The following is a 72,089-nucleotide window of genomic DNA, read 5'->3' on the forward strand; positions in this document are numbered from 1 at the left end:
AAAGGTCATTTGAATAATTTAACAGAGCTGTATAGGGCCTTTATTCTTTGCTTAATGTAAGGCCTACTCAACTTTGTCATAGTATCTTTTTTGCAGTAGTCCTTTATGGTTAGATGAGTATGTTCTATTGCAGTGGCCCTGTATGGTTCTCTATGATGTAGTTCCAGTACTTACACCAGCCCTTGTATGGTAATGCAGGTATGAGTCTATTTGCTCCGAGGCAGTAGGCCCTGTATGGTAAGGTGAGATTTTCCCGCTGGATTGTTTGTGGTCTCTGCAGTATCTGTTTAGTACTAGGTGATAGTTCAGTGGAAAATTTGAAATGTACAGTATGTTCAGGATGCAGCAGTCTCATGCATAGAGGGTGGGGGGGGGGGACTGTAAGTAAGACAACACACACAGCCTGTCCTCTTGTGGTGCCTGCAGTGCAGACACTGACTTTAGGATTATTTCCATATAGACCTAATGTCGCATGGGGAAAAAAGTGAAAGATCCTCATCTGTCTATTCCTTTATATAAAAGTTATGTAAAGAAATAGACAAGAAGTAATAGTTTTTTTTCTCTCAAATGTAGTGGACATAATTATTGAAATCCCTTTTTTTCAATACTTCACCTTGCGAGGATAATGACACTGAGCCTTTTCCTAAAACATTTTATGAGATTGGAGAATACACTGGGAGAGATATTAGACCTGTCGTTGGACTTGAACCCCATTGCAAACCTGTGGTTTGAATTGAAGAGGGCATTCCACAAGCACAGACGAAGGATAAAGGATCTGGAAAGATTCTGTATAGAGGAATGGTCTAAGATCTATCCCAATGTGTTCTCCAATCTCAAACGTTTCAGAAAAAGGCACAGTGCTGTTATACTTGCAAGGTGAGGTATTGAAAGCAGGTGTCAATTCTGACCCAACTTTTTTGAAAAAAATATTACTTGTTAAAGGTCCAATGCAGCGGTTTTTAACTCAATATCAAATAATTTATGGGTAACAATGAAGTACCTTACTGTGATTGTTTTCAATGAAATGGTCAAAAGGAAACAAATAGCTTCTTAGCTAAGAGCAATTTCTCAAGCAAGAATTTTGCAAGTGAATCAGATGTGGCAGTAACTCTCTTGCGTTGTGTATTTATAGGACTGGCCAGCCAGCGATCCCAGTTGGTGTTTATTCTGACTATAAGACACGTAGAAGCACATTAGATATGCAGAACAACAGTATGTTGATGGCAGTATATTTGTGACTCGTCGCTTGCATGTCAATATCAGACTGGGTATTTTGTAATTAAACAATGACAAAAATAGTACAAAATACAATAAATGTAAGTGTCTGACGATAGACAAAAGGAAGCACATTAGATGTGCAGGACAACAGTATATATTATATATATTATATTTATATTATATATATTATATTTATATATATATTTATATTATATTTTAGTCATTTAGCAGACGCTCTTATCCAGAGCGACTTACAGTAGTGAATGCATACATTTCATATTCATTTTTTTTTTTCCGTACTGGTCCCCCGTGGGAAATTATATTATATATATATATATAGTATGTTGATGGTTGTAGATTTGTAATTAATTTGTTAGCATGGAAATAACTGTCAATTAGCAGGGAGCTAATGTGACCATTAGAATTAAAACAGGCTAGCTAACTCGCTCTTTTTGCAATTACATACAAAAGCACATGCCAGAATGCCCCCAATATCTAACAGGTACCGTACACATATACACCGAGTATACAAAATATTAGGAATACCTGCTCTTTCCATGACAGACTGACCAGGTGAATCCAGGTGAAAGCTATAATCCCTTATTGATGTCACTTGTTAAATCCACTTCGATCAGTGGAGATGAAGGGGAGGAGACAGGTTAAACAAGGATTTTTAAGCCTTGAGACAATTGAGATATGCATTGTGTGTATGTGCCATTCAGAGGGTGATTGGGCAAGACACAAGATTTGTATCTTTGTGAACAGGTTATGGTAGTAGGTGCCAGGTGCACCGGTTTGAATGTGTCAAGAACTGCAACGCTGCAGGGTTTTTCACACAACAGTTTCCCATGTGTATCAAGGATGGCCTACCACCAAAAAGACGTCCAGCCAACTTGACACAACTGTGAGAAGCATTGGAGTCAACATGGGCCAGCATCCCTGTAGAACGCTTCCGACGAATTTAGGCTGTTTTGAGGGAAAGGGGATGCAACTCAATAGGAAGGTGTTCCTAATGTTTGGTATACTCAGTGTATATACATCAGGACATGTACACATTGTAAATATGAAAATAGAATGCACTATTTCAGAACGTGAGCTCCCGCTTGCATGTTAATATCAGACTGGGAAGAATTGATATTCATGATCTATCTCCCCCTATCTGCAAGCGTTACCAATGGCATAACACTTTATTGATATGTAAATTCAACCAACCAATAAGAATACATAAACATCGAAAACATAGTTCTGCAGTGGCATGTGGAAACATAACCAACACTGTTATACTAGGACTGTCTGGGAGTGGTCTGAGCTGGGAGGGGAAAACTGAAAGCTAGCTGTTATAGGCAGAGAGGTTTGGAACTCTCTTTCTTATTGGTCTACAAACGAATTTACCACCTGGGGTTGTCACCAGGCAGTGCAAAACTCCATCCCACCAAAATAGGCTGAAAGTTCAGGCGGTCTTTTCAAACCACTCTTAGACTAAAAGCGCATTATCACCATTTCCACAGTTTTACAGTATTTTTCCAACCTCAATGTGGAAATATATATATAAAAAAAAAACGTAGGAAAAATCAGTTTTGACTGCACAGGGCCTTTAAACAAAATCTCTTTCTTTGAGCAATTGTATTAGTATAAAATAATTAAAAACAAATATGTTGCATACAATACAGCTCAGTATTTGAATTATTTCTTTTATACAGTCATTTTTGCTGATCTTTATCCAGGGTGTCAATAATTGTGATCCCCACTGTAGCAACAATGACCAAACTATACACGTCACATCTTCATTTATTTGATTTTCCCCAAAAAATTGTAAGTAAAACCTTCGCATATATATATTTTTTTAATTCAATTCGAACTGCAGAGCAACTGTTGACACTAATTTGACAACAGTTTGACTGAGGAAAGGTTCATTTCTACTGTATAATCAATGCAATCATTGTTATCGTTAGCAATCATGAAAAACTAACAGAAACAAGAAACTGAACATGTATTTCATATCACGAAATCCACACAATGCAATAACAGAGACCAAAGCAGTCCATCCATGGTCACGACTGTAGTGAAGTTTCTAACACTGGCTATCTGGACACAAGTTTTATTATCGAAGTATATGTACGACACTGTCAGAGGAGTGGGTTTGTGTGATGTGTTGCTGTGTCGTCATTTTGTACTTCTGTATGAGAACAATGAGCATCCCAATTCCTCAGCCTTTGTAACAATTCAAAACAATGGCACAAGGGGGTTGGTTGGAACTGAACTGAAGGAACACTGGGGGAAACACACCCATGCTCACAGTCACACTGATTGAAAGGTCATGGAGGCCTATCAGGATCACGCACATGACAATGAGGGAGGGGATTAGAGGTTACAAGATAATGAAATACAGCAATAAAATGCAAACAATAATATCAAAGAAACAAAACTGGAAAACCCGACAGTCAAATATTATAAAAATAGATAGGATACATAGAGAAGATATTGTTTACAGATATTAAAGGACACAATTCTCCTCTGCAAGCTGAACTGACTTCTCAGATTCCTTGAATTAGAAAGTTATTTTGTAACATTAAAGCCACTTCCATCACACTAACAGCTTCGTGCTAGTTGGACAGGTCATTGGAAAACACAAAACAAACTATAAAAATCTGTGAATTTCCAAATGTCCACACCTCTGGCTTCACCCCACAAACTCATATGGAGAAAATTGCAAACATAAAAAAAATTAACAGAGTTGTGATGGTGATGCCTGTTATCTTTGAAGTTGCCAATAAGGTTCTTCCAGAGCTATATCCAGTAATTGTTTTAGAGTATAATCTCTACAATGGTATGATTCACTGATACTGACTAGCCATACTGGATATGCTGACAAACACCATCTTATTTGTGCAGTTACTGCTAGACTTATGCTCTGCTCTGAGCATGTGCAACTGTTTCAGAAGTGCTTCAGATCTTAAACTTAAAAAACAAAGGGCTCTATTCAGTCTGTATTGCTGAAGTGTTACAGATTGCGCGATAGAAATGTAAAGGTCATTTCCGATTGAGCTGACATATGCAGTGTTTACTGTGAATGCAGTCTCCGCTAACATTGCCTTTACATTTCAATCACACCGTAACGCTGAACATTTGCTATATGGATTGAATCGAGCTCAAAATACAGTTCAAATAAGGCCTTTTAGGACATTGTGTCCTAGAGGGCACTCTGACTCTGGGGGTGTGGCCCTTCATCAATACTTTAAGTGGTTTCTAATGCTCAGTCATGGAGGGATTTTCTGTTCCAATTGGAGTGAAACATTTGTAACAGAAAATCCAGTTTACAGTACATAGTCTTAATAACAAATGGCAGTAGGGCAAGATGAGACGGTCTCCAAGTGGAATACATATCATTACAAAAGAGTAATACCATTCGTTCATCCTTTTTCATTTCCCTAACACATACTTTGTTTTAGTTTAGGATACATCTAACCAACAGACCAACCCCAATGCTCTATAACAGCACATTCACACACATAGGGCAACAAGCAGCCAATCCAATGAAATAAGGTGACCTAGGACTGAGAATCTCATATTTGGAAACTATGACATCGTAGTAAAAGTTCAAAACAAGAGAGCAGCTAAGTGCTTCAGGTCAATTGAGTTAGGGCTCTATTCAATCTGTATTGCTGAAGTGTTACAGATTGCGCGATAGAAATGTAAAGGTCATTTCCGATTGAGCTGACATATGCAGTGTTTACTGTGAATGCAGTCTCCGCTAACATTGCCTTTACATTTCAATCACGCCGTAACGCTGAACTTCTGCGACGCGGATTGAATAGAGCCATTAATAATGCTTCATGTCTCTAGATATGGCCACCGGGGAAACATCTTTTCAAAGTGCAAATCTTTTTTTCTCTTTTATAAATTCCTACCAGGGGTACCGTGGGTGAATAGGTAGGTAGGTACCTCTGGGAACATGGTAGGACATCTGACTTCAGTAAACTATAACAGGAAACGAAAGCACCAAAGCACCACTGGTCAAAGGACTGCTCAGACAAGTCTTTAAGTTCTCTTCATATCCTCAGGTCAAGTGGTGTATTTACATGACCATACTCTCTTGGTTTAACCTTGGGCTCTGATGTGAAAGGTGAAAGTCATTAGGCAACTTATGTCTGGAAAAATGACTGGGGGACTGTTAGTTTGAAAACCGACAAAGTTCTTCATTGGTATTTTCTTGTTTAGTTGAGGGGATCTTTATAGTCACTCTGGTAAGGTAACACATAGGTTTAGTTGAGGGGATCTTTATAGTCACTCTGGTAAGGTAAGGTAGACTTCAGTGAAATGTTCTTGTTTTGCTTTTCTTTCTCATGTAAATCGTTCAAAATGTTAAACATGATCAAAGTTTGTTATATGTCCTTCAGTTTGACTTCTTCATTTTTAGATGAAACAGGCAGGATTCATAGGTACAAAGTGGTCAATGTCATTCAGTTTGCCAGGACCCTTCTCTCGCTCTCTTCTTCCCTCTCTCCTCTCCCTCCCTCTCTTTCTTTTCACTGTGGAGGGGGAACTGGGGCTGAGGAGTGGTGTGTATCCTCAGGTAGAGGGGCACTAGGCTCTGGGTTCAAGAAAAGAGAATAAGATGTGTAAAACACACACACACACACACACACACACACACACACACACACACACACACACACACACACACACACACACACACACACACACCAACAAAAAAAAGTCACAGTAAAGTTCAAGTTGATTCCAGTGGCTCACATGATTATTATTTATTTTTAACCCCTTTTTCTCCCCAACTTTGTGGTGTCCAAATTGGTAGTTACAGTCTTGTCTCATCGCTGCAACTCCCATACAGACTCAGGAAAGGCGAAGGTCGAGAGCCGTGCGTTCTCCGAAACATGACCCCGCCAAGCCGCACTGCTTCTTGACACAATGTCCGCCTAACACGGAAGCCAGCCACACCAATGTGTCGGAGGAAACACTGTACACCTGGCGACCGTGTCAGCGCGCATTGCACCCGGCCCGCCACAGGAGTTGCTAGAGCGTGATGGGACAAGGACAACCCGGCCGGCCAAACCCTCCCCTAACCCGGACGACGCTGGGCCAATCGCCGCTTGACGGGTCTCCCGGTTGAGGCCGGCTGCAAAACAGCCTGGGATCGAAACAGGATCTGTAGTGACGCAGCTAGCACTGCGATGCAGTGCCTTAGACCGCTGCGCTACTCAGTAGGCCCACGTTATTACTTTTGTACAGTATGAGTTAAATACTGAATTTGCAGTTCGATAACACAAAGTGTGACTCACCGTGGAGTGTTGGGGTGGTGCTGGAGTGGGCCGTGGGGGGCTGGCCTGGCGGGCGGGGAGGTGAGGTGTGAGGACCACTGGGGGGCGGCTGGGGCTCCGCGGGCTGGACAGAGGAAGGGATGGAGCTGGTAGGGGGTGCTGGGCTGGGAGCTGGCTGTGGTGCAGGGGTACTGAGGGTTGGCTGGGACTGGGTGGCTGAGGGGCCCTGGGGTGGAGGGCCAGTGGGGGCCGGGGCGGAGTGTGGGCCTCCAGTCTGGCTGTGCTGCTGGATCTGTTGGAAGTGCTGCTGACGCGCCCTCATCTCTGCATACTTCAGCTGCTCCATGTGGAACGACTGACGGTCTGCCAGCAGCTGCTGCCTCTGGTACTCCAACTACACACACACACACACACATGTATATGCGCACTCCAACCAACAAGTCTACTTAAACTACATCCCCCATAACCCTTCACTTCTCCCTGACTCACCGCCTCCCTCTCTCGGTCCATGATGGTCTCCAGCTCTTCAAAGTGTCTAAGTTTGATCTCCAGCTTCTTCATCTGAGTCTCCACCAGCAGAGCCACCAGAGACTTGATCTTCCTCTCCTCCACCGCAGCCAGGTGCTATGGAGAGAGACAGACAGATAGAGAAGGATGGAGGGGGAGACAGAAATGGAGACGGAGGGGGAGAGAAGATGTATAGGGGAGATCAAGAAAGAGAGAGAAGTATGGATGCGAGTCATCTTTTCATGTGAAATGGCACAGACATATTGAACAATCCCTGGTTGATAATCAGTATGAGAAACAGATAGGGTCAGATATGATTTAACCCCTGGCGGTTGGCTAGGAGAGCTGATCTAGGATCAGGTGCATCCTAATGTAATCTGGAACAAATTGCAAAAATCGCTGAAGCTGGAGACTTATATTTCCCTCACTAACTTTAAACATCAGCTATCCGAGCAGCTAACCAATCACTGCAGCTATACATAGTCCATCTGTAAATAGACCATCCAATCTACCTACCTCATCCCCATATTGTTTTTATTTACTTTTCTGCTCTTTTGCACACCAGTACTTCTACTTGCACATCATCATCTGCTCATTTATCACTCCAGTGTTAATCTTCTAAATTGTAATTACTTGCTACTATGGCCTATTTATTGCCTTACCTCCTCACACCAGTTGCACACACTGTATATAGACTTTCTTTTTTCTATTGTGTTATTGACTGTACGCTTGTTTATTCCATGTGTAACTAACTCTATGTTGTTGTTTGTGTCGCACTGCTTTGCTTTATCTTGGCCATGTTGCAGTTGTAAATGAGAACTTGTTCTCAACTGGCCTACCTGGTTAAATAAAGGTGAAATAAAATAAAAAAATAACATCTTATTCATTATGATCCCAAAGGGAAAACTGACCCTACAGATGTAAGATCTTAATTTCAGCCAGTTTGCTACAGCAGGAAATGGATCCTGCAGCAACAAGAACTGTGATTATAATTAATGGACCTTTTTTGTAGGGGTTGATGCATTTTTCATTAGGGCAAATCAAGTCTGACATTTTTAAGTGGAAATTACAAACTTTAGAAGCCTTTTCAAAACCTCAAGCACGCTGCTGTGCAAGAAAATCCTCAGCAACAAAATAGTGATCGAATTAAGATCCTACACCTGTAGATCAGCACTCCTGCTCTGAGAAGTTTGATACATACAGCCCCTCATCCTAGATCTGTGGTTAGGGGCATCATGCTAAACACGGGTCAGAGGTCAGACCTTGGCTTTGACGGCAGCAGCAGCCAGGGCGGAGGCAGCAGCGGTAGCCAGGTTCCCCTCTCCCACATCCCGCTCCACCTTCGCCTTCCTCTCTCCCTCACTCTCTCCTTCTCTCTGGCCCTCCTCAGAGCCCTCCTTCCCTTCCTTCTCCTTCTCTCCATCACCTAATGCAGAGAGGGAAACATAGAAGTCACACATAATTAAGTGTCTGTAAAAAACAAGAGACAAACTTGACTATTTTACAAAGTTTATAAAGATACATTCAAAATCAGTCACAGACATAAACATTACCCATCTCCGAGTCTGTCTTCTCAGTCTCTCCCTCTCCTTCTCCCTCTCTCCCTCTCTCCTCCTCCTTCTTCCCGTTTTCTCCTTGCTTCTCCCCCTCTTCCATGGCTCCCTCTTTGTTCTCCTGTTATCACCATGGGGACGGGGACAAGGACAATGGTCAACACTTGAGTATAAATCATCACAACCTAGACAATTCAGACCCAGAGCGTAGCTGGTTTCAGAAGACTCGACCACACAAACACAAGTAAAGTAGAAGTCCTAAAGGCACCATACCTTGGTCTCCCTCTTCTCCTCACTGGATTGGCTGTCACTTTTACTCTCCTCACTGCTCTCTTCTGGAGGAAGAGAAAAGACATGAGTTGTCAACAAGCCTAGTGTCCTATGTGCACCCCACCGGAAACTCATTTCCCCTTCATTGACATACATGGAAATATGACCAAAGACAACTATAGTTTTAGATAATAGTAGATGGAATCTGTACCAGGTTTTTCTCCCTCCTCCAGGCTGGTGCCTGCGATGCCGCTGCCTTCCAGGCCGTAGAGGGGGTCCTGTCTGCCACTGGTCCGCGCTGCCTCCTCCACCCTCCTCACATGGGCCTCCACCAGTGCTGCTGGGACCTCCTCCTTCATACGGGAAAACTCCTCTGAGAGAGAGAGAGCGAGAGGGGGGAAGGAAAAGAGAGAGAATGAACAGTGGTGAAAGAAGCAGGGAGTTGGTTCTGAAGGCTACAGCAAATACACATGCCACCTCTAAAAAGTATCTCTGGAGAAAAAAAAAAAGATCCAAAACTTCCAAGACACTTCCTGGTAAATAAAGGTTAACTAAACAGCTCTGACACAAATCAGGCCAGCCTGTACTCTGTGTGATCCGACGGTTATTTAGTGAGTTGACCTCTCACCCAGGGCAGACTTGGCGGCTGCGGAGGCCACGCGGGGGTCCACCACGGACGCCAGGAAGGCCACGGTGCTCATGACGGGGTTGCCTGCCTGGCTGAAGGGGACGGGCTGGTAGGCCAGGGGGCCCAGGGACGAGGACGTGTCCTCCAGGTATGGGTCCTCGATGGGCAGACGCAGGAAGTGCAGGATACACTCGTCCTGGGTGCGTGAGCCCACATGCTCCGACACCTTGTTCCAGTCATCCTTGTACATCTCTAGACCCTGGGGGGAGAGGAGGGGGGGGAGAGAGGAGAGGAGGGGATGATATGATTGATATTAATAAGGATGTCATATTAAGCCCTAGGTTACATTTTCAGATAAGTTCTTTGTGTGTTTTTGTTGTCGATCCTCTCAACACCGTTTCAAGTTTATTTGGCTGTAAAGGGCATTCTATTGAATGGTAATAAAGGGGATGAGACAGAGCTGTGCTGTTAGTTACCTCTAGCAGCAGTAGTGTCTCCTGTTCGGTCCAGTCTCGCATGGCGCTGGCAGCAGTCTTACTCTGCAGACAGGAAGAAGTAGCATCCCCGTAACACACCTCACTACTCTTTATAGATAGCTACACAGTGCACTATGATCCTCATCAGTCCTGCAGTGTTCAGAGCCATACCTTAGGAGGCCCAGTCTTCTTGCTGTACATGTCTGTCCTCAGGCCAAAGTTCTGCAGGTCGGCTGGCTGCTTCTCCTTCACCTTGTCTGGGAAGGACAGAATCTGCTGGGCTGCCGGAGTCTGGAGGGGACAGAGAGAAGTGGAGTGAAGCTACAGTCAAATAGAGAGGCATCTAGAACCAAAATATAGAAACAACCTGTCTGTGTACCTGGGAGGCCTTGGGCTGCAGGGGCACCAGGCTGGAAGGGGTGTCAGCCAGGACGTGGAAGTGGGAGGTGGGCGGGGGGCCCATGGGGGTGGGCCGGCTCTCGGAGTCCACCTGGTAGTTGATCAGACCCCACTGCTCCAGGAACGCATGCACCCTGAGGAAGAGGAGAGAGGAAGACGAAGAGGAGAGAGGGATAAATGGAATAGGTAAATATTACTGCATGCCATAGATGAAAAGACAATGCGACTGTGGTAAATGTCCTGTGTGCACTGAGTCCTCCCGACCTCATGATGGCGCACACGTCTCCGGCCAGGTTCCTACGACAGGCGGTAGAGGTGAGGTACTCCTGCGGGTTCAGCCTGTAAGTGTCAATCATGAAGTTCCTATAGGCCAGGTAACTGTGAAGAGAAAGAGAGACTCTTGTCATTGGTTATGCAGCTAAGTTACTCCAAATTCCAAAGCTGTTGGTCTCTGTATAACACAGAGGAGTGTACATGTGTATTAAGCTAGGTATGTGTAATAATAATAATAACATTATGTTAGCATGTGTTTACTCACATCTCAGGGGTTTTGGATTTGTTCTTGCCGTTGAAAAACTCTGGGAGGGCTCTACGCTCGATAGCATGGACACTGGAAAACACAGAAAGAGGTCAAACAGACATCATTGATGGTCGGGAAAGACGCGTAGATGTGTAGCCTACCTGTTGTAGTCGAACCAGGCAGCATAGCTGGGGATAATGATGTGTAGCCTACCTGTTGTAGTCGAACCAGGCAGCATAGCTGGGGATAATGATGTGAAGCCTACCTGTTGTAGTCGAACCAGGCAGCATAGCTGGGGATAATGATGTGTAGCCTACCTGTTGTAGTCGAACCAGGCAGCATAGCTGGGGATAATGATGTGTAGCCTACCTGTTGTAGTCGAACCAGGCAGCATAGCTGGGGATAATGATGTGTAGCCTACCTGTTGTAGTCGAACCAGGCAGCATAGCTGGGGATAATGATGTGTAGCCTACCTGTTGTAGTCGAACCAGGCAGCATAGCTGGGGATAATGATGTGTAGCCTACCTGTTGTAGTCGAACCAGGCAGCATAGCTGGGGATAATGATGTGTAGCCTACCTGTTGTGAGTCGAACCAGGCAGCATAGCTGGGGATAATGATGTGTAGCCTACCTGTTGTAGTCGAACCAGGCAGCATAGCTGGGGATAATGATGTGTAGCCTACCTGTTGTAGTCGAACCAGGCAGCATAGCTGGGGATAATGATGTGTAGCCTACCTGTTGTAGTCGAACCAGGCAGCATAGCTGGGGATAATGATGTGTAGCCTACCTGTTGTAGTCGAACCAGGCAGCATAGCTGGGGATAATGATGTGTAGCCTACCTGTTGTAGTCGAACCAGGCAGCATAGCTGGGGATAATGATGTGTAGCCTACCTGTTGTAGTCGAACCAGGCAGCATAGCTGGGGATAATGATGTGTAGCCTACCTGTTGTAGTCGAACCAGGCAGCATAGCTGGGGATAATGATGTGTAGCCTACCTGTTGTAGTCGAACCAGGCAGCATAGCTGGGGATAATGATGTGTAGCCTACCTGTTGTAGTCGAACCAGGCAGCATAGCTGGGGATAATGATGTGTAGCCTACCTGTTGTAGTCGAACCAGGCAGCATAGCTGGGGATAATGATGTGTAGCCTACCTGTTGTAGTCGAACCAGGCAGCATAGCTGGGGATAATGATGTGTAGCCTACCTGTTGTAGTCGAACCAGGCAGCATAGCTGGGGATAATGATGTGTAGCCTACCTGTTGTAGTCGAACCAGGCAGCATAGCTGGGGATAATGATGTGTAGCCTACCTGTTGTAGTCGAACCAGGCAGCATAGCTGGGGATAATGATGTGTAGCCTACCTGTTGTAGTCGAACCAGGCAGCATAGCTGGGGATAATGATGTGTAGCCTACCTGTTGTAGTCGAACCAGGCAGCATAGCTGGGGATAATGATGTGTAGCCTACCTGTTGTAGTCGAACCAGGCAGCATAGCTGGGGATAATGATGTGTAGCCTACCTGTTGTAGTCGAACCAGGCAGCATAGCTGGGGATAATGATGTGTAGCCTACCTGTTGTAGTCGAACCAGGCAGCATAGCTGGGGATAATGATGTGTAGCCTACCTGTTGTAGTCGAACCAGGCAGCATAGCTGGGGATAATGATGTGTAGCCTACCTGTTGTAGTCGAACCAGGCAGCATAGCTGGGGATAATGATGTGTAGCCTACCTGTTGTAGTCGAACCAGGCAGCATAGCTGGGGATAATGATGTGTAGCCTACCTGTTGTAGTCGAACCAGGCAGCATAGCTGGGGATAATGATGTGTAGCCTACCTGTTGTAGTCGAACCAGGCAGCATAGCTGGGGATAATGATGTGTAGCCTACCTGTTGTAGTCGAACCAGGCAGCATAGCTGGGGATAATGATGTGTAGCCTACCTGTTGTAGTCGAACCAGGCAGCATAGCTGGGGATAATGATGTGTAGCCTACCTGTTGTAGTCGAACCAGGCAGCATAGCTGGGGATAATGATGTGTAGCCTACCTGTTGTAGTCGAACCAGGCAGCATAGCTGGGGATAATGATGTGTAGCCTACCTGTTGTAGTCGAACCAGGCAGCATAGCTGGGGATAATGATGTGTAGCCTACCTGTTGTAGTCGAACCAGGCAGCATAGCTGGGGATAATGATGTGTAGCCTACCTGTTGTAGTCGAACCAGGCAGCATAGCTGGGGATAATGATGTGTAGCCTACCTGTTGTAGTCGAACCAGGCAGCATAGCTGGGGATAATGATGTGTAGCCTACCTGTTGTAGTCGAACCAGGCAGCATAGCTGGGGATAATGATGTGTAGCCTACCTGTTGTAGTCGAACCAGGCAGCATAGCTGGGGATAATGATGTGTAGCCTACCTGTTGTAGTCGAACCAGGCAGCATAGCTGGGGATAATGATGTGTAGCCTACCTGTTGTAGTCGAACCAGGCAGCATAGCTGGGGATAATGATGTGTAGCCTACCTGTTGTAGTCGAACCAGGCAGCATAGCTGGGGATAATGATGTGTAGCCTACCTGTTGTAGTCGAACCAGGCAGCATAGCTGGGGATAATGATGTGTAGCCTACCTGTTGTAGTCGAACCAGGCAGCATAGCTGGGGATAATGATGTGTAGCCTACCTGTTGTAGTCGAACCAGGCAGCATAGCTGGGGATAATGATGTGTAGCCTACCTGTTGTAGTCGAACCAGGCAGCATAGCTGGGGATAATGATGTGTAGCCTACCTGTTGTAGTCGAACCAGGCAGCATAGCTGGGGATAATGATGTGTAGCCTACCTGTTGTAGTCGAACCAGGCAGCATAGCTGGGGATAATGATGTGTAGCCTACCTGTTGTAGTCGAACCAGGCAGCATAGCTGGGGATAATGATGTGTAGCCTACCTGTTGTAGTCGAACCAGGCAGCATAGCTGGGGATAATGATGTGTAGCCTACCTGTTGTAGTCGAACCAGGCAGCATAGCTGGGGATAATGATGTGAAGCCTACCTGTTGTAGTCGAACCAGGCAGCATAGCTGGGGATAATGATGTGTAGCCTACCTGTTGTAGTCGAACCAGGCAGCATAGCTGGGGATAATGATGTGAAGCCTAGCTGTTGTAGTCGAACCAGGCAGCATAGCTGGGGATAATGATGTGAAGCCTACCTGTTGTAGTCGAACCAGGCAGCATAGCTGGGGATAATGATGTGAAGCCTACCTGTTGTAGTCGAACCAGGCAGCATAGCTGGGGATAATGATGTGTAGTCTACCTGTTGTAGTCGAACCAGGCAGCATAGCTGGGGATAATGATGTGTAGTCTACCTGTTGTAGTCGAACCAGGCAGCATAGCTGGGGATAATGATGTGTAGCCTACCTGTTGTAGTCGAACCAGGCAGCATAGCTGGGGATAATGATGTGTAGCCTACCTGTTGTAGTCGAACCAGGCAGCATAGCTGGGGATAATGATGTGTAGTTTACCTGTTGTAGTCGAACCAGGCAGCATAGCTGGGGATAATGATGTGTAGCCTACCTGTTGTAGTCGAACCAGGCAGCATAGCTGGGGATAATGATGTGTAGTTTACCTGTTGTAGTCGAACCAGGCAGCATAGCTGGGGATAATGATGTGTAGCCTACCTGTTGTAGTCGAACCAGGCAGCATAGCTGGGGATAATGATGTGTAGCCTACCTGTTGTAGTCGAACCAGGCAGCATAGCTGGGGATAATGATGTGAAGCCTACCTGTTGTAGTCGAACCAGGCAGCATAGCTGGGGATAATGATGTGTAGTCTACCTGTTGTAGTCGAACCAGGCAGCATAGCTGGGGATAATGATGTGTAGCCTACCTGTTGTAGTCGAACCAGGCAGCATAGCTGGGGATAATGATGTGTAGTCTACCTGTTGTAGTCGAACCAGGCAGCATAGCTGGGGATAATGATGTGTAGCCTACCTGTTGTGAGTCGAACCAGGCAGCATAGCTGGGGATAATGATGTGTAGCCTACCTGTTGTAGTCGAACCAGGCAGCATAGCTGGGGATAATGATGTGTAGCCTACCTGTTGTGAGTCGAACCAGGCAGCATAGCTGGGGATAATGATGTGTAGCCTACCTGTTGTAGTCGAACCAGGCAGCATAGCTGGGGATAATGATGTGTAGCCTACCTGTTGTAGTCGAACCAGGCAGCATAGCTGGGGATAATGATGTGTAGCCTACCTGTTGTAGTCGAACCAGGCAGCATAGCTGGGGATAATGATGTGTAGCCTACCTGTTGTAGTCGAACCAGGCAGCATAGCTGGGGATAATGATGTGTAGTCTACCTGTTGTAGTCGAACCAGGCAGCATAGCTGGGGATAATGATGTGTAGCCTACCTGTTGTAGTCGAACCAGGCAGCATAGCTGGGGATAATGATGTGTAGTCTACCTGTTGTAGTCGAACCAGGCAGCATAGCTGGGGATAATGATGTGTAGCCTACCTGTTGTAGTCGAACCAGGCAGCATAGCTGGGGATAATGATGTGGTGCGTCTGCTCGGTCACGTTGTCCTCATGAAGGTCCGACCCTTTCACCGGCTCTCCCTTCACACTCGGAGAGCCCTCCTCCTCCTCCTTTCCTGCAGTTTCCATGGATTCATCCTCTTGCTCATCTGTTCAAGAGATAAAAGAGGAGAGAGTGAAAATACAGATCAGGGGACAGATAAAGGATGGAGTAAGCTAAAATATAGTGAGAAGTGACCTCATCCTGCAGACAGCGTATACACTGAGAACTTATTAAGTTGTTCAGGGAACTCACCCAGGTCTGTCATGGTACCTCCCTTTACTGGTGTTGACTCAGAGTCTTTCTTAGTGTTGGCTACACATGCACACACACACACAGAGAGAGAGAGGGGTATGGGGGAGAGAGAGAGAGAGGGAGAGAGAGGTGTGGGGGGAGAGAGAGAGAGAGAGGGGTGTGGGGGAGAGAGAGAGAAAGAGAGAGGGGTGTGGGGGGGAGCGAGAGAGGAAGAGAGAGAAAGAGAGAGAGGTGTGGGGGGGAGAGAGAAAGAGAGAGAGGGGTGTGGGGGGAGAGAGAGAGAAAGAGAGGGGTGTGGGGGGAGAGAGAGAAAGAGAGAGAGGTGTGGGGGGGGAGAGAGAGAAAGGGGTGTGGGGGGAGAGAGAGAAAGAGAGAGAGGTGTGGGGGGAGAGAAAGAGAAAGGGGTGTGGGGGAGAGAGAGAAAGGGGTGTGGGGGGAGAGAGAGAAAGAGAGAGAGGTGTGGGGGAGAGAGAGAAAGGGGTGTGGGGGAGAGAGAGAAAGGGGTGTGGGGGAGAGAGAGAAAGAGAGAGAGAGGGGTGTGGGGGGAGAGAGAGAAAGAGAGAGAGGTGTGGGGGAGAGAGAGAAAGGGGGTGTGGGGGAGAGAGAGAAAGGGGTGTGGGGGGAGAGAGAGAAAGAGAGAGAGGTGTGGGGGAGAGAGAGAAAGGGGTGTGGGGAGAGAGAGAAAGGGGTGTGGGGGGAGAGAGAGAAAGAGAGAGAGAGGGGTGTGGGGGGAGAGAGAGAAAGGGGTGTGGGGGGAGAGAGAGAAAGAGAGAGAGAGGGGTGTGGGGGGAGAGAGAGAAAGAGAGAGAGAGGGGTGTGGGGGGAGAGAGAGAAAGGGGTGTGGGGGGAGAGAGAGAAAGGGGTGTGGGGGGAGAGAGAGAAAGGGGTGTGGGGGGAGAGAGTTGCATTACCTGTGATACAACACTTCAGTTCAACCCCTCACAATGATGACGAATACTAATGTTTCAACCAATGTAAATATCAGGAGGTCTAAATCTTAGGTAATAAAGTGTATGTGTAAGTGTGTGTGTATATATATATATACACGTGTGTGAGCGTGTGTACCTGTCTTAGGTAGGGTGACCTCCTCCACTGCAGGTACAGGTGATGGTTCATCCAGATCTTTAGTCAGATCCTCCGGCTCCTCCTCTCTCTGGCCTCGCTTAGACTTAGTGTACGGGGTGGTGGGCCTACACACACACACACACACACACACACACACACACACACACACACACACCATTATGTGTATATCATTTTAAGGCTTATATTTCTTAGTCATTGTGTATTTCAGCAATCTACAGGTCTCCCAACACAGTAGTAAACAAAGGGTAACACACCCACACCCTTTCTTGGTGTTCTTCTTCTTGCTCTCCTGGGGTGGTGGGGTGGGCGAGGGGGAGGGCGAGCGCTTCCTCTTCTTGGCACTGCCGGGCTTCTTGTCACGACGCTCGTCCCCTGGGGTGGTGACCTCATCCGTCAGGGTCTTAGCTGAGATCCTCTTCCTCTTGGGCCCCCCCTCCCCCACCTCATAGTCCTCCTCATTCATCCACTCATTAAACTGGTCCAGGTCCAGGATCCACTTGGCATGGACCTGAAGACAGAGTTTATATGGTGTTAATTTAATGTAGCAAAATGTTATATGTTGGCTATAAAAAAAACACAAACAGAAAGAGAGGAGAGGAAGAAAGAGCGAGAGAAAAATAGAGACTTAAAGAGAGGGGAAGAGAGAGAGAGGACGTGTCTGAAACCTGTCTTGCTTAGTACTTACTAAAACAACATTCTGTGTACTCAACGTACTACATACTATTTAGAACGTACTGTTTATTAAAAATGTATGCAGTAAGCAACAAATATCAACAAACAATGTGTCTTCTAATGCACAATTGCGTTGTTTCCCGCCATTTGTTCAGTATGGTACAGCCCCGTCCCCTTATCTATCAGCTCACACAGAAAGTCACAGATAGACACAGAAAGAGAAGAAGGAAGGATGTGTTTGCCGACCTTCCTGGGTTTCTCTGGGCTGGGCGCTTCTTCCACAGCAGCCTCCACCTCACTGGCTGAGATCCAGGTGTCATAGCTGAGCAGCAGGGGACAGAGGTCAGAGGTTAGACTAATGTGTCTAGTGCACCACGTGTCAAAACATGGTGCTATAACACAAGCTGAGAAAACAGTGTGGAACTCAAATGGTAAAGGAGATGTGGGTATTGGACAGAGAAAATGTCAGTGTACTTTCAATGTGTCTGCACCCCAAATGGTGACATTTAAGACACATGGTGCCATGCGGCCAGCAGCACACCACCCTGCATCCCACTGCTGGCTTGCTTCTGAAGCTAAGCAGAGTTGGTCCTGGATGAGAGACCAGATGCTGCTGGAGGCCCAGTAGGGGGCACTCTTCTCTCTATTCTTAAGATCGAATCCCAATGCCCAAGGGCAGTGAAAGGGACACTGCCCTGCGTAGAGTGCTGTCTTTCGGGTCGGATGGGATGTTTAATGGGTGTCCTTACTCTTTCTGGTCATTAAAGGTCCCATTATCGTATGAGTAGGGGTGTTAACCCTGGTGTCCTGGCAGAATTCCCAACCTGGCCCCATTTCCATCATGGCCACTTAATCATCTCCCTCATTCCTAGTTGGCATATATCACTCCTCACCATGCTAGCTGTTGTATGATGAGCGTTCTGGCACCCAATGGTTGCCATGCATCACCCAGGTGGGTGAGGTGTGTTTCCCCCTTACTATGATAAGTGCTTTGAGTACCAATGTAAAAAGGCGCTATATAAATCCAATCCATCATTATTATTATCATCCTGAGTTTCCATGGTGTTAGAGCACCCTGTTCTGCACAAGGCTTTATCCGAAGGTTGTGTTGACGTTGTCAGGCTGAGGCCCCAGTACGGACAGTCCCTACCTGTCAGGATAGTATCCCCAGTGGAGCAGCACCTGCTTGTCTCTCTTCATTACCGGACGCACCCACTCCTCTGAACCAACGGGGGAGGGGAGAGGGAGAGAGAAAAATGTCTCTATGATCAATCCATTAGTCTAGTTAGCTACTAGACCAATTCACTTTCCAGGTATAAAGTCAGGACAAACATTCTGGCCACCAGATAACATTTGATAATGTCTGACTGCCTCACCCTCCTCCAGACTGGCAGGGATGGGAACCACCACATGGGAGCTGGACGTCTTGTCTTCAGTCACTGAGCCCTGCAGGAGACAGCAAACACACTCTGCTTAACTGTGTTGTACTGTATTGTATTATATTGTGCTGTATTGTATTGTTTTGCATGAAGCTGTACTGTATTGTATTGTTCTGCATTGTGCTGTACTGTAATGTGCTGTATTGTATTGTTTTGTATGATGCTGTACTGTAATGTATTGTGCTGTATTGTAATGTATTGTTTTGTATGAAGCTGTACTGTATTGTATTGTGCTGTACTGTATTGTGCTGTACTGTAATGTTTTGTATGAAGCTGTACTGTATTGTATTGTACTGTAATGTGCTGTATTGTATTGTTTTGTATGAAGCTGTACTGTAATGTATTGTGCTTTATTGTAATGTATTGTTTTGTATGAAGTTGTACTGTATTGTACTCTAATGTATTGTGCTGTACTGTAATGTATTGTGCTGTATTATAATGTATTGTATTGTTTTGTATGAAGCTGAACTGTATTGTATTGTGCTGTACTGTATTGTGCTGTATTATAATGTATTGTATTGTTTTGTATTGTTCTGTACTGTATTGTGCTGTATTATAATGTATTGTATTGTTTTGTATGAAGCTGAACTGTATTGTATTGTGCTGTAATGTATTGTGCTGTATTATAATGTATTGTATTGTTTTGTATGAAGCTGAACTGTATTGTATTGTATTGTGCTGTACTGTATTGTGCTGTATTATAATGTATTGTATTGTTTTGTATTGTGCTGTACTGTATTGTGCTGTATTATATTGTTTTGTATTGTGCTGTACTGTAATGTATTGTTTTGTATGAAGCTGTACTGTATTGTGTACTCATACAGTTTGGTCATTAGGTCAGTGAAGAAAAGCCTACCTGGTGCCTCTTGATGATGTCCTTCAGTTTCCCCAGCAGCTTGGCCTCAATGTCAGAGCTCAGGTAGATCACTGGTCGACTCAGACAGTTGTTCTGATGAACAGATGCAGAGAACGAGAGAGTAAATAAAAAAAGAGAGCGACACAGACAAAGAAAATAGTTTTCCAAGGAAGACAAGGGCAGACGGACCTGTACTAGAGATTTCTCGATAGTCATGAACATCTCTACATTGCGGTCCATCCGAGAAGGATTCTGAAAGTCAAACCTGCGCCTGCCATGAAGACAGACAGGAGTCAAAAATCTCACACAACCTCATCAAATATTTCAATAAAAATGCATCATTGTGAAAATGAAAACGTCTCAAGGATCAGTCTATTTGGTTTCATCTTAATCAGAACTTCTGAACCATACAAATTAGTGGGTTAAACTCATTTGAGGGGGGTGTAAGTGTAGTGAGCAAAACAAAATATACAGGCTAGAATGAAACTCTTACCAGCCCTGATCACTCTTGAACTTGTAGGCTGCAGCCAGAATGTGGCAGAGAGCCCCGCCAGACTTAAAGTCCAGGAAACTCTTCATCTGAACAGAAAGACAGAGGGTTAGATACACTATTAGAATAGTGGAATAGGGGAAGCACAATAGTAAATTGTGTGCGTGAGTGTGCCTGAGCACATGTGTGTGCATGCAAGTTCTCTCACCGGCAACCTGGTGAGAGGTGGGTTGCTGACATGTCGTCCGAACACCTCCTCCTGAAACTGCAGCAGCTGGACCACCAGGCTGGACAGAGACTTGTTGGTGGGGGGCTCCGCCTGGATGTACTGAGGGACAAGAGAGAGGATTTACATGGAAATATCAGGATAAATATACATTGTAACACATCATCATTATTCTGGTATTATCCCATATATTCAAGAATGGTGTAAGTGAGTGGATCTTAGATAGATATTTGATAGTTGGAACAGTACAATTAACAAAAACAGAGGTAATTTGATGGTCAAAGAAATTATAGGTTCATCAATGTGAATCTTTGTATTCTTTCTGTCTGGCCCATGTTGAAAATGGTGGGGTTGAGCGCTTGCTCTGAGACAATAGACATGGCTTTTTTGGCAACACTATAATGAGAAAATCCTTCTCACCATCTGGGGGTAAAAGGAGTCGGATCATGAAAACTCATGGCGCATATATTGCCCTAAAAGACCATGGAGTGCAATGGGGTGAAAGAGAAAACCGAAGGCGCCGGTAAAAAAAAAAACAGCTTAACATCTGGATTTGTGCACTTGCGCTGGCAGGAGTAGGCATCTGCAATCCATGAAATTAACGTTAGCTAGCTAGCCAGCTAGCTAGGTTCCCTCCCCTCCCCCGAACAGCAACCCCCAACACAGGCCATTCATTTCCCTCTACTAAATGGGTGTAGAAACATCCACTTAAAACATATCAAATGTCCATCACGCGGCACTTGCCAAGACGTTTCCTCAGCATCCTTTTGTTTCCGTCTCGTGAATGTGTGGATTAAACAACTGGACTATACTGCAACCCATCTCATCACACCCTCACTCGCCTGCCCACTCCTTCTACTGTTAAAATTGCCCTCTTTCATTTATGATCATATGAATGAATGTATTCATTACATTAACAAAAAACAGCAGTACCTTTTTATAATTCTTGCCCAACCAAACGCGAACATTGTCGAACTGCGAGACTGTATCAGACGCTTCGAAATATTTTACGTTCGGGCCGCCGTCTTTCTTCCGCACCGCCATCTTTGTCTGCAGAATGTCGACGTCGACCGCCGCCTCGTGGTGGAAATATGACATTGCAGCCAATGGGTCCATTAATACCGCTGTAGTTGCAGCAAATGTACTGCAAGTGGTGTTGTTGTATAAAGAAAATACAGTTTAAAGGGCTTTCACACAGTCAGCGGAATATCACCTAGTACCCAGCGCCCCCCACCCCCCCCAAAAAAACCAACAACAACAAATATATATATATATATATATATATATATATATATATATATATATATAATATATATATATATATATATATATATATATAGTACCAGTCAAAAGTTTGGACACATCTACTCATTCAAGGGTTTTTCTTTATTTGTACTATTTTCTACATTGTCAAAACACCAAAACAATGAAATAACACATATGGGAAAACGTAATAACCAAAAAAGTGTTAAACAAATTAAAATAGATTTTAGATTTTAGATTTTTCAAAGTAGCCACCCTAAACCTTGATGACAATTTTGCACACTCTCAACCAGCTCGGAATGCTTTTCCAACAATCTTGAAGGATTTCACGGATTTGCTGAGCACTTGTTGGCTGCTTTTCCTTCACTCTGCAGTCCAACTCATCCCAAACCATCTCAATTGGGTTGAGGTCAGGTGATTGTGGAGGCCAGGTCATCAGATGCAGCACTCCATCACTCTCCTTCTTGGTCAAATAGCTCTTACACAGCCTGGAGGTGTGTTAGGTCATTGTCCTGTTGAAAAACAAATGATAGTCCCACTAAGCACAAACCAGATGGGATGGTGCATAGCTGCAGAATGCTGTGTAGCCATGCTGGTTGTGTGCCTTGAATTCTAAATAAATCACTGACAGTGTCACCAGCAAAGCACCCCCAACCATCACACCTCCTCCTCCATGCTTCACATTGGGAACCACAAATGCGGAGGTAATCCGTTCACCTACTCTGCGTCTCAGAAAGACACGGCGGTTGGAACCAAAAATCTCAAATTTGGATTTATCAGACCAAAAGACAGATTTCCACCGGTCTAATATCCTTTGCTTGTGTTTCTTGGACCAAGTCTCTTCTTAGTATTAGTGTCCTTTAGTAGCGGTTTCATTGCAGCAATTCGACCATGAAGGCCTAATTCACACAGTCTCCTCTGAACAGTTGATGTTGAGATGTGTCTGTTACTTGAACTCTGTGAAGCATTTATTTGGGCTGCAATCTGAGGCTGGTGAATCTAATGAACTTATCCTCTGCAGCAGAGGTAACTCGGTCTTCCTTTCCTGTGGCGGTCCTCATTAGAGCCAGTTTCATCATAGTGCTTGATGGTTTTTGCGACTGCACTTGAAGAAACTTTCAAAGTTCTTGACATGTTCCAGACTGACTGATCTTCATGTCTCTCTACGGGATCGGTGTCCCTCCTGCGGGACCGTTGAGCTAATGTAGGCTAATGTGAATAGCATGAGGTTGTAAGTAACCCCAAAAAATCCCAGACATGTCTGATATGGGCAAAAAGCTTAAATTATTGTTCATCTAACTGCACTGTCCAATTTACAGTAGCTATTACAGTGAAAGAATGCCATGCTATGGTTTAAGGAGAGTGCACAATTATGAACTTGAACATTTATTAATAAACCAATTAGGCACATTTGGGCAGTCTTGATAGAACATTTTGAACAGATATGCAATGGTTCATTGGATCAGTCAAAAAATTTGCACATACACTGCTGCCATCTAGTGGCCAAAATGTAAATTGCACCTGGGCTGGAATAATACATTATTGCCATTCTTTTGCATTTCAAAGATGGTAAAAAAATACAAAAATTAACTAACGTTTTGTTCTTTGTATTATATTTTACCAGACAGTTTCTATTGGACAAATTCAGGTATGTTTATCCCCATATAATTCCAGTTGCTTCTCCCTAGAGTCTATTGACGCATGGGTGTGTCAATCTAAGTAACATAATAAAAAAATCCCCATCAAAATCTGCCAGTTTAAGCTACAGATATCCCATGTTTTTTCATAGGCTGCGTCTCAATCTATCGCATCTCAATCTATCGCATCTATGGTGGTTGTCACACCATGAGACATCCTGAAAATCTGTTTTCTCATGAAAACTGCTGTAAGGTTTAGCCTACAAACTAATGTGACCACTCTATGGAAAGATGAGACTCTCATGAACAAGACGGGACCCGTCTAAACTTAACGCATACAAATGAATGGAAGTATGGAGGTAGTTTTGTGCCAACAAAAATAAGAGGTTAAATATGTGTACAAATTTATAGTTTATATTTCCTGAGCTTTCTTATATCTCCTAGATATAGGACAGACACTCAAAAGTATTTTTTACCGTTTATGAATGTGTTATTCAATGGGTTTCTGTGGGATTTGGTAATAAATGCCAAATTCTATATATTATCAAATATTTTTGGTACTTATATTTTATGATAGCTAAAGGGGTCCTAAAATTCAAAATCAAATAGCTAAATTATCTATGGTATGATCGTCTTAAAACAATTCCATGTGCCAGCTTATAACCCAACACCACCCGTCAACGTCTTAGACTCTAGAGAATTAAGAAATGTTTTTCAACAGAATTGAATACACCGCTGATCACATGCAAACACAGTTCACTTTCATAGCAGCCAGATACAAACAGAATGATCACTTTGCTCATTGTATTGTCGTGTTCTCGTGCTAGTTGGAACTAGGCAACTCAAAAATGTCTGACTTGCTAACTGGTTGTAGTTATACACGTGCTGCATTCAACCAGTTAGCAAGTCAGACATTTCAGAGTGTCCTTGAACGCTTGAACGCGGCATACAATTAATTCTCGCATTTACGCTCTCTCCTCTTACCTTTTCCCTTCGCTTGTGGACTTCAGTGCAAAACACATCAGCTGACTGTGACCAGGCGAAAAAACTTTTCCAAAGCCAAACCTTCATATCATAACTGCTAACCGCTACACACAGCCTACATTATTGTCACCATATTAGCTAATAATATAGTCAACATGGCTACTAGAAGTAACGCGTTAGTGAACGCGCTACAATTATGCAGTACAGTTCAGCAAGCAGTTTAGCAGTTACACCGGCTGGCCCCAATGGCAATAAATGAATAAAGCCAAAAACTTACCTTGATTTGGAAGAGTTCCAGTGTTGGATAGCCATAGCCAGTTAGCTAACATAGCATCATTTTCTGTTTGATCCTGGTGTTTGAGTAGGCTAAACTAGCTAGCTCATTCACTAGCTAAGTAAGTGAAAGGGAAAGTGAAAACATTTCAACGAAATACATCTCTCTCTGTCTCTCTCAGTCAGTCAGTTAGTCAGTCAGTCAGTCAGTCAGTCAGTCAGTCAGTCAGTCAGTCAGTCTCTCTCTCTCTCTCTCTCTCTTCCTTCTCCTTCATTTTTGAAGAAATTGATTTGTTCCAAACTGTTCAACTAATGTCTTTCTCTCTCTCTCTTTGAGTGAACTACTCACCACACTTTATGCACTGCAGGGGTAGCTAGCTGTAGCTTATGCTTTCAGTACTAGATGAATTATCTCATCCTTTAATCGGGTGGACAACATGTTAGTTAATGTTGCAATAGCTCTGATATGTTGCAGGAAGTTGTCATAATTGCTACGTAAGTCTATGGAAGTGGTGAGAACCATGAGCCTCCTATGTTTTGTATTGAAGTCAATCTACTCAGAGGAGGACGGAAATTTGCTGTCCCCCGGCTACACCATGGTGCTACCTTACAGTGTGCTGTTGAGGCTACTGTAGGCCTTCATTACAAAACTGTGTGTTTTAATAACTGATTTGGTGACATGAAACTATTTAGTATAGTTTTATCTAAAAAAGTTTCAAAATTTGTAATTTTATAAAATTCATTGAGGAGGATGATCCTCCTCTGAGGAGCCTCCACTGGTGTTGGGTATAAAGATGAGGTAGTCCTTCAAAAATCATTTTAAACACTATTATTGCACACAGAGTGAGTCCATGCATCTTATTATGTGCCTTGTTAAGCAAATATTTACTCCTGAACATATTTAGGCTTGACATAACAAAGGGGTTGAATAATTATTGACTCAAGACATTTCAGCTTTACATTTTTTATTAATTTATAAAAATGTCTAGAAACATTATTCCACTTTGACATTATGGGGTATTGTGTTTACGTCAGTGACACAAAATCGCAATTTAATAAATTCAGGCGGAAACACAACAAAATGTGGAAAAAGTCAAGGGGTGTGAATACTTTCTGTAGGCGCTGTATGTACATATAGTAGGGGTAAAGTGACTAGGCAACAGAATAGATAATAGACAGTAGCAGCAGCATATGTGGTAAATGTGAAAGTGTGTGTGAGAGTGTGTGTGAGAGTGTGTGTGTGTCAGTATGCATGGGTGTGCGTCTTATGTGTGTGTGGTGTTTGTAGTGTGTGTGTGTGAGTGGTTCCAGACTTGGTGCACTGGTACCACTTGCCGTGCGGTAGCAGAGAGAATAGTCTATGTCTAGGGTTGCTGGAGACTTTGAACATTTTTGGGCCTTCTTCTGACACCGCCTGGTATAGAGGTCCAGGGTGGCAGGGAGCTCGGTCCCAGTGATGTACTGGGCCGTGCTCACCACCCCCTGTAGCGCCTTGCGGTCAGGTGCCTTGCAGTTGCCGTACCAAGCGGTGATGCAGCCAGTCAAGATGCTTTTAATGGTGCAGCTGTATGTGAGGATCTGAGGGCCTATGCCACATTTTTTCCACCTCTTTAGGGGGAAGAGGTGCTGTCTTGCCCTCTTCCCAACTGTGTGGATGTGTGTGGACCTTAGTGATGTGGACACCGAGGAACTTGACGCACTCGTTACGCTCCACTATAGCCCTGTCAATGTGGATGAGTGCGTGCTTGCCCCTCCATTTCCTGTAGTCCACCATCAGCTCCTTCGTCTTGCTGACACTGAAATGAGAGGTTGTTGTCCTGGCACCACACTGCCAGGTCTCTGATATCCTCCCTATCAGCTGCCTCATCATCGGTGATCAGTCCTACCACCGTCGTGTCATCAACAAACTTGATGATGTTGGAGTTGTGCATGGCCACGCAGTCGTGGGTGAGCAGGGAGTATAGGAGGTGACTAAGCACACACCCCTGAGAGGCCCCTGTGTTGATGGTCAATATGGCGGATGTGTTGTTAGCGACCCTCACTGCCCTTCAAGAAGTCCAGGATCCAGTTGTAGAAGGAGGTGTTATGTCCCAGGGTCCTGATCTTGGTGATGAGATTGGAGGGGACTATAGTGTTGAATGTTGAGCTGAAGTCAATGAACAGCATTCTTATATAGGCATTCCTTTTGTCCAGGTGGGTGAGGGCAGTGTGGAGTGCAATAGAGGTTGCGTCATCTGTGGATCTGTTGGAGCGAGATGTGAATTGGAGTGGGTCCAGTGTGTCTGGGATGATGGTGTTGATGTGAGCAACGACCAGTCTTTCCAAGCCTTTCATGGCTATGGATGTGAGTGCTATGCGGTGGTAGTCATTTAGGCAGGTTACCATGGCATTCTTGGGCGTTCCGGGATAGGTTGAAGTTGTCAGTGAGACACTTGCCAGCTGGTCAGTGCATGCTCTGAGTACGTGTCCTGATATTCCTTCTGGCCCCGCGGCCTTACGAATGTTAAACCTGTTTAGAGGTCTTAATCACATCGGCTACGACGAGCAAGATCACACAGTCACCCAGAACAGCTGGTCTCTCATGCATGGTTTAATATTTCTTGCCTTGAATCAAGCATAAAATACATTTAGCTCGTCTGATAGGCTCACGTCACTGGCAAGCTCACGGCTGGATTTTCCTTTGTAATCCGTGATAGTATACAAGCCCTGCCACATTCGTTGAGCGTCAGAGCCGGCATAGTAGGATTCTATCTTAATCCTGTATCGATGCTTTGCCTGTTTGATGGCTCGTCGTAGCGGGATTTCTTATAAGCATCTGGATTAGTGTCCCGCTTCTTGAAAGCAGCAGCTCTAGCCTTTAGCTCAGTGTGGATGTTGCCTGTAATCCATGGCTTCTGGTTGGGGTATGTACGGTCACTGTGGGGACAATGTCGTTAATGCACTTATTAATGATGCCGGTGACTGATGTGGTAAACTCCTCAATGTTATTGGATGAATCTTGGAACATATTCCAATCTGTGCTAGCGAAACAGTCCTGTAGCTTAGCATCTGGTACAGTACATCGGACCACCTCAACATTGGTCACGTCACTGGTACTTCCTGTTTGAGTTTAAGGAAGGGCGAGGGAGGGCCTTGTATGTGTTTCTGTGTGTGGAGTAAAGTAATGTAGAGTTTTGTCGCCTCAAGTTGTACAGGTGACATGCTGGTAAAAATGAGGTAAAATGGATTTCAGTTTCCCTCCATTAAAATCACCAGCCACGAGAAAAGATGTCTCTGGATGTGCATTTCTTGTTTGCTTATAGCCCTTTACTTCTCTTTGAGTGTGTTCTAAGTCCCAGCATTGGTTTGTGGTGGTAAATAGACAGCTATGACATTTTTGTGATGAAAACTCTCTTGGTAAATAGTGTGGTCTGCAGCTTATGACGAGGAATTCTAAAACTCAGGCGAGCATAACCTCTTCCTTAACATTAGAGATTGCTCACCAGCTGATGTTAACAAGAGACACACCCATCCTCCATTCGCCTTACCCAAGTCTGCCATCTGGTCTTCATGATACATAGAAAAACCAGCAAGACATATATTATCCATGTCCTCATTCAGCCGCGACTCTGAGAAACATAGAATATTGCAGTTTTTCAGGTCCTGTTGACAGGATGCATAAATGAACAGAAAATATATAAAAGATCAATAAAATATACTAGAAACATCAATTTCACGGTGTGCCAAAGATAGACACACAGCTGTTTGGTGAACCGGGCCTTGCCAAAGACTATCATCTCTCTGACCTTTTTGCTCCTATTCTCCATCTCTGTCAGTCAAAGGCATACCCCTCATTAGCACTGGGATAGGTGTATGAGTGTGTGCGTGCTTGCATGCGTGTTCAGTGTGTGGGTGCTTGTGTGTGTGGGGAATCATTACTGTTGTATGCTTCATACAATATAGTGTTTATATGTGGCAGCGTGAGTAATTGAAAGTTTACATTTCTGTCTGTCTTGAGTGTATAGGTGTGTGCATGTGACCAGACAGAATGTATTTATTTCTGTTTGTGTTGCTGGTTTGTGTGTGGGCCTTCCCTAGACTGTGTGTGTGTGTGTGTGTGTGTGTGTGTGTGTGTGTGTGTGTGTGTGTGTGTGTGTGTGTGTGTGTGTGTGTGTGTGTGTGTGTGTGTGTGTGGTGCTGGAGAAAAGAGAGTGAAGCCTATTGATTATTTTAATCCTCCTATTTGTGAGTCTGTGATCCTCTCGGCTCAAGATTCCACGGGGGGATTGCTAATGGGCCAGAATGCTTCCCTCCTCAGCCCTTTCTCCCTGTCCAATTAACTTTACACTGCAATCTGCCAGGAGAGGAGCGTGAGGAGGAGGGGAGTCTTCCAAGGTACACCCCACCCCTTCTTTTCTACACCCCTATCCATCCCCCCAGTCTCCCATAGCCACCAAATTCAGCTAAAACATTTAAATCCAGAATACTATTACCTCTCACCTATAATTAAAGATCTGTCTGCTTGTTTTCACTCTGACAAGATGAGACCTCCATTCAGACAATACTTCAATACCTCAGACTGGTTCACTGAGGGTGGGAGCAGAACAATGGTCTATTCTGTAATTGTAGAGTTTTGCTTGTGGTTTCAGTGGTTAAGTGACAGGATGCTATCATTTTATATGAGTAAGGAATCACCTAACTGTGGTAATAGTGAGATTAAAAAATAAATAAATAAAGCCAACATTTCGGTTATTAGGTTTTTCCATTCAATTGTTGGGAGCATATATAGTGAGCGACTGTCTTTACTTATTTTTAGACAGTTTACTCTTGGTTAGCCAGCACCTGTTCAAAAAAATGTAGGTGAGCATCAGCTCATGCTATTTTACTAAAATAATAGTGAAATGTGAGATAACAGTAGCTATTTCAGTGGCATCTGAGAGTTTAAGTTGTAGTACACTGAATGCAATGTACATCCATAAATGCAGTATTCGTCCTTAAGTCTGTAACATTCATTGGTTCTCAACTCACCACATAAACAAAGGAAAATAAATTACTGCAGTAACAAATTGACAATGTTTTTGGATTGTAAATAATGACAGCATTAGTGTAAGTCAGCGAGTGACTCAGAGGCATCTTCACATTGGTTTATTGTAGGTCTTAGATATAGTCTTAGGGCTGAGTTTTTAGTATTATACATAAGATATACACACACAGCTCAGCTTGCAAGGTACAGTGACAACAATCAATTCATACTGTTCAAAAACAAAGATCAGGTTTCTTTTTCAACAGTAAGTTACTTAACATTGTTTAGTGCCAGGGAACACAGCAGAATGCAGCATGACACAGAGGAAGGTCATGTACACTCACACACAAACTAATCTGTACATTACGTTGGTGTAAATGAGATGGTAGATGGTTGTTGCAATACTGTCCGTTAAGGTATAATACAGGAATAATGTTTTCATCTGACTGATGCAGTTTGATAATAACCAGTGTTCTGTCTCTAGATCAAGCCCAAAGCTCTGTCCTGTAGTTGGACCTGAGACTCGACACACACACCGGTTTACTGGGTTGTAACATTAATGCACACACATGGTGTAGCAGTATCATCCCTGCTGCAGCAGTGGTTTATTCAGGGGTTTTCCTAATACAACTACTTGTTACAATAGAGCCCTCCTCTGAAGTCCTGTAACATGTACAACTACTTACATTAGGTACATGTATGATGCTCTAACTACAGATGCGTGTCATGAGGATCTGTTTTTCATGGTATTGTCTAGGCAGGGCATTTACATTGATGTAAAGATAGTTAGTTGTATTTTGTTATGGTATGACAAGATAACTATGTCGCCACACTAAAACCGCCATGAAATCCATTCTGATCGATAACACAAGTGAAACATTATAGATTCTCGTTGCCACTGTGTCAAGTGTTTGCATAACATCTTTGACCGACAGCATCAACCTGAACCTGCATATTTGGATTGCATTTACAATTAGTAATGTATGGTACATTCAATAAAACACACAAAGATGCACATTTCCATTGAAGACACTCTACGGTAGCATATATTTGAAAATTTGAAACTAGTTCTGTACAGAGTACAAGATGAATCCTCAATGTCCATATCCACACTGTAAACAAACCGTCTGCTTTACCTTTGAAGAAAAGAAGACTCATCTATATACAAATAACCAGTATGATCTAAAGCTCCATCTCTGTGTATGCCTTTGACACCCATTTTAAATTGCTATGTTATCAATTGAATGTAAAGTGAATATAGGAATAGTAATCCTATAGTAGTCCTGCCAACAGTTGAGGGTTTATACACAGGATCATTAGTGGAACATGATGATGCTCTATCATCCGCCATAAGGTCTGGAAAAATACTGTATCTGTCTGCCATAAGCCTCATCGTTGATATCCTGTGTGTTAGGAACACCCCCATAGCTGTAGCCAGGGGCCATGTGGGTAAAACTAACAACAACATGATACTTATCTTTACACACACACACACCATACTGGATGATGTTCGTGATGTTGCGTGTATTATCAGCTCCGATCAATATATTCATGACTTTTCTCGTTTTGTGTCTTCAGCCGTATTGGAAATCCATCTCGGAGCGAAGAAGGGAGGCGGGAGGCCCCGCAGCCAAGCTCGAAGTGTTCGATTTACAGTCTGCATTCTGAGACGATTTTACTCAATTCCACACTGGTGGTCGAAATGGTCAGCTCCTGTCAATGCAACACTAGATAGGGGAAGTCGATTAATCACTGTGTGTGTGTGTGTGTGCATTTCTGTCTGTGTTTGTGTGCATTTCTGTGTGTGTGTGTGTGTGTGCATTTCTGTGTGTGTGTGCATGAGTAATGTATGCTTCCACATACCTGATCACATACACAGATGTGTGTGCATCAGAAGTGAATATATACACTCCACTCCATACGTATGTATTTGGACAGTGAAGCTGCATTTTTTTATTTGGCTCTATTCTCCAGCATTTTGGATTTGAGAACACATGTTTCATATGAGGCAACAGTACAGAATGTCACCTTTTATTTGAGGGTATTTTCATGCATAGGCTATCTCTTTGTATCTAGTCCCTATTGGGCAATTTGTTTTCTCCAAAACACACACAAAAAAACTCGCAAATGCATACAAGTTTTTAGAATCACAAGCTTGATGTAGTCATTGTGTGCAAGGATTATGGGACCAAATACTTATAGCGTTTGACTACTTTAATACACAATATGTGAATTTGTACAAATACTTATGACTTATTCAAATGGATACATAAAGTGCTTTGATACATAAAGCGCTTTGATTTCTAAAAGGTAAAACGGATATGTATGAAAATAACCCTAAAATAAAAGGTGACATTCTGCACTGTTGCCTTACATGAAACATTCTATCTCAAATCTAAAATGCTGGATTAAAAAAAAAATCCTTCACTGTCCACATACATATGGAGGGGAGTGTATGTAACTTTAAGAATATACACAATATCAAGATTATATCTTTTTTTGTCTTGACATAATTCTTGTTTATCACCACATACTTACATGCTAGTTTAATTTAAATATCTGTGATTCAGGGATATCATGAGAATTACACAACACAGTAATACTAATAAAAAAAAAATGAAATGTAAAATATATACTTTTTTTAGACCTGCAGGCGGACCGGACCCATAGCCGTGGGAAGTGAGGGTGCTGCAGCACGACAAACGAATGGACATGTGGATGTGTATATTAAATTAACATTTCTATATACACACTTGCACATTAGATGCCTTGTAACTGCATTTGGTTTGGAATGTTATGGTTCGGCCACTATCCAAACTTTTAAAGACATAAAAAACACAGAGCAAATATACATTTTCCTTTTCCCACTGCATCTGTTTCTTTAAATAATGTGTGTGTTTTAGCAATAGAGAGAGAGAGAGGTTTAGAGAATCAGGTTGGATGAGAATCCCGAAGAAGGTGCTGTATATGTTTGCCTGGGAGATTGTTTGTGTGGTTGTATGTTTGTGTGTGTGTAACGCATGAATGCCATCAGTCAGGGTAGATGAGGAAGCCAGAGAAGGTGCTGTATTTGTTGGTGTTTCCTCCGTGGACTTTGCCCCCATCGAGCTGCACACACACTTCGTCCCCCACGTCCAGGTGCAGGATGACACTGTTGGAGGCGTAGTCATAGTTCAGATCAGCATCCTGGGCTATGGCACTGGCCCTCACCTGAGAGAGAGAGGGACAAAGAGAGAAAGAGCGAGAGAGAGACGGAGAGACAGAGAGGGACAAAGAGAGAGAAAGAGAAAGAGAAGGGGGGGTGGGTGGGGTGTTAGGTTGGAGAAAGTGACTAAGTAGACAAGTGGATAAATAATACAGACATGGAAAGCACATCATCTAATTGCATGTATTTAATCCAGAGACAAGACCTAATTAATTTGGGTGTGATGTGTTTATACATGTACAGTACTATATAATGTAATATCTCAGCCTATGTCGCCCTTCAGTCCCTAAATGGATTACCCCAGAGAACACTGCTTCTCCAGCTGCTCTCTCCTCAGCTGACTATGTGTTCTCTCATAGTCCTAGAGCATCTGGTCATCGTGGTGTTGGCACAGGGCTACTCATTTTTCCTAAATGGAGATTTTATATTTTCCCCCTCTCCCACCTGTCCATCTCCTCACTTGAATTCCATGCTGTCACTGTCACTTGTCCACTCAAGCTTAACATTGTTGTCATCTATCGCCCACAAGGTGCCCTTGGAGAGTTCTTCAATGAGCTTGACACTTTGATAAGCCAATTTTCCAATGATGGCTCACCACTCATCGTACTGGGCAACTTCAACCTCCCGACGCCTGACTTCATCTAATTTCTTTCCACCTCTTTCTTGCCCCTCCTTGCCTCTTTTGACATCACACTTTCTCAGTCCCCTCCCACTCGCAAGGCAGGCAATACGCTTTATCTCATCTTTAGTAGGGGCTGTTCGCCTATTGATCTCACTGCAACCCCCCCTTCAGATCTCTGATCACTACTTTGTTTCTTTTTCTCTCCTTCTCTCCTCCAACCTTACCCGCTCAGCTCCTACCCAGATGGTCATGTGCCATCACAATATTCTCTCTCTCTCTCCCACTATTCTCTCCTTTTCTATCCTATCATCTCTTCCTGCTAAATCCTTCTCCCTCCTTTCTCCTAACTTTGCCTCGTCGAGCCTACTCTCCCTCCTTTGACTCTAACTGTTCCCTTTTCTGCCGGCCGGCTCGACCCTCCTGTCCTGCTCTGTGGCTGAGTGACTCACTGCATGCCCACAGAACAAGGCTGCGGCTGCTGGACAAAAATGGAGGAAAACTAAACACCGCGGACCTATCATCCTTCCACTTCCTCCTCTCTACCTTCTCTTCTTCTGTATCCACTGCTAAAGCCACTTTCTATCACTCTAAATTTCAAGGCTCTGCTTCCAACCCTGGGAAACTCTTTTCCACCTGCTCCTCCTTCCTTAATCCTCCCCCCCCTCCCCACACCCTCTCTGACATTCGCTCCGACATTCGCTCCTCATCCACTCAGCCTACTGAGTCCACTGGTCCTCCTCATACAGAACTACACTATGCCTTGACCTCTTTCTCCACTCTTTCTCCAGTTGAAATCCTGTGACTATTGATGTCCAGTCACCCAACAACCTGCCCACTCAAACCCATCCTCTCTTCCCTTCTCTAGACTATCTATGGAGACTTTCTATTCCTCACTTCCCTCATCAACTCATCCCTGACCACTGGTTCCGTCCCCTCTGACTTCAAGATGGCCAGAGTCACTCTCCTCCTACAGACCGGTATCCCTTATTTCTTTTTTTCTCCAAACACTTGAGCATGTTGTCTCTGACCAACTCTCTCGTTATCTCTCTCAGAATGATCTTCTTGACCCTAACCAGTCAGGCTTCAAGACGGGTCACTCAACTGAGACTGCTCTCTTCTGTGTCACGAAGGCTCTCCGCTCTGCCAAAGCTGACTCGCTCTCCTCTCTTCTCATCCTCCTATATCTATCCACTGCCTTTGACACTGTGAACAATCAGATCCTCTTCTCCACCCTGTCAGGGCTGGGCGTCTCAGGCTCTCCACACTCCTGGATGGCATCCTACCTGGCAGGATGCTCTGCTGGTGTCCCCCAGGGCTCGGTTCTAGGCCCTTTCTTCTTTTCTCTATGCACCAAGTCACTCAGGTCCGGCATATCCTCTGATGGTCTTTCCTATCATTGCTATGTAGATGACACTCAACTATTTTCTCATTCTCCCTCCTGACACACAGGTGGCGACATGCATCTCTGTGTGTCTGGCAGATATCTTAGCTTGAATGTCAGCCCACCACTCCAAGCTCAACCTCGACAAGACAGAGCTGCTCTTCCTCTCGGGGAAGTCCTGCCCGCTCCAAGACCTCTCCATCACGGTCGACAACTCCACGGTGTCACCCTCCCAGAGTACAAAGAACCTTGGCATGACCGTGGACAACACCATGTCATTCTCTGCAAATTTCAAAGCAGTGACTCACTCCTGCAGGTTTATGCTCTACAATATCCTTTGAGTACATTCCTCACACCTGAAACGGCGCAGGTCCTAATCCAGACATTTGTCATCTCCCGTCTGGACTATTGCAACTCTCTGTTGTCTGGGCTCCCCACTTGTGCCATCAAACCCCTGCAACTTATCCAGAATGTAGCAGCCCGTCTGGTGTTCAACCTTCCCAAGCTCGCAACGACTACCAGACCATGGTGCTTGCCACTTACTGAGCAGCAAGGGGAACTGCCCATCCCCACCTTCAGGCTATGCTTAAACCCTACATCCCAACCCAAGCACCCTGTTGTGCTATTTCTGGTCTCTTGGCTGTCCCATCCCTACAGGAGGTCAGCTCCTGCTCAGTCCAGTCAAAGCTCTTCTCTGTCCTGGCACCCCAATGGTGGAACCATAGAGATCCTATTAAATAACTAGAGGGGCTATGTCATCCCACATGAAAAAATACTATTGTGTATACTATGGTAGGAATACTGTAGTGTTTTTGCATACTTTACTGTAGTATTTACAGTTTACTATATTATAAATACTGTAGTAAAAAAAAGAGTAGTACATACTATAGTAATTACTGTAGTGTTTTTGCAGACAAGTATTTTCTGAAGTGTTTTTGCGGACTGTAGTATGGTATACTGTAGAATTTACGGTCGAGTTTGTGCAAACTGTAGTATACTGTAGTATTTATTGTAGTGTTTTTTTGGGGACACTACTGTAGTATTTACTAAAGTGTTTGCGTATTATTATCTTTGACAATGAAGTGGGGGGCTTTCTCCTTGAGGAAACCTACTGGAGAAATACTAAAATATCACATTTTCCATAACCTGTAGGTAGGTAGGACAGAGAGTTCAGAGCTTCTACTATTTTCTAGAACCTGTAGGGAACAAAATATATTGTCTATACTTGGGTTTAGGTTTCTCACTTACGGGTGGCACAAATTGGGATATGCGGGAGGGAAACGCACAGTGTATATGCAAATTAAATACTATAGTATTTACTATAGTTGAAATGTTTGGGGTTTTTTGTGGACTGTAGTGTTTTTGTGGACATTTCTGTAGTATTTACTACAGTGTTTTTTTGTGTTGCCAATACTGTAGTGTTTCGTATAGTATACTACAAAATTATATACAAAGTACTACACATGATTGAGGTTTACTACAGTGTGTAGTACAGTATTCTACAGTATACTACAGTTTACTACATAATTATATAGTAAGTACTGTAGTATTCTATAGTAAACTCAAATCAAATCAAATCACATTTTATTTGTCACACCGAATACAGCAGATGTAGACCTTACAGTGAAATGCTTACTTACAAGCCCTTAACCAACAATGCAGTTTTAAGAAAATACTAGTGGTGCAACGGATCACAAAACGGTTTTGAGTCACGGATTCGATAATTTTTCGGATCAGCAAAAAAAAAAGAAGGGAGATAAATTAAACTTTGCTTTCCATTTATTGCTTAAAGAACACTTAAAGCAAGGAACTTTTCAATGTTTAAATAAAATATTCAAATAAAATATTCAATACTCAATTGTTAAATTAAAGTGCAATATGAGGCATGATACCTTCTTCCTTTGAACAATAGTGAATGTAAAAATAGCTTGTGTCTTCATCATCAATACAAAGTAAAAAAAGAAAGAAAGCAAAGCAGACCTGAGCTTGTAACTTCACATTCTTTTTCAAAAAGATGATGTCTACATTGTCTGGGGAGAGGGAAGACCTCTTTACAGTCACTATGTCCCCTGCCGTGGAGAACACCCTCCCACTAGGAAGTGAAGTGCCAGGCACAGCCAGGTAGCATCTTGCCATCATGGCAATGTGAGGGTATTTACACTCATTGCTTTTCCACCATGCCAGTGGATCACCATCCACTGGAATGCCGCTTGCTGCCTTGTAGGATGCCACCTCCTCTTTGATGGTGTTGGCAAACGTCTTGCCTGTGTCCTTGCTCGCAAAGGTCTCCCCCGAAAAGCTCCTTCATGGCCAAATTATTTAGTGGAGGAGATGCCTCTGAGTCTGCTCCGGTCGGCTCTGTGGCTTGACCCTGCAGAAAAAATGACTTGATCTATGAAACAAACAAATTATTTATTTTCAAAAATGATGATTATAATAGCAATAGCATTATTTATTTGTTTACCTCTTCAGTGGCCTCAATGTCAGTGGTGAGATCACTGTATGTCCTCCGGTGTAGGGCAGGGTCTAGGTGAGACAGGGACTTGAACAGACAGGGACTTGAACAGACAGGGACTTGAACAGACAGGGACTTGAACAGACAGGGACTTGAACAGACAGGGACTTGAACAGACAGGGACTTGAACAAACAGGGACTTGAACCTTGGATCCAGTGCAGTAGATCTATCAAGGTAGTCCTGTACATTAGGGGGGTATCTGGGGTTCAGGTCCTCTCTAATGGCAGCCTTGACATCTCTAGTGATGGTGCTGTCTTCCTCACTTGGAGCCATGGATTGTAGAATCCTTGTTTTCAGAGGTAGGATCATGGACACAGACGGTGACGTTTCAGTGCTCAATAGGGTTGTAACCATTTTGAGGGGTTTGAGCACCTGGAGGACCTCCTCTGCCACTTTCACGTCATCATCAGACAAGGTGACGATGTCTTTATTTTCTTTCAGGGTCATGTCTGTCAGTGCAGAGTATACAGCTGCCTGCTGCTCAAGATAGCGCTCCAACGTGTCAGAAGTGGAGTTCCATCTTGTTGTGACATGGTGTATGAGCTTGTGGGTCGGTAGCTGTAGCATTTATTGCTTGGTCTTAAGCACATGGGCGGCTGTTGTGCTTCGGTGGAAAACGGAAACCACCTTCCTAATCCTCCCAAGGAGACGGCCCATCTGGTTCACTGAGATTCCCCTTTGGGATGCTAAATTGATCACATGTGCAAAGCAAGCTATCTGTGGCCCCAGTCTAGCTTCTAACACTGCATTTACCTGGCATTATCTGTGGTGATTGGGATATTGCTATTGGGCCTCTCTAGCTTCCACTCTGCTACTGCTCCGAGCAGTACCTGCGCCAGATTTGTGCCTGTGTGACTCTCATAGAGGGGGCATGTCTGTAGCACTGGACTTCACATCTCCCACTCCTCTGTGGTGTAGTGAGCAGTCACAGTCACGTAGCTTTCCGTTACCCTGGAGGTCCACTCCTCTGTGGTGTAGTGAACAGTCACAGTCACGTAGCTTTCCGTTGCCCTGGAGGTCCACTCCTCTGTGGTGTAGTGAGCAGTCACAGTCACGTAGCTTTCCGTTGTCCTGGAGGTCCACTCCTCTGTGGTGTAGTGAACAGTCACAGTCACGTAGCTTTCCGTTGTCCTGGAGGTCCACTCCTCTGTGGTGTAGTGAGCAGTCACAGTCACGTAGCTTTCCGTTGTTCTGGAGGTCCACTCCTCTGTGGTGTAGTGAGCAGTCACAGTCACGTAGCTTTCTGTTACCCTGGAGGTCCACTCCTCTGTGGTGTAGTGAGCAGTCACAGTCACGTAGCTTTCCGTTGTCCTGGAGGTCCACTCCTCTGTGGTGTAGTGAGCAGTCACAGTCACGTAGCTTTCCGTTGTCCTGGAGGTCCACTCCTCTGTGGTGTAGTGAGCAGTCACAGTCACGTAGGTTTCCGTTGCCCTGGAGGTCCACCCATATGTGGTGAGGGAAACAGAGGATGCCTTGGATAATTCGGCGACAATTTTGATATTTTCCTGTTCATAAAGATCTGGCATGATCTTCATACTGACGTGGGTGCGCGAGGGGATTTCGTAGAGTGGCTCAAGTACTTTCACCATATTTTTAAACCCTTTGTTTTCCACAACAGAGTATGACCTCATGTCTGCAGTGATAAACATCCCAATAGATTTGGTGATGGCTTCAGTCCGGTCTGATTCTGCAGCAAAGGGCTTAAATGTCACGGTGAGAAGTTGTTGTCTCTTGGCTGAGTTTGCTCCTGTCACTCACCAGGGTGATGACGCTATGAATATGTGGCTATGCTCCATGTATTTCCATGATCATACGGCTTTCTTGTGGCACAATGCCTACACACCGTAATGGTGTTGTCCACCACCGTTCTTCCATCATCATATTTGACAGGGAAGCCAACATGCTCCCATACATGAGACTTAAATGAAGCGGGAGGCTTTTCCAGTCCTTCAGCTCCTACGCTAGCCATGGCTGTCACTGCTCTTTTTTCTTCTTTGCTTTTTGCAACGCGAGCATCCGCGACTGATTCGTTGGGATTCAACATGCCCCGTTCACGTGAACAGTACACACAACTGCTTTAAAAAAATAATCAAATCAACCTTCAGGCTTCAGAGTAAAACACAGCACGCATCTGTCTTGTCTTTATCTTTTCACTGCAACTCTGCATCGATATTTAGGGAATTATTACTTTAAAAAGTAACAGTGACAGTAAAACTGTATTTCACACTATGATGGTTAAACTTTGCAAATGATCTACGGTTCACATGCGTGCCGAACAATGGGGGGTGATCCTCACGGATCAACTAAGGTCCGTTACACCACTAGAAAATAGCAACAAAAAGTAAGAAATAAAAGTAAGAAATAGTGAAAGAGCAGCAGTAAAATAACAATAGCGAGGCTATATACAGGGGGTACCGGTACAGAGTCAGTGTGCAGAGGTACTGTGGTATTTGTTATGTGGGATGGACCTTCAATGTTCCAGAATGGGGCATTTTACTTATGCAATAAAATAAAAGTAAGGCACGCGATATATCAGAGATTGTGTAATAGAATTATTGTCAACTTAAAATATTGTCACATAATTATAAATACAGTTTATATTGGTTTCATACCAAGTTTCTGTGTAAATAGCCTCTAAAATATATATAAACAGAATGTATAAATTGTTGTTCTTGGAAAATGTTCTTGGAAAACTTGTTGCATTTCCAACTTGTCTAAGTCCTATCATCAACTGAATTCAGTCAGTGTCTGGCTGTGGATTCACTGCATTGTTTAATTGGAATGCTGGCATATTGGCGGTTCATTTGAAATATCCTCTTAAACTGTCTGGCTAGTTAGCTAACAAATACACAGTGCAGATAAAAAACTTCAAATTCATTATTACAGTACTGGCAAACCATGTTTGACCAACTCACCTATCAAAATGGCTGACCTTTATCCCATTATAAGAAGGTTCATGTCCATTCTCGTATTCTAATTCCTTATTCTATGGGTGGAACCAGCTTCCCTGTGATGCTAGGACAGCTGAGTACCTGCCCCTCTTCCAAAACCACCTGAAACCCTATATCTTCAAAGAGTATCTTAAATAAGACATCTCAGTCTTATCCCATCCCACACCCATTTCCTTGCACTTATCTTCACCTACTATCACTGACTTTGCTGATAATTTCCTTATTGAGGAAAAATGTACTTACTACGACTGTGATATGTGGTTGTCTCACCTAGCGCGATGAATGCGCTAACTGTAATTCACTCTGGATAAGAGTGTCTGCTAAATGACTAAAATGTAAACATGTAGACTCTTGCACTCCCACGCCCCCTTGTAACCCTTCCTGCTGTCCCTGCTTCCTCATACACCACCCCACCACAGACAACCTTGCCCACTGGCCCGGACCCATCTCTTCCACTGAGCAGCCACTCTAACTCTCCTCTCTGTGGTACATTAGCCTCATGTCTGTAATATAATCATGGCCTGAGGTTGAGCCTTGGTTATCATGGTCATCTAAATGTTCATTACTGGGATGAGAAGGACACGGGGGAATATGGGCCGATTATGGCTCATCCCTATGTGTTCATTTACAACTATCCCTCCAAGACAATCTCCCCAACACACATAGTGTAAATCATTAATATTCACTACTAATGGCCCAAAAGAAGGAATACGGGTATTTTCCCACTGTCTCTATTTCTTATTTTTACCTCTCTCTTTTTCTCAGCTTCCCTCCTCCAATCTTCCCTCTATCCATCTTTTATCTCTCCATCCCTCTCTCTCTCCTCCCGTTTCCCCATCTCATTCTCTTTTCTCTCTCTGAGCCGTGTAATATTATTTCCTCCTTCACTCTGGGGTCTTTGTATAATGTCATCGGTACAGAGGCCTTCCTGTCCAATGTATTGCTCTAAATAGAAGAGCTGTGTATTGACCTTTAACCCAGAGCCTTCATTGAGAACACAACCTCACACTATCGATTTATCGGGGTGTCCAGCACCTGTTGCAGTGGAAGAATGATAGAGATCGCCTCCTAGATGGTTTAGTTGGGGTCCGGGAAGACATGCTTCAACAGAGCATCAATCTCAATGTTCCTCATAGTCATAATATAGAAATCAGCTTAACGTGTTTAGAACATGGTTTTAACTGATCTTTGCTTTCCTATTTAGTAACCAAGTATTTTACAAACTCTCACCAGTCACACATTTATATGTATGCCTCAAACAATTATAAAAGTATATTCCATTTATATTCATTATACATGGTAAAACATAGGAAAAGACAGTGCTCATGGTATACACATTTTGTGTACACCAATGGCCTATAATGAGTTGCACTACATCTTAAGTTGTGCCATTTATTCATTGTCTGTTTGTAGCCCTAATTACTAAAGCTGCTTATAATGAAAAGTAACATCACCAGATAAATAGCCAACTGCTCAAGCATGGGATCCATTTAATCGCGGGAAAATTTAATACACTAGCGCATCTATATTAATTAATGCAAATCTGATACCCTCACTCCATCCTTGTCTCTCTCCCAGGGCCTAGGCATGGCTGAGGATATGTTCCATCATCTTAACCTGTCACCAAGTCCCTGTCCCCTATGATCGGTTAGACATATCAAATGAAACTAACCATTTCTCCACAACCTGGTTGGCAATAACGATTTTTTTGCACATATCATCAATTTAACTGATTAGGTTACTCACTATAGTTTCCCATATTCTTATAGGCCAGAATATCTCTTTCCATTTACAGCTTGTTGCATGGGCCTTTTTTTCTTCTTCCCTTTGTTGTTTTTAATCCAACTCACATCCCTCCATCATCCTCCCTCCTTCCGCACCCCCTCACTATCTCTTCATTCTGGACCCATCTATCCATCTTTTTTTGTCCTTTCCCCAGAATGAGATGCAGGTCACGCTTGCGGTTTCTTCCCCTGCCATGGCAGTGTTGGCGGGAGCGGCGGCTAAGCGTGTCCCTGTCCGGTCTAAATTGGATTGATTAACGGCGCGCTGCTGTGCCAGGTCTCCCGGGACCCCCTCCAACACCCCCCCCTTGGTAATTGGTAGTCGAACAGCCATGGCAGCTCCCTCCTTAATGGCTCCCACTCCTCAATAACTCCATACAATCACAATAAATGGGGCCACAGAATAGGCTACTGCGGTCAGATGGTCTCCTGAAACAGTGGCGGGAGGTCAGAATAAAAATCCATGCTTGGCTACACACACTGTTGTCTATAAAAGCTGCTGGACTAGTAGTATTTCCTTTAGTTGTCTATATTGTTTTTTTTATGTATCTCAGGTAGACTGGAGACACATAAAGGAATTGCATCTTTTAAAGATCTTTTGCCATCTTCTATAGACTTCCTCTTCTCTGAGAGAAATGAATGACTCCCGTGAGGAGGATCTGTGATATGGTTTTGTGTAAAACAAAATGGAGAACGGAGAGGCTGACTTGCTGTCAATCCCAACATCTGTCTACATGGTTGAGTGGCATTAATCCCCTGACATTCTCTGAGTTGTGTTTTGAGGGGCGGGCAAGGAGGAGAACCTTTCCAGGAGAACCTTTTTTCCATAGATGTATAGCTAGGCGGCTTATGTTAATCTACACTGGGTTGTTGTGGTTTAGGGTTAAGGTTAGTATTCTAGTTTGGTATGGGCCTTGCCACATCCTTATAATTATTCATCTGTCATTCTCTCTTGGTAGCACTTGGTCATTCCTGGTTCACAAGTATCAGGCGATATCATTAATAGTATCAGACGATATATCGCCATATCAGTATCGGCCGATAATGGACAACAACAAAAACATAACAACAGAAAAATGGTATCTGAGAATCTTTTTCATAAGAAATATGAAATAGTAAAGCATCTTATCGGCCATCATGGTCAAGAAAATATTGGTTATCAGTATCAGCCCAAAATTTCCCAATGTCAAGCTTTCAGAGCAATTGGCCAGCTTTTACTTAACATATGACACTGCCCAGTTTTGAATTCAAGGTCAAATGCCATGAGCGTTCTGTCTATTTGAATATCCCAAAGCTACCAATATGCTACCTTCAACCTCCTTCAAACTGCATGCAGAGACATCAAAATGGTATATATGAGTTCGTCTGACTCCCAAGTCCAACATACCAAAGTATCCCTTTAAAGGGTCATAACAAGGGCTGTGACAGTGCTGGCGTGTATCCCTCCTCCCTGCAATGACCCTTTAAACATGGCAGTCAGTTAATTATATTTGCTAGCGATAAGGAGACCTGGTTATTTATGACTTCTGGCACAGAGCCATAGGGGACATTACTTCACCAAGACTCAGACAGCAGAAAATATATTCAGTCGCTGACATTTCATGTGTAATGTTTATGATTAATGTCTAGTTGCATTGTAATTCCTAATATAACCTAGTGGCTTAACAGCAATTCTGCCCAACAATGAAGCGTCATGGTGTAACATTTAAAAATCATGTTGGTGAAACTAATGTATTAAAATGAGAATACATGTACTGATGAAGTCAAATATATTTCAACTTTTCACTGCAATGGAGCGGAATGTTCTGTTTTTTCCTTTCAAAACGGGTTAAAATGGCTACTTTTACCCTGTAGGCACCTGCAACTTACCACAGGTGAGATACACAACACATGAAATTACAATTATTCCCTCCAACCAATTTAGAATTTTGAATAATTTAGTCCTGGCCATTTCTTTGAAGTAAAAAAATCTAAATTTCAGTTTAGATTTTATTTCTTGGTCCTGTGCAGTTCTAAATCAAACAAATACTCGTGTGAACACAAACGTTTTTCAATTTCAACTTATTTTAGAAGAAATAGTGAATCATGCAACGTATGTAGAGTCTTATTTATGATGTTACCTTCAACTCTAAAGTAAGTGCATGGTCAAACAGCAACGAGAAAATAGTCATTTGTATGAATAAATAGAGCATACCAATTACAGAACATATTGTAAATACTACCACCATAACTGTTAACGTACCAGCATTTACACAAAGGGAACAGGCGGAGCAGTCTGATTAGAGAATCAGAGCAGTGAATCTCAGTTTGGGCTCTCACCCAGTAACTATCAAAATGAAACCTTGTTTTCTCTAAGAGGGGAGGAGGGGGAGCAGTGGGAGTGTGAAAGAGAGAAAGGCAAATCGGGATTATTGTCAACTGCAGTGGAGATTGATATCGACAAGGGAGTGAATTTCTGTCTGTTGGCCAAATGCCGTGCCGACTTGAGCTGCTGCTGGGGAGAGCGAGGGCCCGCGGGACGACAGAGAGGATAACACTGCCTCCACTTTTCATTATTGGGGCACCATTAAATAGGAGAGGGAGAGAGATAGAGAGAGATGGACAAAGGGAGGGAGCTAAAGACAAAGAGAGGAGAGAGGGAGGTGGAGACAGAGAGTCCGTGGAGAATAGGAGAAGGCAGAGAAGGAGAGCCGGGAGAGTACAGGGGAAAAGGGAATGGGGTAAAGAGAAAAGAGAGGAGAGGGATGGTGAAAACGAGGGTAAGTGAGAGAGATTTAGAATGAGACCACAGGAGGGAGCAGCTGCGTGCCACTTTAACAGTCCAAGCACAAGACGGGTGAGGGGAGCCAAACTGGAGGGGGGCTGGAGTATGGGGAGGGAGGGAGCCCATTGGGTAACAAACTGATCAAGCGAGCCTATTTCAGGGGGGCAAGAATGAGACTGGGGAGGTGGGGGTCTGCGTAGTCTCTGTTATTTTGGTGTTTTTCAGTGGGCCCTGCTCCTCTGGTAATAAAACTGACAGGATTCATTCACCATGATGTACAGACCTCTCAGAGCGGAGCGAGAAGATTGAGAGGGGTCTCTTAAACTCACCTGTGGGACCACTGTGGGCAGAGAGGCAGGGGTCGAGGAGGGGGAGAACTGATGGAAATATCCAGTTTATGCAATGCTATGGCGCTCTGTCTGTCTGTCTGTCTATCTGCCTGTCTGTCTCTCGCTCTGTCTCTGTCTCTCTCTCTCTCTCTCTCTCTCTCTCTCTCTCTCTCTCTGGTCAGCGTTAAGGTGTGCTCTGTTACCATTAGGGTGGTGGTTGTGGAAGCCCTTTAGCAGCCATGTGGGTCTGACCCCTAATTGGCATGCTAAATGCTAATATATTGCCATGACACTCTGGACCTAAGGTGAAGACGTTGATTAGAAAGTTACTAATTGGCTCTTGGCTGGCACGTACCAATGGTGGAAACTGTTCAATTGGATATAAAGGGGTTTCAGCTACAGACGACTCTACCTGCAGAGCATCAACTATAAAACAGACATAGATTGAGCAATGACATTAAGTTAAGTGACAGTCAGTCACAGGTCATTTGCTACCCCCTATTGACAATTTGGACATGATGAATATTGGGATCCTTGGGATATTTACCAATGCAAACACGTATGCTGGCAGGTAGATGCACAAGTATGCACACAGGCAGGCAGACACAAGCATGCATGCACACACATAGGCATGCGCACACACACACACACACACACACACACACACACACACACACACACACACACACACACATTTTCTTGGACCTTGCTAACCACTGTTTTCTCCTCCATATCATCTGATTACAATGCTATCTAGGCCCATCTGTAAATAGCCCATCCAACTACCTCATCCACCATACTGTTATTTATTTTGTTCCTTTGCACCCCCAGTATCTCTACTTGCACACTCATCTTTTGCACATCTATCACTCCAGTGTTTAATTGCTATATTGTAATTATTTCGCCACTATGGCCTATTTATTGCCTTACCTCCCTTATCCTACCTCATGTGCACAATCTGTATATAGATTTTTCTATTGTATTATTGACTGCATGTTTGCTTATTCCGCGTGTAACTCTGTGTTGTTGTTTGTGTCGCACTGCTTTGCTTTATCTTGGCCAAGTCGCAGTTGTAAATGAGAACTTGTTCTGAACTGGCCTACCTGATTAAATAAATAAAGTAATAAAAGTGTGGTTGGGTCTTGCAAACATCACATGACTGATTAAACATTTACTTCACATGTTCAGCCAATCCTAAAACATCTCACACCGCTGCCATTTTCATAAAGGGATCAAGCTGTCATGGTGGGGAGAAATTCTTCATTGGCTACCTTTAGTTCCCTCATTATATAATACCATGAGTCATGGGTTAATGCCATACTTTTAGCCTTCACTGTCTATTCTGGCAAATGTTATACTTCCAACGCCATATACACGTTCATGATCTCTAAGGGCTAAATGCTCTATATCCTCCCGTACACAGAAAATGGTCTTTATCAAACCCATCCTGACATTTCAACACTCCTCAATGAGAAAACACAACCTTTGGGATGAACTATTGAAGTGTGAGGCAAAATGAGAAGGAAAACAAAGACAAGACAAAAGACCGGAAAAGGAAGAGAAGGAAGGCCTATTAGTCTGCACTGTATAAAGGCCAGTGATGATTAGAGAAATGTATGGACATATAGTGTGTGTGCGTGCGTGTGAGCGTCTGTGTGAGTGCGTGCGAGCAGACGAGTGTGTGTGTGAGTGTGTGAGTGAGTGAGTGAGTGAGTGAGTGAGTGAGTGAGAAACACAGAGCAAAACTGCATTTGTGGTGTACTGACTTATAAATGTCCTCCTGTGTGACTCAGTTGGTAGAGCATGGTGCTTGCAACACCAGGGTCGTGGGTTCAAATCCCAAGGGGGACAAGTACGAAAATGCATGCAAAAACACAGCTTTTTTTTCACAAGTCAAATGAATGACAAGAACCATCGCTTGGAAAATGTTCGCTACTATAAAAGGCAGCGATGTCATTTCCAAGGAAGTGTTGTGAATATACACTTATACCAAAGCTTTGCTGTTGCAGTTTCAAAGCCACCTGTATGTCCTACAAACTCTGGATGACAAGTAAGGGAACGTCAAAACAAATGTAGTCATTAAGTCCTGTGTAGCAGACAGTATCTGGAAGGCTGTACTAAACTAACACCTCCACTGAAACCCATGGTAATTAGTAGCCGCTAATCCTGACAGCGAATACGTCAGGCCCACTAAATGAGATCTAGCGCTTCACACAGTTGTCCACAAATTAGCTGCTAGCATCATTAATTAATGAGCTAATTAAGTTGATGTTGGACCGGATCCCTTCTGAAGTGAACATGACTGTGTTTTTGGATCAAAATGGTATAACTACACTGATATGTATAGCCTAAAGTTCAACTGAATGGAAAAACACTCTCTCTAGCTCTCCAGTAGCCAATGTCCTCTGTGAGGTGTGCAAAGGGCTGAGCCGTGCGAAGCGGGAAGCGGGGCCGCGGTTCCAATGTTGTGTTGGGCTTAATTAGTGCTCAGTCTGTCTCCGGGTCTCTTTCTCCAATAGGTCAAATCAAACCAAATGCCACAGTCCTGTAATGGGGACACGGTGTCACAGGAGGCACAATGCTACTGAGCAGACATGTTGGGTCTAAATGGTTTAGCAGCAGCTCTTTAAACACTGTACTGGACTCATCATAAACTATTATATTGAAGAAATATGAGGCCAACATGGCACAGGCCAGGCCTAGACACTCCCAAAATGACCAATCCATGCATTCCATACCGGCTATAAATATTAATCCCACTCCCAGCTCATCATCGCAAAGGGCAAAATCTATATTGGTTGTAAATTATAGATCCATGGGAAAGGTCACTTACTTTAACAAAAATCTGTTGGTGGCTCAAGAAACATGGCGAGAGGAGATCTGACAGCTCACTAGGGTATGCAGGCTTGTCAGTTGTGAGCTGTGATCAGACACAGTATAACTTCCTTCCATAGATGTCTAATAGGTACACTGGACACACTGGACACACTGGAAAATATGTCAAGGAGCACACGTGAAGGATTCACCATCCATCTAGCAATATCAGAGATTCAGAGATTTACGACTGTCAAGGTCTTTAATCATTTGAATTTCTTCCACCTTTCTGTCTTTACACTGGCCTTCTCTTTCACGCCATCTCTCCTCCTCTGTTCACTCTATCCCTCCTCATCTGTCTTCTTTATGTTGATCTGATCCAGTGCTCTCATGTTGGCCTCGCTGTAGCAGTGTGTCTCTCATCCCGTATGTCCGCTCTCCTTTGTTTATCCATCCATCTTTCTCTCCTCCCTTGATCTCTCTGTCTCCCCACTTGTCTGCAGCCTGCCTCCCGTTACCTACCCCCAGTTGTGTCTTAATCCCACCTCCCTTTGATTTACCGTGGATAAACTGTATCTCTGTGTCAATGCCACAGCCGGGGGTGGCGTTGACACCTAGATCTGCCCTTTGAGTTATAGTCAATGTAAATCACACGTACATCATTTTTCTGCCCTGTACTTGCTTCCCCTTAGTGACATCATAACATTCAGTTTCACTGCTCTGCTGATGACACACAGCTTTGTTTACCAACCAGACCCAGTGACCAAGCTAGCATGGCTAACCTTCACAAGTGTCTTGCTGGCATCAAATGTTGGATGTCTGACAATTTTCTCCAGCTCAATGATAAGAAATCAGAGGTTGTTTTATTTGGCCCCCACCTTGCTAGAACCTAGATTGTAAATAACCTTGGTAATTTGTCCACCAAAATAAAGTCTACGGCCAGAAACCTTCTTTGACCCTGACTAAACCTCGACCTGCATGTAAAGAAATCCAAGAAATAAAGCTAAAGTCGAGTATTTTATTTTAGTCACTGATCTGGAGAAAGTTATATATGCTTTTATTTCCTCAGGCCTAAATTACTGCAACTCTTTGTATACGTCTCAGTCAAAAATCACTCCATCGTCTACAGGAAGTTTAAAAGTCTGCAGCTGAGCTTTTAACAGGCACCAGGAAATGTTACCATATCACACCTATTTCAGCTTCTCTACACTGGCTACCAGTCACTGTTAGAATAGATTTCAAATGTTTAAGGCTTGGTTTAGCCACATCGTATATCTCAGATATTGTATCTCCCTATGAGCCAGGACGCAGCCTGAGGTCCTCTGGCAGGGCACTTTTGACCATTCCAAAGTCTAGTTTGAAAACGAAAGACCGGACATTTTCCATTAGGGCCCCTAGACTTTGGAATGGTCTGCCAGAGATGCTTTTAATGTATGATTTTAATTAGCTATCTTTTTTCATTCTCTTTCCTCTGGTCTGTTGCTTTGTTAGTACTTTTATTTTATTATTTTATGATATGAAGCACTTTTACTTGTATTGAAAAGCGCTATACAAATAAAGTTATCATTATTATTATTACATAATTATTACATAAAACTACAGTTTGACTAGGAAACTCAGAAGGACAGGTACAACAACTTAAATGTAACATCACAATGGACACATCACAATTTTCAATTTCTGACACAATCCAAACAGTATGCCGACACATTGCAACTACCAAACATTGACATTGACATTGGTACTCCTTGCTGTAACTTGATGTTCATCCGTTGGTCTCTAGCTTTGGCTATACGATGTTCTCCCAGGGTTGTGTTTTCTAATTGACCCCATCGGTTAGCTCCCCAACGAGAGCACTTGTCTATTCACTGCAAAGTGGGACCACGAAGTGGAGTGGGCCTCTGGAGGGGGGATGGGCACTGAATTAGGTTAAATAATTCAGTTGATGGAAAAAATAATTAATGGGCAAGCCAATAGACAAGCCAGAAGAGACCAGAGGGAGGGGGGGCACTTGTGTGTGTGTGTGTGTGTGAGGTGTGTGTGTGAGAAGGGACGCACAGGTGGATGGGAGAGGTTCTAATCTAAAGGCCATGAATGATTTAACAGCGGGACAGGACAGGAATGACAATTTCAGTGACGGCACACGACAAACCAGGTCTGCCAATTATGCCTGGCATTTTCCTGTCTTCTTTACTGTGTACTTTATACACCCACTGTCAAATTGATGACTGGGGAGGCAGTGCGGAATCTACCTCTTAATAGACCTGGTCAAATAAATACCCCGTGTTACGGGTGTATTAGGGAAGCTGGGAGAAGTGCCAAGGTGGTACAGGATCCGAGGAGAAAATATTATAGACATTTTTATTTTCAAAACTTGTGAAATTAATGGTAACTAATAAAATGTTTAAATACTGCATGTGCCTGACCTGAACTCATCCATTCCACCACCAATTGGGTAGGTAACATTTATACTGAACACAAATATAAATGCAACATGCAACAATTTCAAAGATTTTACTGAGATACTGAGTTCAGTCAAATCAGTCAATTACACTAAATAAATTAGGCCCTAATCTATGGATTTCACATAACTAGGCAGGGGCACAGCCATGGGTGGGCCTGGGAGGGCATAGACCCACCCACTTGGGAGCCAGGCCAACCCACTGGGGAGTCAGGCCCAGCCAATAAGAATGAGTTTTTCCCCACAAAAGGGCTTTATTACAGACAGAAATACTCCTCAGCACCCCCTCAGACAATCCCGCAGGTGAAGAAGCCGGATGTGGAGGTCCTGGGCTGGCGTGGTCATATGTGGTCTGCGGTTGTGAGTCAGGTTGGACGTACTGCCAAATTCTCTAGAACTTGTATACATTCAACCCAGTGAAAACTGTCTGATGAAGACAGGTTAGATCCCTTACACTTAGATCTGGTTGTTTGTACTAGTTGACAAGGTGTAAGAAATCTTGAGACTAAGGGTAAGAAATCTTCAACTCTAGCATTTCCACTGAAGACAGTTTTACAAAGATTTTATGACGGATAGTTGTCCATGCCTACCAATCTTTCATGAAAAAGCAGTAGCTACAGTGAGGGAAAAAAGTATTTCATCCCCTACTGAATTTGTACATTTGCCCACTGACAAAGAAATGATCAGTCTATAATTTTAATGGTAGGTTTATTTGAACAGTGAGAGACAGAATAACAACAAAAATATCCAGAAAAACGCATGTCAGAAATGTTATAAATGGTTTTGCATTTTAATGAGGGAAATAAGTATTTGACCCCCTCTCAATCAGAAAGATTTCTGGCTCCCAGGTGTCTTTTATACAGGTAACGAGTTGAGATTAGAAGCACACTCTTAAAGTGAGTGCTACTAACCACAACTGATTACCTGTATAAAAGACACCTGTCCACAGAAGCAATCAATCAATCAGATTCCAAACTCTCCACCATGGCCAAGACCAAAGAGCTCTCCAAGGATGTCAGGGACAAGATTGTAGACCTACACAAGGCTGGAATGGGCTACAAGACCATCGCCAAGCAGCTTGGTGAGAAGGTGATAACATTTGGTGTGATTATTCGTAAATGGAAGAAACACAAAAGAACTGTCAATATCCCTCGGCCTGGGGCTCCATGCAAGATCTCACCTCGTGGAGTTGCAATGATCATGAGAACGGTGAGGAATCAGCCCAGACCTACACGGGAGGATTTAGTCAATGATCTCAAGGCAGCTGGGACCATAGTCACCAAGAAAACAATTGGTAACACATTACGCCGTGAAGGACTGAAATCCTGCAGTGCCCACAAGGTCCCCCTGCTCAAAAATACATATACATGCCCGTCTGAAGTTGCCAATGAACATCTGAATGATTCAGAGGACAACTGGTGAAAGTGTTGTGGTCAGATCAGACCAAAATGGAGCTCTTTGGCATCAACTCAACTCGCCGTGTTTGGAGGAGGAGGAATGCTGCCTATGACCCCAAGAACACCATCTCCACCGTCAAACATTGAGGTGGAAACATTATGTTTTGGGGGTGTTTTTCTGCTAAGGGGACAGGACAACTTCACCGCATCAAAGGGACGATAGACGGGGCCATGTACCGTCAAATCTTGGGTGAGAACCTCCTTCCCTCAGCCAGGGCATTGAAAGTGGGTCGTGGATGGGTATTCCAGCATGACAATGACCCAAAACACACGGCCAAGGCAACAAAGGAGTGGCTCAAGAAGAAGCACATTAAGGTCCTGGAGTGGCCTAGCCAGTCTCCAGACCTTAATCCCATAGAAAATCTGAAGAGGGAGCTGAAGGTTCGAGTTGCCAAACGTCAGCCTCGAAACCTTAATGACTTGGAGAAGATCTGCAAAGAGGAGTGGGACAAAATCCCTCCTGAGATGTGTGCAAACCTGGTGGCCAACTACAAGATACGTCTGACCTCTGTGATTGCCAACAAGGGTTTTGCCACCAAGTACAAAGTCATGTTTTGCAGAGGGGTCAAATACTTATTTCCCTCATTAAAATGCAAATCAATTTCAAAATTTTTGACATGCGTCTTTCTGGATTTTTTTGTTGTTATTCTGTCTCTCACTGTTCAAATAAACCTACCATTAAAATTATAGACTGATAATTTCTTTGTAAGTGGGCAAACCTACAAAATCAGCAGGGGATCAAATACTTTTTTCCCCCACTGTATCAGGGTTGCAGTCGACTCAGTAACACACCGCTGCCTGACTATACAGCCTGTAAATTATGTGTAAAGAAACCAAACACCAGTGTTTCATCCAAACACTCAGGCTGATTTGGCTTGGCTGGTAACAATGAGTCTTATTCTATTCCTCTCTGGTAAATCCCTCTGTGTCGTTCTTCTGTTCCACACCACACATGTCAAAATCGAACCTCATTGAGTCAGGGTTTAATCCCTCAAGCTTGTCATGCATCTCCAGATGGGCAACTTTCAAGCCTTTTTGGGGTTTTTGTTGTTGTTGTTGCTTGTTTATTTATTGATGTTAAAGCCGGAGATCCTCAGAGGACAGTAGCCAGCTGTTGCGTTTTGGCGGCACTCCACAGAGATGTGGATGATCGTTATCCTCTTGATCGCTTAGCTGTCACTGCATTCTCTCTCTTTCTCTCCTGCTGCCCAAATCAGGAGGTGGAACCTGACAAAGCGTAAAACTTGTTTATCTTCTATTAAGTGAGGGCTTACTTGTTCTTATTCAAATGCTGAATGAGTTATTTTATTCTCATAATAATCTCTACTTCAACATTCCTTCTTTTCCATTTTTACGTTTAATCTTGATTGCTTTGCTAAGTCATCCTTCAAACATCTTAACAATAATAGAATACTCGGCCCACCTCATTTGGTCTAGCAATAGCGAAATAGTTAGTGTTGAGGGTTTAGAACGCTTAGGCCTAGCATACTTTAAATTTTACATTTTTTACATTTTAGTCATTTAGCAGACGCTCTTATCCAGAGCGACTTACAGTAGTGAATGCATACATTTCATACAATTTTGCATACATTTCATACAATTTCATACATAATTTTTTTTTATTTTTGTGCTGGCCCCCCGTGGGAATCGAACCCACAACCCTGGCGTTGCAAACACCATGCTCTACCAACTGAGCTACAGGGACTTTGAAGTTGATTGGGATATGTAAGAGTTCCACTGTTCTTACTTGTGACTTCATGTTTGAACAGTAATATTCTCTGAGTGTACCTGTGTAAAATTCAGGTCCTCTGGTTAAACTTCCTACCAGAATAGTTTTTTTTCAAGGTATTTGTATATTTAATTAGGAAAACAAGCTGATAAATCTCTAAATCTTGTCTATAATCAGACCTTTCCTTTAATAATATAATAATAATGACACTTTTATCCAAAGTGACTGACAGTCATGCACGAATACATTTGACATATGGGTAGCCCCAGCGGGAATCGAACCCACGACTCTTGGCATTCGTTACAAGTACCATGCTTTATCGACTGAGACTGAAGACACATATGCATACAACTGTAACAATATACCCATTATAACCCTTTCTATTTTTCAGAGAGGCCTATGACAAGGAGAAACACACATTAGAGAATAATGGAAGAAGAAGTGATACAAGAAGGCATAGGCAGCTCTGGGGTTCTCATACTATTATAGAACTGTTGAACTGTTTTAGTGTAAGAACAATTGAGTACTCATCTGTCTAGAATTCTTTATTTTTTAATGGAAACTGTAGTGACATTTAATGAGAAACTGACACGGGCACGAGCAGCCAATTCCCCCAAATACACACGCACACACAACAATACACTCCTCTCTGACTCACCTGTCCATTCTTCTTCAGGTCGGCCCACATGCTGGTCCCGTCTCCGCCCCTCATCAGGACATGGTAGGTGAAGAAGTAGATGCCAGGTAGAGGGCAGGTGAACTTGCCAGTGCTGGGTTCATAGTAGTTCCCCACATTTGTCACCACGTCGTCAAACCTCAACACTTCACTCCCTTCATGCTGTTTACGGAGGCCTGCATAGAAGGCAATCTTGGGGCTATAGAAGGAGGGGACGTAGCCCCCTGGGCCAGGGCCGGCGGGCCCAGGGGGGCCTGGCTTGCCTGGTTCTCCAGGGGGACCTCTGGGGCCTGGGGGGCCAGGAGGTCCAGGGCTCCCACGAAACCCAGATTTGCCCCTTCTCCCTGTGAAGTCTGGGGGTTGGGGGGAGACAGCAGTCAGCTCGTGGCTTCCCTGTGGGGGGGTGAAAGAGTCGCACACCATCTTGCAGCTGCCGAGCATCTCATAATGGGTGCTCCCACCCCCAGACGCGCCCCCTTTGGTGGTGTGAACCAATAAGGGGATGGCAACCAGCAGCACCAGCACCATGGCCACGCCCACTCCTGCCCCGATGACACGTTTCCTGCGGCTGAGCCGGGTGGCGGCCAGCGTAAGGAAGTCCTCCTCCCCCTTGGCCGGAATGGTGGTGCCGGCCAGAATGAACTCTGGGATAACCGGGACTAAGGGGAAAGATGGTGAGAGAGAGGCGCTGAGGGGGAAAGGGGAGGAGGCAGAGAGGTTCTACACCGGGAGTAGGAGGTGAGGTAGTTAGGTCAAATAAAGGGAAAGAAGGGGTAAATGAGGGAGAGTGAAAGGGTAAGAGGGTTATGAGGAGAGACTGGAAATACAGGAGATTTCAATGTAAAGAAAGGAATGAGATGCTATAGGACACTGAAGGAACAACAAAGATCAGGAGTTGTTGAAGTCAAATGTCAGGAGGAGAAACATGTTTTTCCATTCCATAAATAAAACATTTAAAAAAGACTAGGTTTATCTTTGGATTTCTCAACCCCTTTTTCTTCACATCTATTTTTGAAGATTGGACTTTTTGTCCGCAAAGCAATATTTATTCACTTTTCTCATCCCTATTTTCAGTAAAGATCTCACTGATATCATAAGTAGTATGTTATTATCTTTTGGAGGACTAGAGGTGAAACCAGCCAGTTGAGTGTGGACACCTTCTCCGTGTTACAGACATGGGTTGAAACTGACTAAGTCACACATCCAGTTCTTTGGAAGGATAAATACAAGGGTTTTCCCTGGGATAGAATATAGTAGATTGTAGATGGTTCTAGAGGATTCTTTAAAAATATAAATATTTTTCAGACAGAATGGCAGCAGAATCTCCTGGTGAAATGGTCTTATATTTCTCAGTTGGAGAGCTGTCAGGTAGGGTCTGCTGCTTCAGTATTCCCACTGGACTCCATCTCACCCAAGGCATTCAGTGAAGGGCACTCACTTGTCTGGTCCAAGGATCAGTGGAAGGGAATGAAAAAAATGCTTCAATCTCTGGTCTTTTTTTCCTTCCTCTTTCCTTGTCCTTCTCTTTCTCTATGTATTTTTAATTTGCTTAATCCTGGGTGTGTTTTCCTCATGGGTAGACTAACACATTCCCCTCTCAGATATATATATATTTTAAAGTCAGTATTTATCAAAACACAGTGTTGAGAAAATGTTCTGTTCCTCATGAAAACTTGTTCCTCTGTTTTTTGTGGCGCGCTGAGTCGTAGCAGAGAATATCTCAGGTTCCACTGTTTGCTTCCGAATCAGACATCTTGTGCCAGGAGCATTCTATTGGGGGAAGGAAATATATTTTGAGATTGACCTGACTATACAGTATTACAGTATTTTTTCACTATGGGCTATGGTTATAACATAGCTTTCTATGATCAGATACAATGAAGGGTAGATAATATCTAACCATTATCACAAATCAACTCACTAACACAATTACTGCAAAGCAGTAAAGTGTTTAAATTATCCTATTGGGACTGAGCTACATTTGATGTAAAAAAAAAAATGCAAGAAGTGTAAAGTAACATGATTTAAAACTATATTCCTAAATGGTTACATTTACTGTGTGGATAAATGTGAGACTATTTGTTTTTTGGAATAATAATAATAATAGTAATAATAGTAATAATCAAATAAATAATAATAGCCAGGCCTAATAATAATTTTAAACCAAAAAGGTGCATAATAAACTGGATTAGTAAATTCTTTGGACATAGGAGGGTCAATGAATTATCAATAACATAACTTTATTCAAGCATTCAAACACATTTCGATATTTCATGTGACCATTTACATTTATTATGTTCCTAAAAATTAAAAGATATATGACAGATAGAGAGGCTAATTTAAAACAAATCTGTAAAACGTTTGTAAAAATATATACATAAATCGTTGCTCACCTTTTCCTCCTAGCTGCTCAATAGAAGTGTCGATAATCTGCGATACGACGTGGTATGGGGATTTTCTCAGCCAAGTGCAGTCAGACTTTCAACGTGGTCGAGAAATCTGTGAGGACAGCTCATCCTCACTTTCGCCCTGGTGAGATGCCAAGCTATAGAATAGTCCTACGAACTCGAAAACTAACAGCAAGTCCACTTTCCGTTTTTTTCTAATTTGACCAAAATTGTTGTCGTAAACCACAAACTCATCACTCTGATTAAAGGCTAGCCTACTACAATGAGCCGTCGTGCGCCGAGTGTTCTTTTTTTCAGTCAGTGCGTAACAGATCACCCGGCCATCAACACCCGAGGCAAATAGACAGTGACTTAACTAATTAACTTTTCACGTCCTTTCTATGGTCCAAAATATTCTAACGATACATTTTGTAGACTTTTGATCTTGAAATCTACTGGTAAACGTCTTTACCGAAATGCAACAGTTCTCTCACTTGTTAGATTTCCTCTTTCTGACAGTGTCGCGCTCCTCTCCCCCGCCCCCTCGAACAATGATTCTGCACGGTCCCATTCTTTATTGACCTTTAGGCTATGTAGGTGCCATTATGCTCTTATTAGCGCCTTGATAACGTATTATCGGGGGGGGGGGTGCTTGAACAGATCTCTCACATTCTAGTGACATGACTGTTTAGGCTACCATATGTCACACTAATGTACAGCCTATTGTCATCACCACAATAGAGACATTTCGATTGTGTCTTTCCCTGGGCTTTAGACCTAGTTTACATGCAGAAAATGTTTTATTTGTGTGTAGCCTACTGTGAATACAAAAGTATTATATTACGATTTTGATAGCAACAGGATGTAATGACTGAGGACTACATTTAGCAAGGTCTATTTTCAGCCAACCTCTATGTCTGTGTTAAAGTGTTTTTTCTGCCTTGTACATTTTCAAAGCTTGTTACCGATATGAGCAGATAATTAGCAGGATATTTGTATAATATAGGCCTAGGTGTAATTTTTTAAGTATGTTTTATTTGGGTGGGGGCAGGTAAACAAAAAGAGACTAGCGTGGATAGGAGATGTACTGATTATGTGAGATGGTGTGAAGAATGACAAAATGTGTGTGTGTGTGAGAGAGAGAGAGACAGAGAGAGAGAGGAGAGTGGTATTCTCATGGCTGGCGTCAGTGCCTCTGTTTCTCTAGCTTTCAGACCTCATTAGTGGTGAAAGACATTGACACTGACAACTTTTTTTTCTGTCTTTCATTCGTTCCTTCGCTCTTCCTGTGTTTCTAAACATTCTATACCTTGAGCCCCTTCACTGTTAATGTCAACATGCTCATCCTCTTTGTTCTGTGTCATTTATGCCACATCACCCTGCTCCACACTATATCTGACCTTTTGTTGAGATTTCTACATTCTCTACCAAAAAGCCTATTCATTTAAAACTGAATGTTCTCAAAACTGAAGTCCATTAAAACATGTTTGCCAATGAAAATAATTTAGTCTGAGTAAATTTGTTTGTGGAGGAGATGTAAAAAGATTGGCCTCAGTGGTGGACTTACCATTAGGCAGAAGAGGCCTTAGGCCTCATATCATCAAGGGGCCTCGTGAGCCAGGCATAATATTTATTTTTACAAAATACTAGTTATCCTTTAAAAAAATGTTTTTATCTTAATGAGGCCACATTGTTGACAAAAAAGACCTTCAAAAAGTAAATTAATCCATACAGCTGATTAATAATTCATAATAGATCAATAATTTATTTCCATACATATACATATATTTCATATAAATATTAATATAATCCAAGTTTTTCTCAAAATAGTAGAAACAAGTGTCATTAATCACCCACGGACCAGTTCATAATAAAGGACTATTTCACCTTGACAGAGTTACCATGCATTGTTTGACGCAATATGATTGCAAACGTGACTTTCATTGAAATTAAGCTGCAGTAGTGAGGCACTTTCAGAGCGGGGCAGAGAAAATAAAAAGAAAGGACGTTTTAATTTTAACAGAAAAATCTAACTGGCTTCTGCCTGGGGCCTCCAAATCACTAAGTCTGCCCCTGATTTGCCTAAGTCAGCCTTTTGTGGCCTAAGTGTGGGATGTACTGTCAGTTCTACACTTTATTTATTCATTGGCCAACTTTAGTGAGGGGGAAAGTGTAGCACATATTGAATATGGATCAATAGATCACTCCCCGGGATGCATACTGTCAGCTGCCTAAGCCGCTGGGCACCAGAAAAGCCTCTGGTTACATTAGCATATGCAGGAAGAAAAAACTAGAGCCAGACTGTTTTGTTTTTTTGGGTCCGATACCGATTCTGCTTTTTGGGCGACAAAACTTACTGTCACCGACATATCTGCCAATATACTGTTTTACAGCAGGGAAAGGAAAACGTTGAATTCTCATAAATTGCTATCCAAAAGAGCAATTGTCCAAGTGATATATGCTTTAAATGTTGATTTCTTACATTACGAAAATGTGTTCAGAGATTCCCTTTTTTCATTCTATTTATTAAATATCGGTTATTGGTGAAATTATGTTTCAGCATGACAATGCCCCCGTGCACAAATTGAGGTCCATAGAGAAAGGGTTTGTTGATATCGGTGTGGAAGAACGTGACTGGCCTGCACAGAGCCCTGACCTCAACCCCATCCAACATCTTTGGGATGATATGGAACGCCAAATGCGAGCCAGGCCTAACCCCCCAACATCAGTGCCCGGCCTCACTAATGCTCTTGTGGTTGAATGGAAGCAAGTGCCCGCAAGCAATGTTCCAACATCTAGTGGAAAGCCTTCCCAGAAGAGTGGAGGCTGTTATGGCAGCAAAGGCGGAACTAACTCCATGTTAATGCTCAGGATTTTGGAATGAGATGTGCAATGAGCAGGTGTCCACATACTTCTGGTCATTCAGTGTACCTAGCACTACAAAACAATACACACAAAATCCCCAAAGTAAAAATATATAAATTAGGAAATGTCGTAATGAATCCAATTGACAAACCAAGTAGCACTGTAACAGTAATCTAAATCTATATGTACCTACAACAGATGAATTTACACAAGATATAGGCTACTAGGAATTATATGTACAGCAGTAGATATATTACAGTGAGCTATGTCAAGAATCCAGTATATAAATAAATATGTGGTGTGTGTAAAAAGTGTACAAGAATGCAACGAACAGGAGTAGAAATATTAGAATGAGCTATTTTGAGAATACAGCATATAAATGCAGAGTACCAAACCCCATAGCAAAATGGATAGAATTGCAGGAAATTAGCTTCCGGACCTGGGTCCGGAATATAAATAATGTACTGTATATGTATGTGAATGGTGTGTATAGCAGTAGTTATATAGGATGAGCCATGACTAGAATACAGTATATACATATAAAGTGACTCTTATGTTCATAAGGCAGCGGTCTCTAAGGTACAGGGTAGAGTACCAGGTGGTAGCCGGCTTGTGACAGTATCTGAGGTTCAGGGCAGGGTACTGGGCGATCACAGAACGGCAATTGATCCAGACAGATAATCTCAGCTACTGATCTGTTCAATCGTTGGGCATCTTTTGAATTCAGTGTCATGGCATTTGAAACATTTTATGTCAATTATTTTGAGACAGCCATGTACAGTATGCATTAATGAATCAATTATACAATGATACAATCAATTTGACTTTGTTTTTACCAATCTAACTACAAAAGAACAATGGTAATCATTTATTTGAAAGGTAAATCTCTATTAATAAACTGTGTAAGTCAATATGTAGCCTAGGTCTATTCATAATACAGGTGAATGCATATTATTCAATAGGAGTGTGTGCATGCATTGAGTTATTGAGCTTGTTTTAGATGATTTCATGGGGCTACAAATGACAAACAATCCCTTCCGTTTAGGACTTTTTAATTGACTACTGCTAGGAAAACATATCATTTTATTGCACTGATCAACAACATTTGAATATAATCTCTTATTTTATAAAAGTGTGTGCGGTCTCTTTAAGAAAGTGATGACATCATTTGCAGAGGCTGTGAATGTGTCTGTGGAATCTGATTTTGTGGCTATGGAATCTAGTGGAAACCAGAGCTGAGGCGGCGACGAAGAAGTGAATGAGTTTTTGGTGGTGAGGGAAACGGAGTGAATTAATGAAGGTTTTGGTGACAATCAGCTTTGAAATCAGCATATTTTGTGTTATGGTTTGCATATTATCACAAACAAAGCACTAGGGTAGTGAACTGATGGTGCTTCAGCTCTAAACTAGCTAGGAAATCTACAATTAAAGTCGAAAGCTACCGTTATCGTCTTGCATAGTATAAGTGTTCTAGCCTGTATGGACATTGTTTTGCGAACAGTAATGAACAGTTTCAACCTTTCTACATGCCGTGTTGCATTATTCAAGTGTGTTAATTTCTGTGCAGCATGAGTGGGGAGCTAACAGTGCAGCCCAGACAGCTCTAGCAATGAATCAGTAAGTGGAGCAGGCACTTTGCTCTACGCTCCATAAAGGGGCTGCGCTGATAGACAGACTTGATCCTCTCTATCACGTGAGACACATTTGACAGAGGTACCGAACGTAACAAAGATTCTAGTATACCATTTCGGTATACGGTGCAACACAAGTGGCCACGCAGTCATGGGTGAATGAGGGGTATAGGAGGAGGCTGAGCATGCACCCCTGTGGGGCCGCCGTGTTGACGATCAACGTGGCGGAGGTGTTGTTGCCAACTTTGGGTCGGCCCGTCAGGAAGTCCAGGATCCAGTTGCACAGGGAGGGATTCAGACCCAGGGCCCTAAGCTTAGTGATGAGCTTGGAGGGCACTATGATGTTGAAGGCTGAGCTGTAGGCTGAGCTGCTGTGGTTGAATGCGTTGGTTCGGACTTTCAGTTTTGCCCCGAATGTTGCATTTTATCTACAGTTTCTGGTTTGGATAAGTTCTAATCGTCACTTATCCTCTTCCTAATGAATCCAGTCACTGAATACGTCAATGTTATTCCCAGAGGCAACCTGGAACATATCCCAGTCCATGTGATCAAAACAATCTTAAAGCATAGATTCCAACGTTAAACAGTCCTTACCACGGGTGCTTCTTGAGTTTAACAAGTTTTAAGCAAGTTATTGCTACAAAATGTATGTTGAGTAACTCTCAATAATTGTCATGAAGGGGAATAGGAAGTTCAGCTACATAGATAGAGATGGGGAGCGGGTGATAGAGCACTAAGGTGTGTTCTTTGGAGCTCTTCTTAAAAACAATCAACAAACCAATCAGGTCTTGAGCAGGAAGTTAACATGTGATCCGGGAGGTTACCACCTTATTAACCAGGCGATGGAAAGGAAGAGAGAGAGAGAGAGAGAGAGAGAGAGAGAGAGAGAGAGAGAGAGAGGTGTGTGTGTGTGTGTGTGTGTGTGTGTGTGTGTGTGTGTGTGTGACAGCACCCAGGCCAAATGATCTGCTTTGGAAAGGGCCTGACCTGACCCAAAAGCTCATAGGACCGAGAGACAGAAAGAGATTGAGGGAGGGCAATACTGAAATACAGTGCAAGCATGGTGCCATGTTGTCTATGGCAAGGATTAGACATATTTTTAGATTTACCAAGCATTTCTGTATAAATCTTACCCTTAGTGTGCATCTGTGCGCGCCTGAGCTCGTGCACACACACACACACACACACACACACACACACACACACACACACACACACACACACACACACACACACACACACACACACACACACACACACACACGTGAAGGCATATGTACGTCTGCCTTTGTGTATATCTGATTATGGTCCCTGATTGCGAGTGACAGTGTGCAGATTGAGTTGCACAGCCTCTCTAATTCTCTCTATTAATGAGCAACGCTCCACACTGCTGCCCCAGACCCCATCTATTAATCACAATTTGTCATCTGCCTCATGCTCCCTGCCTCCCTCCCACTCCCTTCCGCCTTCTCTCTCACTCTCTCCATCCCTTGCTCTCCACATCTTGTCCCCAAGATTGTTCATTCATCTCAGTCTCAGTCTTAGTCTCTGTGTTCATTCATCTCAGTCTCAGTCTTAGTCTCTGTGTTCATTCATCTCAGTCTCAGTCTTAGTCTCTGTGTTCATTCATCTCAGTCTCAGTCTTAGTCTCTGTGTTCATTCATCTCAGTCTCAGTCTGTGTTCATTCATCTCAGTCTCAGTCTTAGTCTCTGTGTTCATTCATCTCAGTCTCAGTCTTAGTCTCTGTGTTCATTCATCTCAGTCTCAGTCTGTGTTCATTCATCTCAGTCTCAGTCTTAGTCTCTGTGTTCATTCATCTCAGTCTCAGTCTTAGTCTCTGTGTTCATTCATCTCAGTCTCAGTCTTAGTCTGTGTGTTCATTCATCTCAGTCTCAGTCTTAGTCTGTGTTCATTCATCTCAGTCTCAGTCTTAGTCTCTGTGTTCATTCATCTCAGTCTCAGTCTTAGTCTCTGTGTTCATTCATCTCAGTCTCAGCCTTAGTCTGTGTTCATTCATCTCAGTCTCAGTCTTAGTCTCTGTGTTCATTCATCTCAGTCTCAGCCTTAGTCTCTGTGTTCATTTATCCCATTCTATCCTATACCATCTCATCTCTCCTCTTCTTCCAGTTGGTCCATTCTTTCCTTCTCTCCCTCCATTTTTCTCTCCTCTTTCACACATCTCTTTTTCCCTCTCTGTCTGCCCATCCCTTGCTCTTACTTCTTCCTCAGCTGGGGAATATGGTCAAGCATACTGAGAGGGTTTCTCACTGAAATTTCACATTTTAATTCTGCTGACACTCTCAAGGTTAAGCAAACTGTTTCACACCAGCAAAAAGTGATTTATCGGCCCAATTCATGCCTGTATCGATACTCTGTAATTACATATTTTGTCATATGTAGTTGAACAGTATGGAAGGGGCGACTGGTATTGGGTGTATTGTGCCCATCTTTTATGTTGTTGCTGATGAGTGTCCTGTGTCATACAGTCATTATTGTTGAATGGACATATCACAATAAAAAGTGTGTAATGTAAGGGTAAGGTAGAGTATTTGAATTTACAGTGGGGCAGAGCTCTGGGTAAACCAGAGTGCACGAGTTTGGTTTTACAAGGAGATTAAAACCAGGAAAATCCGAATAGTAAAACAAGGAAAAAGTGGGGACATTTCGCCAGTCCCCACAAGGAAAATACTTTTTTAGGCTCAGGGGTTAGGTTTAGGGTTAGGGTTAGAATTATGGTTAGGGTAAGAATTAGGGTTAGGAGTTAAAGTTTGGGTTAAGGATAGGTTAAGGGTTAGGTTTAGAGTTAGAGTTAGGGGTTAGGGAAAATAGGATTTTGAATGAGAATCAATTGTTTGGTCCCCACAAGGAAAGTAAAACAAATGTGTGTGTATGTGCGTGTGTGTGTGCGTGTGTGGGTAGTAGTTTGGGTAGTAGTGTGGACAGGTGGAGCCTTGTAATTTGCTGGTATAACCCGCAGTATTTACATCAGTATCCAAGCTGTGCATGCCCCAAACATTGCTCATCAATTTTAAAAATACGATGTTTGCAAGATACAGTATGCGGCTTTCAATACATGCATGAGGGCTTGTAAAATACTATATAAGATTTGTCAGTGTGTGTGTGTGACTGTGTGTGTATGAAAGAGAATGGAAGACAGTAGGAGAGAGTGCCATGTACAGTTCATTACCAATTGATCAAAGATATCTTCTGAATCCCTCCAAAACAATTTGTATCAGACATTTTCAACTTCCACCCCCCCATAGTGAAGTATTAATTAAAACTCTTGTCTCGCCAACCCTCCCCCTCCTTCCCTACTCATACCCCCAAAATATATGTCTGCTATATGGATAGACACGAGAGGCGAGGAAGAGGGGACAAATAGAGAGGGATATGAAGAGAAAAAGACAATGCATGAGTGAAAAGAATTGGAATGGATAAAGAAATGAAGAGAAAGCTGAAACTCTTAATGCAATTCCTTTATTCTAATCACAATATTTATTTATTACCTGAAATGGTCATGTATTGATTTGACCCTATTTTTTTCCCCTTATTAAATTCGGTCATTATTTTGTGTATTGTACTGCTTTGGCAACATTGGATCATCCCTTTCATGCCAATAAAGCCTATTTGAATGTGAAAGCGGTAGGGTGATTGAGAATAGAGGGAAAAGGGTCAGTTTGTATTGCCAATAGACTATTCATGCTGCGGCCATGATTGTTCTAACTCCAGGCCAGGAGTCAGGAAGCGGAAGTGCTCTGTTGAAGTCTATGGAACAGCTCAACCTTTCCTCAAGTTCAACCTTTAAACTACAGTAACAGATAACTAATAAACTAACCAAGGGAATTAACATGTCATCTATATGCAAACCCTAGCAAACGGCTGATTTAATGATCAATACATGGATTTAGCATAAATATAGCTGCACAAGATGTATAACACCGTTCAGATCCTCCCTGTGAATGCGGTCTATAACACAGTTTTACAGTGCTCTTATAGATGTGTACGATTTCCTCATATACAGTACTGAGCTGGCCTCTGACTGTAACCCTTTCTTGACCTTTAGTGACAGCCACGAGGCTGCACTAATGGCTGATCAAATGGACTTTTTTAGTCTGTGTGAACATGAGAGAGAGAGAGACAATGTCGTCTTTAAAGGCTGACGTCAGTGACATGTATACTGAGTCACTGGGACGATAAACTGAAAATGATCGACACCGACCATACCGATCACTTATCGCAGGCATTTTGCTGATATCGTTCATTACGACAAGTAGCCTAGACTAGAGACATGTGAAGTTTGAAATGAAATACGTTTTCTAATATGGGTGTTAATGGGACAATTGATGACTGTAGTAGTAGTTTAAAGGATAATACAAAAAACTGTGGCGCACATTATTGTTATAAACTTATCATTCTATTCATTGTTATCGCCTCAACTCAGGCCAATTATCGCGATATGGATTTTAGTCCATACTGCCAAGCTCTACTACTTAACTTGGGTCTCACCCCACTCACACTCCTAAAGCAACACACCACTTTAGCCCACACAGAGGTTTAGGGATGTGTGTGAAACAGCCCTGGTGTTTGGGGGTTTAAACAAAAAAAACTGTACTGATTTTCATGTGCAAATGTCAGTCATGAGCAATCAGAGATCTACCCTCCTGGAGGAGGCGGACACACACACACACACACACACACACACACACACACACACACACACACACACACACACACACACACACACACACACACACACACACACACACACACACACACACACACACACACACACACACACACACACACACACACAAATGTACAGCCCGAAGGGAGAAGTGTGTGCTGAATAATTGAAAAGAGCCACTCCTCTCGCTGTTCACAGGTCACAACCTTTCTAAAACGATGACAGGAGATGCATCCCCTGACCCCCTCCAAGTCTCCCCAGTACATCTTATTCACTGGAACTAAAACCACCCACTCAGGGAGTAGCCTGAACTGGAACCCTCTTTTAATTGACATTATGTATGCACCCTAAATACCAGCCTTATACACATGCATGAGCTTTACATACACTTTACAGGTTGATATTGGTGTTGTTGCCAAGAGAGAGAAATGTGAATAAAATACCATTTTCAAAGAGTTCAAAGATAAGAATCTTAAGGTTGGACATAACAAACAGAGAGAAGAAAGCAGAGAAGGAACACCAACGCGTGACGAAGGACAGAAAGAGCAGGGGAGAGAGTGTTGGATCATCCACCAGGGATGACAAGGGCAGCAGAGAGAAGAGAGGAGAGAGGGAGAGTGGAGCGAGACGTCCGTGACCCTTTTTTTTAGCTCTTAAACCATGCTGTCCATGCCAATGCATCACTGCCAGACAACACCTCCTCCTATCCCACTACAGACGACAAGAACATGACAGCCTGTCTCATATACTGGACAGTACTCACCAACACACACACAGAGACACGCAGACACACGCAGACACACATGCAGACACACACACAGACACACACAGAGACACGCAGACACACACAGACACACACGCAGACACACACAGAGACACGCAGACACACGCAGACACACACGCAGACACACACAGAGACACGCAGACACACGCAGACACACACGCAGACACACACAAAGACACGCACACACACGCAGACACACACGCAGACACACACAAAGACACGCACACACACGCAGACACACACGCAGACACACACAAAGACACGCACACACACGCAGACACACACAAAGACACGCACACGCAGACACACACGCAGACACGCACACACACGTAGACATGCACGCACACACACACGCAGACACGCACACACACGCAGACGGAGGGACACACACATACACACGCAGGCCACACATACAGACACAGAGGGATCGTTCCCATAAACTAAAGGGGCATGTGACACAGTAGTGGTGCGTGAGTGAAATCACCGGGGAACCCAAGCCAGTAAAAAAAGCCCTATTACAACCTATGTTGTGATAATTGTGGCTTTTGCTCTAAAACCCATTCATTCATACACCACCGTGATATACTGTTGGCCTACAATAAGTCTGTGACAACAAAAAGACAACTGTCACACGGTGGCGGAATAAATTCAACTACACATACGTTTGTTTCATCACAAAACCGGAGAGCAACAAAGCAAATATTGCATGTAACAAACATTTATATGACATGCATCATGGTCACACAAGTTCATGTTTTGGACAGTTTACTAAATGACTACTGATTTAGAACCCCAGAGTTACCGCAAGTCAGCACAAAGACAACAGGAGAACTGCTTCTGCTATTCCAGCAACATTTACACTTAAACATCATCAAATCAATAAGGCTATATATGCTTAGTTTAATACACTTAAAACAAACTTTAAGATACCAAAAACAATTTAGTCCAATCAATGTTGCTAAATATCATGTGGCTGTCCATGGTACTGATTTCTGTGTGTGTGTGCGTGCGTGCGCAAGTTAAATAACAATTGTGACTCTTTCATGTTGGCAAAACAGTCTATGGCTCTGTATGCTTTTAGTTTTTGTTTTCATAGGCTACCTAGCCTAAATGCTTGTTAGCCTAACTTCCTAACTTCTCTGCAGCACTCCACCAATCAGGCCTTTATGGTAGAGTGGCCAGACGGAAGCCACTGCTCAGTAAAAAGCACATGACAGCCTGCTTGGAGTTTGCCAAAAGGAATTAAAGGACTCTCAGACCATGACAAACAAGATTCTCTGGTCTGATGAAACCAAGATTAAACTCTTTGGCCTGAATGCCAAGCGTCACATCTGGAGGAAACCTGGCACCATCCCTACGGTGATGCATGGTGGTGGCAGCATCATGCTGTGGGGATGTTTTTCAGTGGCAGGGACTGGGAGTCAGGATCGAGTGAAAGATGAACGGAGCAAAGAGCAGAGATCCTTGGTGAAAATCTGCTCCAGAGCGCTCAGGATCTCAGACTGGGGCGAAGGTTCACCTTCCAACAGGACAACGACCCTAAGCACACAGCTAAGACAACGCAGTAGTGGCTTTGGGACAAGTCTCTGAATGTCCTTGAGTGGCCCAGCTAGAGCCCGGACTTGAACCCAATCGAACATCTCTGGAGAGACCTGAAAATAGCTGTGCAGCGACGCTTCCCATCCAACCTGAGAGCTTGAGAGGATCTGCAGAGAAAAATTTGAGAAACTCCCCAAATACAGGTGTGCCAAGCTTGTTGCGTTATACCCAAGAAGACTTGAGGCTGTAATCGCTGCCAAAGGTGCTTCAACAAAGTACTGAGTAAAGTGTCTGAATACTTATGTAAATGTGATATTTCAGTTTTTTATTTGTAATACATTTGCAAAAAAATAAAAAAAACTGTTTTTGCTTTGTCATTATGAGGTATTGTGTGTAGATTTAATACATTTTAGAATAAGGCTCTAATGTAATAAAATGTGGAAAAAGTCAAGGGGTCTGAATACTTTCCTGAATGCACTGTATCTTCAGGAAGTCCTTTAATTCAAATGGATGTCCTCTCCCTGAGACCCCCCTCACCACCACACTGTGATTCCCATTCGGAAAGCCCTATATTGTCTTGTCAACACAAACAAGGCTGTAACACACACACACTGTGCCCAAACACACTCTGTGGGCCACTCTAGATAAATATCCATATTATCTTCTCCATGTACTGAGGCTAACTGGCTATCCATCTTCCTTTATTAGGCTTAAATGTGCAATATCAGTGTGTGAAAAGCCATCCATCTCAGTATCTGTCAGTTTCTCACAGTGATCCTTCCATTCTGGCTCTACCCTGCTGTCTGTCTGTCTGTCTGTCTGTCTGTCTGTCTGTCTGTCTGTCTGTTTTTCCCAGACTACTAGCTTTGGTAAACAAGAAGCGCTCAGCACAATTACAGTAACAAATCTTTCTCTCTCCTACTATTTTTATTCCTCTCCCACACTATCCCCCGCATCCCCTTGTCTTTCACATTCCTCTGGCTTGCTCCTTCTCACTCTCTTTCTCTCTCTCTCCCTCTCCCTCTCCCTCTCTCTCTCTCTCTCTCTCTCTCTCTCTCTCTCTCTCTCTCTCTCTCTCTCTCTCTCTCTCTCTCTCTCTCTCTCTCTCTCTCTCTCTCTCTCTCTCTCTCTCTCTCTCTCTCTCTCTCTCTCTCTCTCTCCACATAGCGAGTAGTGAGGTGGCCTCGTTTGTTTTTATCTTGCGGCTAACAAGCTCTCATTTAGCCTCTGCTGGGCAGGAATGGCTTGGTAGACCTATCAATTTCCAGAGCAGTGTTTGTGTGTGTGTATTATGCTGTACTAAGACATCACCAATTGTACACCAGCAGAGAAAGATCAGGGTCAATAGAATAAATAGCATCATTACAACACCATACATTGTGGAAGCCTAACGAGATTGCCTTTGCACCATAGAAAACAATGAGAGAGAGAGATTGGCAGACTGACAGATGGAGAGGCAGAGAGAAAATAAATTGTGATTTAAGTTTAATTTTAATGCAAAAGAGCACTAGTCCTTCACTCCCTACTACATGACCTTGTTTAAAATTCTTCCACCCACATCCTAAAGCTTCTGGTTATGGGAGAGAAGCACAGTCCCGTTAATGGTTAATTGTAGAATGTACAGTGCTTTTGGAAAGCATTCAAACATCTTGACTTTTTCCACATTCTGTTCTTACATTACAGCCTTATTCTGAAATTGATTAAATTGTTTTTTCCCTCATCAATCTACACACAATCTACACACAATACCCCATAATGACAAAGCAATGTATAATATTTTGGGGGAAAGATTACATTTACATAAGTATTCAGACCATTTGCTATGAGACTCGAAATTGAGTTCAGGCGCATCCTGTTTCCATTGATCATCCTTGAGATATTTCTACAAATTGATTGGAGTCCACCTGTGATAAATTCAATTGATTAGAAATTATTTGGAAAGGCACACACCTGTCTATATAGAAAATATTGTGTTGGATTGTGTTGAGGCACGATCTGGAGAAGGGTACTAAAAATGTCTGCAGCATTGTAGGTCCCCAAGACCACAGTGGCCTCCATCATTCTTAAATGGAAGAAGTTTAGAACCACCAAGAATCTTCCTAGAGCTGGCCACCTGGCCAAATTGAGCATCGGGGGAGAAGGGCCTTCTTATTTACAATGACGGCCTACTGGGGAACAATGGGTTAACTGCCTTGTTCAGGGGAAGAACAACAGATTTTTACCTTGTCAGCTCTGGGATTCGATCCAGCAACCTTTCAGTTACTGGCCCAATGCTCTACCCACTAGGCATCCTGCCGCTACCTAAAAGACTCTCAGACCATGAGAAACAATATTCTTTGTTCTAATGAAACTAAGATTGAACTCTTTGGCCTGAATGCCCAGTGTCACGTCTGGAGGAAACCTGACACCCTCCCTACGGTGAAGCATGGTGGTGGCAGCATCATGCTGTGGTGATGTTTTTCAGTGGCAGGGACTGGGAGACTAGTCAGGATCGAGGGAAAGATGAAATGAGCAAAGTACAGAGCGATCCTTGATGTGAACCTGCTCCAGAGTGCTCAAGACCTCAGACTGGGGGTGAAGATCCACCTTTCAACAGGACAACAACCCTAAGCACACAGCCAAGACAACACAGGAGTGGCTTTGGGACAAGTCTCTAAATGTCCTTGAGTGGCCCAGTCAGAGCCCGGATTTGAACAGGATTGAAAATCCCTGAAAAGACCTGAAAATAGCTGTGCAGCAACGCTCCCCATCCAACCTGACAGAGCTTAAGAGGATCTGCAGAGATGAATGGGAGAAACTCCCCAAATACAGGTGTGCCAAGCTTGTAGTGTCATACCCAATAAGACTTGAGGTTGTAATCAATGCCAGAGGTGCTTCAACAAAGTACTGAGTAAGGGTCTGAATACTTAATGTAAATATGATATTTCAGTGTGTTGTTTTTAATACATTTGCAAACATTTCTAAAAACCTGTTTTTGCTTTGTCATTATGGGGTATTGTGTGTAGATTGATGAGGGGAAAAAAACAATTTAATACACTTTTTAATAAGGCTGTAACGTAACAAAATGTGGAAAAAGTCAAAGGGTCTGAATACTTTCTGAAGGCATTGTACAGTATTTCCCAAGTTAATATTCCTTTCAGTCACGTAACTGCTTTTGACTTTCAGATACACCCCTTTAACTTATGGCGTGGCATACCACTGATACTCCTTTCACAGTCTAACACTAGTCCAACATTTTTAGTTGGTGTTTTTACATGTTGGCTTTCGTAACTAGTTATTGATCTAGTGCAGGGGTATTCAACAGGGGGTCTGTGAAAATAATGGGAAAAAAAGGTGTTCAAAATAATGTTTTTATTAATATCGCTAGCAACAACAGAATAAACAAATGTTGCATTACATACCTATAGTAAAAAATATGAGAATATGTTATTTCTAATTATGTCAACTTTATTTCTTGAATAAATTAATCAAATTACACTCCTTGGAGCCAATTACACTCACACACCAGCGAATAGGCTACCAGTGTGGCAAGTTCCGCTGGCTGCTGGTTAGTTTTCTTAACTTAAACATACATTTTTGCCAACACATGGCTAACCTTTATTTAACCAGCTGCTAAACAGCTGCTCTTAGCGTAAATGTGTTTGGAGTTACCTTTCTAGCTAATTGGCTATGTCAGAGTTTACACTTCTTCCAATTATAATGTGGGGAGGTCAAAATAATGAAAAACTATCTACCAAAACTATTCCTTTTAAAATGTTGATTACTTTTTCATTCTCCTGATGGTAAGACAATACGTGAAATGTACACTTCTTTGCAAATGTAGCATGGGGGTCCCTGGGTCGCCCGTTTTCCAGGGGATCCATGGTCCCTGGGTCGCCCGTTTTCCAGGGGGATCCATGGAAAGAAACGGTTGAAGACCCCTGATCTAGTGGGTTGATC

At 43.3% G+C, this 72,089-nt stretch overlaps 2 protein-coding genes across 4 annotated transcripts; both read right to left on the bottom strand.

The window, feature by feature from the left end:
• Positions 1-2,988: 2,988 nt before the first annotated feature.
• Positions 2,989-21,482, bottom strand: smarcc2 (SWI/SNF related BAF chromatin remodeling complex subunit C2). Of its 2 annotated transcripts, none has more exons than XM_045691664.1 (25): positions 21,345-21,482; positions 20,394-20,513; positions 20,189-20,274; positions 19,885-19,960; positions 19,696-19,788; positions 18,777-18,846; positions 18,551-18,620; positions 17,647-17,722; positions 16,983-17,236; positions 16,708-16,832; positions 15,643-15,702; positions 15,328-15,496; positions 10,866-10,937; positions 10,592-10,705; positions 10,308-10,461; positions 10,100-10,219; positions 9,929-9,991; positions 9,453-9,711; positions 9,036-9,197; positions 8,828-8,889; positions 8,555-8,675; positions 8,264-8,427; positions 6,984-7,118; positions 6,516-6,888; positions 2,989-5,809 (listed from the first exon to the last, which is right to left on the bottom strand). In XM_045691664.1, the coding sequence occupies exons 1-25, from the start codon at positions 21,453-21,455 to the stop codon at positions 5,745-5,747; spliced, it is 3,174 nt and encodes a 1,057-aa protein (XP_045547620.1). In that variant the 5' UTR covers positions 21,456-21,482; the 3' UTR covers positions 2,989-5,744. The 2 variants fall into 2 exon arrangements, with proteins under 2 accessions (XP_045547620.1, XP_045547619.1); XM_045691663.1 differs by having other exon boundaries at positions 19,885-19,966.
• An 8,195-nt stretch (positions 21,483-29,677) lies between these two features.
• On the bottom strand, positions 29,678-57,213 carry c1ql4b (complement component 1, q subcomponent-like 4b). Of its 2 annotated transcripts, XM_014132740.2 has the most exons (4): positions 56,653-57,201; positions 55,698-56,029; positions 54,242-54,979; positions 29,678-32,780 (listed from the first exon to the last, which is right to left on the bottom strand). In XM_014132740.2, exons 3-4 carry the CDS (start codon positions 54,785-54,787, stop codon positions 32,601-32,603), a joined length of 726 nt encoding a protein of 241 aa, XP_013988215.1. In that variant the 5' UTR covers positions 54,788-54,979; positions 55,698-56,029; positions 56,653-57,201; the 3' UTR covers positions 29,678-32,600. The 2 variants fall into 2 exon arrangements, with proteins under 2 accessions (XP_013988215.1, XP_013988218.1); XM_014132743.2 differs by lacking the exon at positions 29,678-32,780 and adding an exon at positions 52,591-53,081 and having other exon boundaries at positions 54,242-56,029; positions 56,653-57,213.
• Between the last annotated feature and the right edge of the window lie 14,876 nt (positions 57,214-72,089).

Source organism: Salmo salar, chromosome ssa12 (assembly GCF_905237065.1).
Source record: "Salmo salar chromosome ssa12, Ssal_v3.1, whole genome shotgun sequence".
NCBI classification, from domain to species: domain Eukaryota; kingdom Metazoa; phylum Chordata; class Actinopteri; order Salmoniformes; family Salmonidae; genus Salmo; species Salmo salar.

What these genes read in the sequence shown, in the direction of transcription:
- c1ql4b (XM_014132740.2), bottom strand. Translation starts at nt 54,787, where the DNA reads ATGGTGCTGGTGCTGCTGGTTGCCATCCCCTTATTGGTTCACACCACC. An exon ending in ACCTGAAGAAGAATGGACAG is followed by an intron (nt 32,781 to 54,241) that starts GTGAGTCAGAGA and finishes TCTCTCTCTCAG; the next exon opens with GTGAGGGCCAGTGCCATAGC.
- smarcc2 (XM_045691663.1), bottom strand. Translation starts at nt 21,455, where the DNA reads ATGGCGGTGCGGAAGAAAGACGGCGGCCCGAACGTAAAATATTTCGAA. An exon ending in CCCTGCCAGTCTGGAGGAGG is followed by an intron (nt 18,621 to 18,776) that starts GTGAGGCAGTCA and finishes CCGTTGGTTCAG; the next exon opens with AGGAGTGGGTGCGTCCGGTA. An exon ending in AAATCCAAAACCCCTGAGAT is followed by an intron (nt 10,706 to 10,865) that starts GTGAGTAAACAC and finishes TTCTCTTCACAG; the next exon opens with TTACCTGGCCTATAGGAACT.